Raw genomic sequence first — 72,089 nt, 5'->3', positions numbered from 1 at the left:
TATACAAAAAATATAAAGAATACACTTGCGGAGAAGATAGTATACCACAAACATAAATTGTAAACACTTTTAAACCATATCCGTATTTCGGCAAATAATGTATTTTAGTGATGTTAAGGATCGAAACGGTACTTGGAAGGCCATGTGATTTACCCCAATTAAGGATAGACTCTTGAATTTCAAAGAGTCGAAATAGGATGAACGGATCATATAAGCCTGAAGGATAATTGTTATCAAAGGTACCAGGATTATAATTTAGTACGCCAGACGCGCGTTTCGTCTACGTTAGACTCATCAGTGACGCTCATATCAAAATAGTAATAAACCAAACAAATACAAAGTTGAAGAGTATTGGGGATCCAAAATTCCAAAAAGTTGTGCCAAATACGGCTAAGGTAATCTATGCCTGGGATAAGAAAATCCTTAGTTTTTCGAAAAATTCAAAGTTTTGTAAACAGGAAATTTATAAAAATGACCACATAATTGATATTCATGTCAACACCGAAGTGCTGACTACTGGGCTGGTGATACCCTCGGGGACGAAACGTCCACCAGCAGAGGCATCGACCCAGTGGTGTAAATTGTTATCATAAAATATAATTCAAGGCCAAACGATAAATATAAACAAGTTTCAATTGAAAACGACGTTTAAACCTATGATTGCGTTGGATATTAACCGCAACTTTCATGCCTCTGCAAATGTTTGCACCTGTCCTAAGTTAGGAATCTGATTTTATTTATTTATGTAGTTCATATGTAAAGACTACAATCTACAGAATTAAAAGTTTGTCTATTCCTGGTGTAGAAAAAGTAAAATCATAAAAACTGAACTCCGAGGTAAGTTCAAAAAGTAAAGTCCCTAATCAAATGGCAAAATCAAAATCTCAAACGAATGGATAACAACTGTCATATTCCTGACTTAGTACAAGCATTTTCTTATGTAGATTAAATGGTGGATTAAATCTGTTTTTGAAAGCCAGCTAAACCTCTCACGTGTATGACAGTCGCATTAAACTCCATTATATTGACAACTATATGTGTACAAAATAAGCATACACAATAGGTTAAAATGTCAAAAATAGAGATACAGCAGTCAACATTGGTACAATCTTTATCACTATAAAACAAACAAATATGTAACAAAGAACAAAATGGCATCAAATCCAAGTATGTTAGCTAAAATAAAGACAAGAATACAATGACGGGATGTATAAGTACAAAGCCATGTCATATGTGTATCAAACAAAAATGATAAACATTATAGGCAATGCATATTAGCAAAAATGAAAGACAAGAATACAAAAATGTTTTACAATAGCACAATATCGGGTTGTACAAGCACAGAGCCACGTCAAATTGATATTGATAAAAACAGACTAAAAAGTAAAGTAATCTTCTAAAAGAATAAAAAGAAAAGTATAACACGTATACTTCAAGAGTTTGTAATAAAATTAGCAACACGACGGGTGTCACATATGGAACAGGAATCACCCCATGAGTTTGTTTGGGTTCGTGTTGCTTAGTCTTCAGACTTCTATGTTGTGTCTTGTGTACTATTATTTGTCTGTTTTTCTTTATCTTTATCATCCATAGCATTGTCAGTTATTTTCGTTCTATCAGTTTGACTGCCCCTCTGGTATCTTTCACCCCTCGCTCAAGATCATCGTGTATTATTTGTGAAGTTAATACGGAATATTTATCAAAAAGGTCTTGGTCCCGATAAAGTTTTGAAGAAAAATACACGTTCTTTGGCATACCCCTGGTCCATCAATCTTCTGCTCAGACACTGGTGACGTTTTACAAAGTCTGCATAGGATCTGCAAGGTCTCGAATACCGAAAACGTTTGGAAATTTATATCCAATATGCAGGTGAAGTTGGTATACTAGTATTTACTAATATGGAGGGGGAATTGATAATTTCAAAATGAAAATTGTCTTGTTTATCATAGGTTATTGTACTGAGATGACCGTGTGTGTTCAATTCGAGGTAAGGTCTGAAAAGGAGGCGGAGGAAGCCGTGTCTGTTGTTTCTTTAATTCCAAGTTATGTGGGTATATCAATGGAACCCAATCAGAAAAGTTCGAATTGTCAATGAAAAGAACAACAATATATATCTGAAAGTGAAAATAAATGATCTGGCGCTCTTTTATTTACTTGTATTTGACAAGTGTCCGAAGGAACTCCGATTCATATGAAAATAAAAAGAGATCGACAAGGCGAGGCGCACAGTTTGTTTCCATATGAATGACGACAATTTGTTGAAAATGATCCGATGCTATTTTTTTATACCCAGGAATACCAACAAATTGTTATTTAGCTTCTTGATCCTTACTATGATCGAAAGTGGTTACTCGATTTTTTTTGCAAGTTTGAATAATCACTAGATATTAATCACTATTTGTACAGCAAAATTTAATAATATATTACAAATGAGACTCATCAAATAAGTTTAACTGTTTAACACACAAATAAGACAAACTGTGATGTTATTAACTCACAGGTTTTTGAAAAATACATTTACAGAGATACTGCTCATTTTGTTGAAACAAGTCGATTAAGGTGGTACCTAACACTACAGGGAGATAACTCTGTAATATCAGCTAAACGTTTTAATAACGTTGCGTTGTGAAGGAAATATAAAGCTTCTCAATGATCAAAATTAGTGTTTGTCAAACTGCTATATAACTAGTGTACTTTTTCTGATAAAACGCTTGGTTCAAATTTTTTGATTTTTTTATATTTTTGTTAAAGGGTCAAAGTAAATACTTTGTCAAAATTTTATGGAAATTAAACGCGCCAAATTAATTTTAGTGAAAGTGTTGGGTACCACCTTTACTTGTTTTATTTTCCTTTTTTTACCTTTATTATTCTTAAAATTAGCTGTAGGTGACCTAAAATTCCATTGTTTATATGGCATTCTGCGCACCGAAACACAAATAGACACACTTGTAGAGTTGTATTTTGATGATTTTTTAATAAGATTTTCCCACTTTATATTAAACATTATTATTTATTTCAGGATTTTTTAGAAATGTCACTGCCAATATCCACAGGTATAAAAGATCCCAGCAAGCCTACTGCGCAACAAGACTAGAACCACAGTGTTGTCTTGGAACAAACTGTTGTCCTCCAGATGATATCGGGTGTTGTTGTGATGAAGCCTGTGTCGCGATAGGAGACTGTTGTCCTGATTACATAAGTACTTGTCAGGCAGGTAGGCAATGTTTAACATAATACGTAAAACAATCAATATTTTAACATATATATTTATAAATATATATTTTGGGGAGTTTGTGAATGTGTGGTTATGTGCATATATTTGTACAATTTAAATCTTTATTAACACTGTTTTTAGCCAAAGAAAAAGGTTTGAATTAGAACTCCTAGAAAATTTCTTTTCAAAACAATATAACCAAAAGAATATGGATGCACAATAGCACTTTTTCATAATTTCTGCAGATGGTATCCTACTTCTACAGTAGTATTAAAGTCAAGTTATGATACCTTTTGTTATGTAACTAGAGGGGACCTGAACTTAGTTCAACCTACGGGGGAAGTTTATCTAAATTAAAAACAAAATTGATTATAAGAAGTGTTTTGTGTTCTTATTGGCTTGAAAAAAGGAACGAATAATACACGAAGGTGGAAATCATATGCTTGTTTGTTTGTTTTTTATCATTTTCATGGCAATATACTTTATAGATATTTAAACCTCAAACTAAAGAAAAAATATGCATATTTTTTGTAACTAAATAGATAGTTTTCATGATCAAATTATGTACATATCCTTTTTCTGAAGAAAATTCTTTAATTTGTCTACATTAAGAAGAAGTTTACTTTTTATTGCCTGCTTCCAGGAAGCCATTCACCCATATATTTTCCGTATGCAATTGACCTAAACGTGACCCGTCTCGTAAAAATCTCGTGATTGCAATGCGCATGGATCTGTCATTGAAATCAACTATTATCTGATTGTACATGTTAAGCAAGTGCTTAATATCCATGCTTCTTTGATGATTGTTTACTATTAGGTGCCAATATGTAATCTACAGCTTCAAATCAAATTAATTATATAGCTGCCATATTTTCGCATGCTAACAGACAGAGAGAGAAGAAAATTTCCGATTATACGATATGTTTGCGTAAAAAATGCTAAAAATCGTACACAGAAGACCAAGATTATGATATATACATGCATTGATTCAAGACTTTGAAAACAATCATTTTTATATATAATGCCCATAAGGCATCAAAAAGCAGGTTGTTTTTTTTCTTGCGAATTCAGGGAAATATCATTTTTTATCTTTGACACTGATTTTAGACAAATTGAGATTAACGAATTATTGAGGACCGACGATACATAATATAATCCTATGTTATGTGGCTGCATTAAAGCCGTTCACAAAGCGTATTTAATCACTTACTTATATTAGAGAACTGGCTAATACATTTATCTGTAAGGCAAATAGATATAATTGAATTTATCGTTTTTGGATTTTCGTTAAAACTTGTGTGCGGTTAATTTGGTTGAAATAAAAGATGCTCTGATTCTGTGCATTACAGTTCCCGTTACCTTGGAAATAAGGAAATAACTCAAAGTATACCTTAATTCCTTAATCTTATTTAATCAGTAATCAAAGGTACCAGGATTATAATTTAGTACGCCAGACGCGCGTTTCTACTACACAAGACTAACCAGTGACGCTCAAACAAGTACAAAGTTGAAGAGCATTTAGAATCCAAAATTCCAAAAAGTTGTGCCAAATACGACTAAGGTAATCATAAATATCATATTTATTCTTAAACGTTTCAGGCCATTTGTTCAAACTCATAATTGCTAGTAAATAGGGTTTTTTTTGTTTTTTTCAAGGGCCGTGTAACCAATACACCGTAATTGAAAACGAAGAAAAGAGGTCTGCGGGGTATATTATGCATATTTCAAATGATATACCCATCAGTGATGACATTTTAAATGAAACATGGTACAGAGTAATAAGTGACAATGGAGAAATAATGCCTACGTATCCGCCTGGTTCATTACATTGTGGTACAATTAATCCAATCTGGCTAAATGGTGAGTGTAGCGTTAGAATTAGTGGTATGGCAAACACGTTATCTGCTTGCCTTGTCGCTTAAGATTGTCAGATTGCATGGTTATCACGAAAATAGTTTTCAACCGCATATCTTAATTAGTAGAAGGATCAGTCCAAACAAACAACACCCTGGAGACAGACGAAATACAAATAAAAAACTCACAGCAAACATAAATCCAGCGATCAACTCAGTATCTGCGGAAGGATCATCAGTGGCTGCTTCGGAAAGGAAACATATCATATGGCATATTAATTCACTATTTTACCACTGATAATAAAGACGATATTTGTTGCTTACATTTATGTTAACTCAAACAAGAATTAAGAAAAATATTTAATGATGATAAAACTTTATAAACTGACAGCCCTCTAAGCCCTTATCTGCATCTAGGTTTTTTTTATTTTCTTTCATTTTCATTTTCATTTTGGTTTAAATGATTTAACATATACTGAAAAACGTTAAAAAGATGAGATGATACTAACAACGAATTTGCTTTCCAAATGAGCTCTCTAATGTAGCATGTCAATCTAATTTCACTTGAAACTTTTTGTTACCATAGGGCTTTTTTTTTAAAAAACGTTAAATTTATCATTATAAAAATTTATCTTTTTACATTGAAAATTGAGCTAAACAAAAGTCATGACGTATTTCTGAAGAGTTTACCAACTTCAACATGTGTCAATTTTAAAACATATCCTTTTATCACATTTCAGGCTCGTTTCCAACCAATGCAAACGAAAATGTGACACAAGTGGCTTGTAGACAGACGTTAAACGATGTTTGTGAGGAAAAAATCAACATAAAAATTATGACCTGCACTGGAGGATTTTATGTTTACTATTTACCAAATACGATGAACAACTCAGCCTACTGCTTTGGTAATTAATTCAAAATTATAAGTTAGGAGATCTCCTTAAAAAATAGAAAAAAATTAAGTGTAGAAGTTCTTGCGTGGTTTTAGAAATTTAAACGAAAATTTCATAACTGTTTTTTATTGGAGATAACTCTTTACTTTGGACTAAACATTTGATGGATAAAATTCAATGTTAACTTTAAATCTAGAAATAAAATCGAATAACTAGATTACTAAATATTGGGTCTATTTCAATTTTAAGTCTTCCTAAATTGTGTGACATCGAGATGTAAATGCCAAGTTGTAATTCAAATGTGTATGGTAGAGTCAACTGTGTTGCGATATGTGTGATATGTCATCGTCAGTAATTGCTAAAGTATTAAATTTACAAAAAAAGTATTTGGACAAGTAAAAAAAGGTCCCAAAAAGGCTGCAAGTTTTAAAATTATTAGTTTTTCTTAAAAGTTTTCAACGGACATTAAATAGCTTTTATTCAAAAGCTTGTAACTAATAGTTATCAAAGGTACCAGGATTATAATTTAGTACGCCAGAAGCGCGTGTTTACATAAGACTCATCAGTGACGCGCATATCAAAATAATTATAAAGCCGAACAAGTACAAAGTTGAAGAGCATTGAGGATCCAACATTCCAAAAAAGTTGTGCCAAATACGGCTAAGGTAATCTATAACTGGGATAAGAAAATACTTAGTTTTTCGATAAATTCAAAGTTTTGTAAACAGGAAATTTATAAAAATGACCACATAATTGATATTCATGTCAAAACCGAAGTGCTGACTACTGGGCTGGTGATACCCTCGGGGACGAAACGTCAACTAGCAGTGGCATCGACCCAGTGGTGTAAATAGTTATCAAAGGTACCAGGATTATAATTTAGTACGCCAGACGCGTGTTTCGTTTACATAAGACTCATCAGTGACGCGCATATCAAAATAGTTATAAAGCCAAACAAGTACAAAGTTGAAGAGCATTGAGGATCCAAAATTCCAAAAAGTTGTGTCAAATACGGCTAAGATAATAAATGCCTGGAATAAGAAAATCGTTAGTTTTTCGTAAAATTCAAAGTTTTGTAAACAGTAAATTTATAGAAAAAAAATGACCACATTATTGATATTCTTGTCAACACCGAAATGTTGACTACTGTCGTCTGGTGATACCCTCGGTATCCCAAGGTCCACCAGCAGTGGCATCGACCCAGTGGTGTAAATAGTTATCAAAGGTACCAGGATTATAATTTAGTACGCCAGACGCGCGTTTCGTCTACAGAAGACTCATCAGTGACGCTCATATCAAAATAGTTATAAAGCCAAACAAGTACAAATTTGAAGAGCATAGAGGATCCAACATTCCAAAAAAAGTTGTGCCAAATACGGCTAAGGTAATCTATTCCTGGAATAAGAAAATCCTTAGTTTTTCGAAAAATTCAAAGTTTTGTATACAGGAAATAAAAAATTGAGAATGAAAAATGTAGAAATGTTCAAAGAGACAACAACCAGACTAAAGAGCAGAAAATAGTTAATGTAAATTAAATCATCATTGATACAAGAATTAAAATTTTGTACACCAGACGCGTATATCTTTATATCGAACAAAAAATATAATGGGTATACAGATAATATCATACCATTTTGCTTACAAAAGTATCTATTGATTTGTTAGTAATATATATTTGGCAGAAAAACTACTTTCATTTGTGGATTGTATGTCCAGAACTGAGTATCAAACGCATAACAATCGAAAAGGTTAAGTCCATGGCAAATGTGCTTTTGTTTAGAACATTTATAGGTTTCAAATTGAGCGGAACTTGATATCAATCAAATCGTTTAGTTTGACCGCTAGATATCACGGGTGTCATTCGGTTTATCGAGAGAAATGATCGTGAAAGAATATCTAACGGCGGTCAAGTATTGAGAGACGATCGTGAAAGTTCTGGTAACGGATCGTGAAAGACATTTCATGTACTTTCTAGTTCAGAATCTTTGGAAAAATCGCTTAATTTTCAAAACGCGGAACAAATCCGAACAAAAAAATATGTCTGTCAAAATGGTTTAACTTTCTCAACATAACTGTTAAAAAAGATAAAGAAAATATGCAGTACTTTTTGAAAAAACAAAAAAAGCGCAATGCGTGTCTATGAAATTAATTACAAATAACACGCTTTTTGTACCTATACTGGTCATATTTCAGAATATCATGATATATTTGAAATTAAATCTTTAGTGTATCTGATAGTACAGTAAAAATAAAGTTTGTTCTTCCATTAAAAGCGTTAATTTGTTTCTGAAAACCTTGAATTTGTTGAATTTCCATCAAACTTGATCGTGAAAGATCAGGCAACTTATTTTTGTGATCGTGAAAGAAAATGCGTGAGCAGACTTAATACCAGTAATCAGAAATCAGTATTTCTTTTACCATTTGATAAACCTGCAACTGGTTGAAGCATATAACTATTTTGATAAGGATGAACATTAAAGCTATTTTTTTTTATTCAACACTTTCCCTCGAAAGTTAAAAAAACAACAACTAAAAACATCTCTAAATAAGTTTGAAAGATTCAGTTCTGAGAATTAGTCAAGTGCAATTCAGGCAGACCGACACTATTTAGCCAACTATATGGATATGCAACGTTTAAACCAAAATGATATCCATCAAACAAAAAATTACAGCAAAACAACATTTTTCATGAATAATTTGAGATTGAACGATAACCAACATTTTGTGCAACAGTACTTTCTTAAGTTCTGTATATACAACGCAGATGTGGATTGATTTAACTATATACTACAGACTATAGAATACCAGAGCGCAAACGCTGTAATGTCTCGTCTGCTTAACTTATGATAGTTAATTTTGGAACTTCTATAATAACAAGGGTTTTACTAGAAGTGTCAAATGCGCTTAATGCGCTTTATGTATTTTTGTCCATCTGATGAGTTAAGCCTTTTCAATTGATTTTTATAGTTTGTTCTTATGTTGTACTGTTGTACAACTGTCTCGGGTTAGGGGGAGTGTGGGGATCCCGTTAACATGTCTAACCCGCCACGTTATTTATGTATGTGCCTTTTCAAAGTCAGGAGCCTGTAATTCAGTGGTTGTCGTTTGTTTGTGTGTTACATATTTGTTTTTCGTTCATTTTTTTTATACAAATAAGGCCGTTAGTTTTCTCGTTTGAATTGTTTTACATTGTCATTTCGGGGCCTTTTATAGCTGCGTATGGGCTTTGCTCATTGTTGAAGACCGTACGGTGACCTATAGATGTAAATGTCTGTGTCATCATGGTCTCTTGTGGATAGTTGTCTCTTTGGCAATCATACCACATCTTCTTTTTTTAAATTATGATTGTCAATGGTTCATAAAAAGAGTGCAAGGTCAGATGAACCATGACATACAGATTTCTACAAATATCGCGTAGACTAAATAAATTAGTACCGACCCTTACAGTGTCTTATAAACGGACAAATGTAAAAGTTATGCTTGGCCAATTAATTCGAAACATAAGGTCAAAAGTATATGAACCATGACCGACAGCCAACATAGACATCTTACTATCATTCAATATATCAAATACAATTGACGTCATCATGGTCATATATGAAACATGCAGACAGACATGTGCACCATACACAAAATAACATGGCGCTATAGCATACAGGTATATATCCAAAAGGCTAAACAACATAAAACGAGCATTGCCAAATGATGCATGATAATGAGTTCGATGTTATTTGAAACCTTGCAAAAGTCGAAAATGTACACCTCACAATCATAACAACAGACAGTTATCCCAAAGCTTAACGAATCCGCGATAAAGACTTGACCACAAAAATGAATCTTCATCCATAAAATAAGGAAAATTCGGGGTCAGGTGAAACCTGTCTGACGGACATGTAGTTTATAGGATCGAATATACAAAATGTGTGTATCCTATAACTCGTGATAAGTGATTACTTTACATGACAATAAAAAGCTTCATCCTACAATCATCCAACTTTTTTACATTTCATTTTCTGAAAACATTGATACTTTGAAAAGCTTAAACCTATTGAGGATGTTGACTTATATCTCGTCTTTCACGATCCTTTTCACGATCTTCAAAAATGCGGTACCTGATCTTTCACGATCCGAAAAATCATTTTTTGTGTAAATAGTTCTTTATTTACCAAGTTTCAGATTATGTTTATACAAAATAACTATGAGAACCATTTGATTAATTCAAATAGAATGCCCTCATTCGTATTAAAGTAGTTTTTCTAGTCGAATTTGTGAAAAAAATCATGTTTGTTTACAATTTTTATGTCATTGAAATGTCGAGAAGCAATCTGCCTTTTGTTGTTTTGAAATAACCATTTACTTTTAAAACTGGATATTCTCACATACTGATCACAATGTTGAACCATTTTGACAGACAGTTTTATTTTGTCGTAAATTTGTCTGTGTGATTAATTAAATTAGAATATGTATTGACCTTTCATATGTCTTCTCGATTAAATGTCTTTCACGATCCGTTACCAGAACTTACACGATCGTCTCTCAATACTTGACCGCCGTTAGATTTTCTTTCACGATCATTTCTCTCGATAAACCGAATGACACCCGTGGATATGGACACATTTAGATAATAGTAAATTCACACGTTTGTTTTTAGAACCAATTGCAAAATTCAATGAATTAGTAAACAAGAATTTGCATTTATTTTGTAGGGGATGGTCCCGTTCTCTGTGCCGATGGTTTGTCATCAGAATCCGGATATTACCCAGGATGCACATGTATGTAGCATATTGTTTTGTCTGAATAATAAAACGCACAATTTGAATTACAAGATGTTGATCACCAACATGATATCTGAATTAAATTTTAATGTAATATTGCAAATGTGATATCGGACAATGAGTTTATGACGAGCCCCGATATAATTCGACATGGTTTGGTTTTATGAACTTGCAAAATTGCCTTTTGCCGTTTTCCATAAGATCATCTGAAAACTTCTTGATTGGTTTGTTGATTCTCAATATATTTATAAAAACAGGTCATCGATAAAGTACTGCAATGCAAATGAATATGTCAAGAAACATGCTAAACAAACATCAATTCAAATGAATATAATTTGATTTTAAAATGTGACTTCTGCGTTCAAATGAAAAATTATTGTATCCCATTAAAATAAATGGGAATAATTAACTACATATATCTGTCCGTGCATTCCTCTGTATTGTTTTCTGTTATAATGCATAACCAGCAACCACAATTCATAGTCTCTAATAAAGCATCAACCTTCGTCTGAAAAATGCCTCACCAGAGGTTCCTACGATGTTTTACCTGTCGTCTAGCACTTATATCCCCGGTGAATATAGATACGTTCTAAAATTCTTGATATTTTGCAACTAAACTTCGTCAAACCCGTTTTTAATATTACACGAGATACACTGTTTCAGGCAAACTACCATTTGTCCCGGCAATTTTATTGGCACCTTATGTATGCAGTAAAGTTACATATGAAGTGATACTGAAAACTTATTTTTTTTAAACGATTGTAGAGTGGGAGCTCTATAACTGTCTCAATATATCTGTAAAACTTAAAATTGCATATTTTCGGATGAATTAATAAATGTTTTTTTCTATGGTTTGATGATTGATATGCTGTTGGTTTTTTTTGTTTTTTGTTTCATAGCATCATTTCCCAATGAGACAATTTCACCTGAAGTAGAATCGATACTGATAGATGGACTAACGTTCAACATACCAAATTACCCTCCTACTCCAAGCCTTATACCAGTGTTCACATGTAAATTTGTAGATGTGTCTAATGGAACTTATGTTTACGATGTGAATTGGTATATAAATGGACACAATGTAACGATGTACAAAAATACGGGTTTTGATAATATCACCAGCACTTACTTAATGAGTTCAGATTGGCATGAAAAATATCAAATGAATATGGAGGTAATAGTTCATTTTCGTTCATTTTCCATTTACCTTTGGGTTCTTACATTCATTAATTTTTCAACATTATTTTTTTTATGCAGTGCGGCTAACTATCATGCGCATTAAAGTCGAGATCGATATTCCAGCTCGTTAGGTTTACATGTAGTGTAGTCATTTTAAAAGAATTGGTCCATACTTTCGAGGGTCATTGGAATGCAACGGTTATCTTTTGGTAGGGTTAAACATTTAAGTAGGCAACGATACTTATCAAGTTCTTTACTCTAATGAAAATAAATCTGTTTTTAATTTAATTTGTTGTTACAAATTTCCTTGTCTCTTTTGGTCTATAAGCTTTTCATGTTAAAATAAGCTTTTGATATTCATCTACTAATCTTTTGTCATCGTGTAATACTAAGGAGTTATTCATTGTCGAAATGCGCATCTGGTGCCAAAAATTTGAATTTGTTTATGTTATTGAAGAAATCAGATGCTATTTTGGGCAATACTGTATGAAACAGAATTTAATGAATATGATTTGTTTATTTTTTTTCAAGGTAACATGCTTAGTTCGTGTCCGAAATACAGTTGGTGCAGTGCCCAGTCCATTTTATAAAAGCAACGTTTTCCATGCAGGTTTTTATGTAAGTTTGGCTTTAATTATAAGTATGTATAAAAGTTGACAGTATATTATTCTTAAATTTAATATTGATTTGATTCAGTTACAAATCAGTGGTATATTGCTTAAGACTCATTTGGATCAAATCAATTGACAGGCTAATTATATTTACAAACATTGAATAAGGGAAAGGTTGAAACTTAAAAACAAAATTTATCACTTTAAAAACAAAAGGTACAACGTTGCTGCATCGAAAAACTCTTTATATCAGAAACAGCAATCTAAATGCCCTTTTTTCATTTCTTTTTATAAGAATTATTATTTAAATGGTAAACTTAACGAAATTTTATCAAAATTATGAAAACATACTCCAATAAGAAAACATTCGTCGTTAGCATTAATTTTGGGATCACAGATTGTCATAAATTAAGAATCATTAATCGTTCTGCAAATTTTCGTTGTTTGACTAATTTTGATTAGACTGGATACAAAGATTTACTTTAGTAACAACATGTTTAGCTTACATCGTACAGTAAAATACACCGTACTCTGGCGCATACTGAAAGGAGTGTATTATTCATTAATCGTATGACTGAAAGGAGAAGAGGGGTATGTGCAATGTGAGTTCTTTGGGTATATTTTGTTTGTTAAAACATTACGAATTTTTGGTCTCTTTGTTTGATTGTTGTTTTTTATTATATTTTTTGCTATATAGCCAGAAAAGTATGCATATACTGTGATTGAGGGTGAACACATTGAAATACCATTTACCTCAACTGTTCCTGTAGCCTGCATTGCCTCTCATCCAGATATTCAAAAGAATTGCAATCAGAATTTCTACATATTTCAACCTAAGTATCAACATAATACGGCAGCATGTATGAATAATATAGCCAGAAGGGATCTTGTATTTGAAGCACAGTTTTGTGGAATCAAATTTGGAAATCTTGATTGGAATCAAACAAAGTATCTAAAAGTATATGGGTTCAGTGATGGTCTATATAACTCTGAAGATAGGTCAACATATATAAGGGTATCTACAAAATCCGTTTCCGTTTTTAATGAATTCTGGAAAGACATTAAGATACCAGATATTAAGGTAATTAAATCAGCATACTAAATAATCTTATCCGTCCATATCATTTATTAAATAATAGATTGCTTTGGAACCTTAAAAAAGAAAAAAAAATATTTTCATGTTTTGATTAAAGTATCACTGGGGAGATATATACGAAACGCCCATATGGTGAACTAAATTATAAGCCTGCTTTCTTTGATGGGATTTTATTCGAGGTCGGTGCAACTGCTGGTAGACATGCTCAACAGTAACTATTAGTACTTGTTTTCACAAGAAATATCATTTATATGTTTATAATGTGTCTATAAATAACTGTATATAAAATTGTGAAATACTGTGTTATTAGATAAACCTCTCAGCGCTCCCGTTACCTTATCCAACGTCACATAAAACAGGATTTCTGGTTTGATTTAAATCAGACTGGTAGAAGTATAATGTTAAAATATTATTTCTAAACCAGCTTAATGTTCCCTTTTCAACTTCGTACTAGATTTAGCTTTCCAACTGTTTTGATTGTAGCAATATTGATGACTCGTATGTAGACGAAACGTGCGTTAGAAGTCTAGTATCTTTGAAGTGATTTTCAAACTTGACGAAATTTGTATATTTATCAAAATCACAATGAATGATGAGTCACCGACATCATTGTCAAGCAAATAAATTGTATTGAAATAAACAGACCTAAACACGCATTGATAGAGGTATGCGCAATGTTGAATAAAGGCAAAAAAAATAAATGATCACTTTTGAAGTAGCGAGGAAAAGTAAATATACTAATGACTTTGTGTTTTGAATGTTGACAACTAATATTAAATACTGTTGTTACTCCTTCAAATAGATAAATAAACTCATCATAGATATATGACTTCAAGAGTCATCATATGACTTCAAGAGAATATTTTACTGTCCTTTTACACTTTATGCTTTGAATTTCCCTTCATAGTTCCAATATTTGGTATCCTACCTCTTTGTTTTAAGCTTATCAGATGAAGGTTATTCAAACGATTTGCATCTTTTAAGCTGAAATCTGTATCTAATTATGCGTTAATACATACCTAAACAGTTTCAATTACGCTTATTGTTAATCACCCTTGTGGTACGATGTACTTCCGATGACATGAAAACTCATTTATATATAAAAATGAAAGCAACATACATTTTATTCTACAGTAGTATAACTGAATTTCTACGTATAACCTTCAATAGAATTTGAAACGTTGTATTCCCTGAAAGAAATAGCTTTTTCCTAACCTTATTTAATCGATTCCGAAATCTTGCTTTTTTAAAAATCCATTGACAACTTAAATTCAGTGTATTAGTACTCTTAATATATATATATATATATATATAAATTTATATCAATATATATATATTAAGAGTTCTTATACATATATCAATATATATTCGTTTCGTATATCGGGATTTATGTGATTTCTTACGGAAATAGAAAACTATATTTTTTTTCAATAGGTTACTGTTGTAGATAAAGATGCTAGCCTTACTAGTAGGTTGTGTCAATCATACAATGATCCACACATAACTACATTTGATGGAAAATATTATGACTATATGGATGTTGGGGAATACGTTATGTATAGAAATGAAAGAGGACCATATTGGGTAAGCTTTTGCTTTGGTAAAACTTTGATGAAATAGGTACTGTCCAAAATCTATTTACTTAGATATGTTTGGTTTTTTTAACCACCACTGATTTTAAAAGTATGGCTGCTAGTAGAAAATTTCTGCAGATACCATCCTATAAGTAGACATGGGTGGTACAACTGTAACTAAATTCGCATCTCCCTTATCTTATTTAACCCAGACTGCTTTATCTGTTGTAATATGATATTTCTTTTATGTTTGGCTTTCCAAACATTTTATCTTGAGCGTGCCTGACTATCATCCGAAACACGTGACATGTCTTCGGAAACTAGGTATATTTGTTTTGAATATAAGTAAAAGATTAAAAAATAAAATACTAAGACAGCAACACAAAACCAATAAGTAGGAGACAAACAAATTACACAATGTATGAGTACAAAAAACATTTTCCATAAACCTTTATACAGAAACATGAAGATGATGCACACATTTCTGCAATACTTATCTATATTTTTTCATGTTTTCATAGTTATTCTTTAAATTTACATTACCGTGGACAAAACGCAATCCCAAGAATGTTTTGTTTCATATTCTATTTCACGGAAGTAAATTCTGATTTTCTTTATCTTTCGTGTAATTCATCAAAAGGTTATTGAAATTAGTTGTACTTGTCGTTTCTTTTACTTCATTTTGGTCAGAATCATTTTATTTGGTAATACCGTTAAATTAACACCTCTTATGTACCAGTTCTGACATTCGAGCTTCGCTGATGACTCTTTTGTAGACGAAACGCGCGTCTGACGTATATGCAAAATTTAGTACTGGTATCTATGATGAGTTTATTCACAGTACCTATCTACAATTTCGTCAGTGCCTCCACTATTGCTTTATATTTATTTTTACTATCAAAGTATTTTAACAACAACAAAAGAAGACTTTGCATCCGCTGAAAAAAAGTCTACTTCATACCAATTTTGGTTACATAACTACCTACGCATTTATTATCATTGCCTTTTGGAGCATAATTCACATTCGTTCCTGATAGTTTCCCCATACTTTTCTACAAATTTGAAAATAAATAATATAATTAATAATATTATTTCTTTGGCAAAATACTACTGCACAGTTTGACTGCAATGGCTTGCATGACTTTATACCACCTGAGTTTACTCGTGCATAAACTCAATATCCCAATCGCACCCACCTTACTTAAATTAACCAAACACGTGTCAACTATAAACAAACAATATTTTACATGTTCGATTTCGTACAACTTTTATAAATACATCAGTAGTATACTGTTGATCGAATGTCATATATCGATTGAGACAAAACAAATCCGGGTTACAAACTGTAACGTTTTTTGAAACGGTGTACAGAATTATACACATAAAATTGAAAAGAAAGCAAAGTTTTAGTATTGCTATATTGTCAAGACAATAAGGATGAACTGCTCTTGGTATTCGATTCTTGGCGATATATAATTAGACGAATTCAACTATTTCTATTTTTTGCTCATTTTTTAAATGTGATTAAAACTGTTGTTTACTTTCTACAACACCAAGATTGACGGAAGTATATAAATAAGGTTTATCTTGACTTCTACCATCCGGCAGTTAAGATCTTGTAGTTAACATAAATACAGAGCAATGATCTGTCGTTCTTTTTTTCTCTGGAAGCTAATTTAGATGACCTTTTGGAGGCAAATTTCCTGTCATTTTCCAACAAACCCTCAATTTACTGATGCAGTCTAATTTCTTCAAAAACTCCCAAACCTTTACATTTGTATGGATCTTTGAGTTTATAAAAAAGACATATTTTATATAGAGTTAATAATTATAATTACTTTTGATTTGATTTCTGAAAGGTGCATGCCTTATTTTCAAATTGTGCATCTGGTTTGCCTGGTGCTTCTTGCCATTGTGGTGTAGCAGTTCGAAGCAGAAATTCACTGTTTGTTTTGAGGACATGTGCAAGAATATCTCGAGACAATGTGTATTTACTGCAGCAGCCTCACACTGAAATCCAAACATGTGATGAGAATGATCTGTCCATTGAACATAATGGCAATAATTACAAGGTGAGCCATACTTGTTTACAAAACTTTTAGATATGGTGTCCTGCAATATTCGTGTAGTTTCGGGTCTTTTTTTTTAACTGTGATCTTGCTTGTTCTTGAATATGATGTAAAAAAAAAATATATATATACTAAAAATTGAATTCTGTGTCCACACTTTTATAAATATATGTATATATATATATATATAGGATCACAAGCAGTGATGGTGATTCATGGCTGTGTACATTATAAACATACAACTCGTCTAAACATCAACCCAACAATGTTAGATCTGTCAATTTTTTGTTCTGCCTTCTGAAATATCGTGACACCAAATCGCATGAACTGTAGCAGCCCCTCTAGACCACACGACCACCTATCTTCATAAAAATGAAGCTTTCGGTGGCCGGGTGTTACCTTTCCACGTCAGTTTTAATCTACAGTCGTACTACAATACAGGATATATAAAGCATGAAGATATTATTCTTACAGATCAGCTAAATTATCTATAGTAAAGGATCCTACAAATTTATTTAAAATACAGTCACAGAAAATAATTATTTATAAGTACGTGCAGGCGATTTGGTGTCACGATATCTCAGAAGCATGTGTTCGAATCCCGGCTAGGGAAGAACAAAAAATTTGCGCAAGCAAATTTACATATCTAACATTGTTGGGGTGATGTTTAGACGAGTTGTATATACATAATGTACACATCCATGTATCACCATCACTGCTGGTGATCCGATAGATATATATGTTGTCGAGTTGTCACTGGCTCAGACGAAGTTATAAATATAACTATTTTCTGTGACTGTATCTTACATTAACTTGTAGGATCCTTTACTATAGATAATATATATATTCAAGGTAAGTAAGTGTTTGTGATAAAAATACATTATTAAGCAAAAATGATATTGATAATCTTAAATTTTACAAACAAAAAATATATAATCTTTACATAAACAGATTTTGATAATGCGGTAACTAAGTGTTTCTTCAAGAAGGATCTTTTTTAGTCTAGTCAATCAAGCATACATTTAACCCTTACCTGAAAGTAATTGCAACAGAAGATTTTTAAGTTTTAATCTTTAGCATTATACCCCAAATATACACAAAAAAGTCCCATAAAATCTAACTTGAGGAAAACTGAAAAAACACCATTTAAAATTCCTATGGAGATTTTCATTGAGAAGGGAGATAACTCTTGCACAAAAGGTAGAAATATGAATAAAAATTGATACAAAATTATAACTTTACCGCTTCTATTCATCAGAATGTTTTGATTCTTAATTTTTTAGCGATCTTTAGTGTATAGCAAACAACTCTAAAGGTGTTTTCATATATTTTAACAAGCTATAATCTATATATTCTTCTTTTTGTTCTTTAAAATTTCTTTAGATAAGTAAGTTGCTGAAAAAATATAATATACAGATATAAACCCTACCAAATTTTCACATTATTATTTCAAAATGGTAACAAGGCTTCGAATTTGCAATTTCTGTAATGAAAAATGCATGAAAAAAACAAAACTACCCATAACACTTCGGTTTTGTACATTTCATGAACAGGAGATTATATAATTTAGTCATACTAGAACACACCCGTGATATCGCCGGTCCGTGACTGAATTGAGGTATATAACTATGCGCAAGCCTTATTTTAGAATTAGTATTGTTGTCTGATAAAGTCATGTCGATTATAAGATACACAGTTTTTCTCTGCTTTCAAATCTTTCTGTTTGAACTCGTCGAACTGGAACTTATCAATTATTGATAATATTAGTTATTTGGAAAACAAAAGGTCCTGAAATGGAGTATTTTTTAATCAACAACATTGTCCTGTATTAGTTATAAAGATGAATTCTTTGATTTGCTGTTTTACGTCATGTATGCTTACTAACAAATTGAAAACTGTTCCTCATTTTTAGTCTTCTTATCTTAGAAAGTCTTACTGATTAAAATACTACAATAGGTAGCTCTTTGACAATTAAGTAGTGTCAACCCTGTGATTATGACCCGTGTATATAGCATATTAACCCTGAATACACCGTTTGGTGGTGCGCCTGTCAGATGCGGAACGTACAGATAAGGTAATAGGTAACAGGTGAATATACTATTGGTATCGGTATCGGACTCGACCCGGAACTTCTTAATTATTGGCAATATTAATTACGTGGAAAACAAAAGGGCCTGGAGTGGTGTAATTTCAATCTACACCTTTGTACTATATTACTGATATGTAATGTTGAATTCTTTGATTCGTCGTTTTTACGTGATGACGGCTGAAAAATTGGACTTCGTAATTTTAGTATTATAGATACAAACTCATAACCCCATAAAAGTATCATACTTTACATACATTTCAAGAAAAACAGCCAAAAACTGACCGCAAAAGACTCATTTTTGTAAGAGTTATCTCCCCTTCCAATGTTAATTTCCATAGGAAATTAAAATGCTGATTTTGAGTTTTTCTCAAGTTAGATTTTTTGGGACTTTTTTCTTTGTATATAAAGGGCATAATGCTATAGATTAGAACTAAAACATTTTCTGTTGCAATTAGTTTGAGGTTAAATCTTAGTTTGACTGGACTATTTGTGAATGTCATTGTCCTGCACTAAAAACTGGTATAACCCGGGCGTCACTAATAAGTGATTTTGATAACACGCCTGTCTGGTGTACACAATTAGAACCTAGTATATAAGATGAGCGTATAGTCTTATGAGTGTATTTACAATCACTGGATCGATACACTGCCAGTGAAGATTAATCAATTGAAATAAGAATCGATCAGACAGGCTTGTGATACAGCAGTTCGATTCGATGTACCATTCGATGTACGAGACCCCTAAATTATTTTTGTACTGAACTTTTGAAATTGAACAATTTTCTAATATACATAATAAACCATAGGTAGCACAAATAGATATAAGATGATGACCCATGTGGAACAAAGTATTTTCAGGAAAAAAAATTAAAAACCCCAAAATTGGATGTTTTGTATATACATTGTATAAGTGAATTATTTTGCCAGGAAAAATTAGTGTTTTGATAATAAAAAAAAAAAGGTTGTTTTAATTATAAAACTGACTAAAGTGAAAACTATACTTTATTTTTTAGTGCAGAAATTGATTCAAATTCAAGTTTAAGTGTCTAAGTAGCAACATCCTGGCCTAGGAATTGAAATGATAAGTAACTCCTTATACCCTTGAGTTTGGAATTTCTCGTTATTGGTCTACTGCTGTTAAGACCATCCAATCATTTTAATATACCATAGACAATAATGGAGAGAACTCGGCATAAAAAATGTCACACCCTGACACTTTAACTATAAAATATACATGCTCCAAGTCAGGAACCGTTACATTAGTGCAATTCTCTATTATTTTATGTTTTTAAGCCAAAAAAAGGTCCCAAAAAATTTTCGCCTCGCTTCGCTCGGCCAAATATTTTATTCTACGCCCCCCGCCCTTTCAAATATCCTGGACACGCACCTGACAGCTGACCTGTTGGTATCAGTCCCCGTTTGAGTTTAAATTTTTTATGTTTAATTTGTGCTTTTATGTGTTTACTTTTTATTAGTTTACAATTTTGGATTTGCAAACTTGAGGTCCCGCTCATATATTATAAAGTTCTATGATTATGATTTTGGCTTATTTATGCATGGCATTTTGGCTTGTTCTCCCTATACTTGAAATGTGATCCGATAACCAAACTCATGGCAAGTGTGTATTTTGAAATATTATACCAGAACAAGTAAATTGGTTTGATACATTTTTCTTGTGTTTGCCTTCTGTCAAGTTTTTCCAAATCTGCATACAGAGTTGTTCAATTATTTTCTCTTGTATGTTACAGATTACTTTGCCAATTGGGACTGAAATACAATTTACCGTTTCCTACTCCAAATTTATAACTCGAATTTCCATAAAACCTTCAATCTACGACATCAATGAATCAAAAGGACTATGTGGAGTTTTGAGTGTCACGAAAGATAACTCCGACGATCTTACACATCGTGAATTGGGACCAGTCAACAACATCAAAAGTTTTGGAGATTCTTGGAGGTATTTGTTATTCAAATTTTTTTATCAATGTGTATACATTATTATAAATATATTATTATACGTTATTTTTTATTTATGTTAACAGTGTACAAAAACTTTTTTTTCAAACTTTTACTAAAATAGAAGGTAGTCTTATTTCTACTAGCATTGTTATAAGACAATGGATGTTTGTATTTGCTTTTAGGGGTAAGGGAGAGGAGGTTGAATTGAATTTAGTATTCATTTTTTTTGTGGCTAAGGTAGTCGACAGGTACCTAGTAGAATCGTGTATTTTTGTGGTTAAATTGTTGAACTTTAAATGTTGTATCTTAGATAAAAATCAAAACAAGCAAACGGGGAAAACACAATCTTCACATTTCATAGCGGTGACATGCCCTTTGTCCTATCACAAGGCTTTAACATATCTAGATTAATACGCTAGGTTGGTGAATATTTATATTTCTCTGGCTACAGTATGAGTGTACGTCCTACACAATACCTTAGGAATAACAACCGATACCGGCCATCAACACACATTGATAGACCGATATGATGTCATGCGTTTGTGTCTCAACTCACAAGTAAAATGTTTTTTGGTCTTATGTCTTTATATATCAGCATATTTGTCTGGTTTGTTATTTTTAAGTTCATATTATTGACTGTTAAACATAACTCCTTCGCAAAAACAATATTGCAAACAATGGATTTCGTCAATGCGTTTACGATAAGAAATTAAAATTTGGTCCTAAATAGTTTCATCTCAGTCCAAGTGAATTAGACCACGATTCGTAAATTGTCGTTTTATTCCGTTTAATTGAATAACAATTGACAATAAATACCTTTTGTAAGAGTGATTTTCAATTGCCATCGTCCTGAACTTGCATGTACTTTCACTTATAACTAGAACGCAGACAGGTAGATTCTTTTTTTCGCTAGTAAACTAATTTTGATTTGAAACCGTCAGATTGAATTGGAAAGCTCTTAAAGGCGAACTAGCTGTCTAATTCATGTTCACCAATTTGACTAAAATTCTCAAATGGGGACATATAACAATGTAAAACATTTATCCAAATTAAAAAAAGAATGAAATAACAAATTTACAGGGCATTGACTCGATAATATATGTAGCGTCGTTTCATGTGTATTTTTGTCTATATATAGACCTCGTGCAAATGAATGCTTCTGAATCGGTCGAGGCACATACATAATATTAAGTCGTTCGTTAAATTTTCAAACTTCATTGTTGTTTAATGAGTACTATTTAGACAATTTGCTTGTGGTAAATAAAATCTGTCAGTCTTTTAAAAAATCTCCACCAGAAACCAAATGACTAAGAGGTTAACAACTTTATAAAAGCAAACTTTTAAAATTAGTTGAAAAGGGCTTGAAAAAGTCATGAAATTGATATAAAGCAGAATAGCAAGTAAAAAAAAAGACGGAAACGTGGCAGGATATTTATACATCTCCACAACAACAAAGACCGGAATCCAGATCTGAGAGTACATATAGACGTCATGAATAGTGATACAAAGGCATGACTTTGCATTATGCCAAAGTACAGGTATAGACATAATGTAGAATCGTGAATGTACACATGTATATAACAAAAATATGATTTGGGAATTAATTCACTGATAACAAAAACAATATTTACACCAATTAAAAAAATATATAAAGATTTAAATACAGTGTCGAATTGGTAAACTTTTTCAGAACAAGTTTATTTAAAGAATCAAAAAGTTTACACGGATCTCATATAAATTGGCGGACTCGGTAAACAACATCCCCGTTAAAGTTCAGAAGTGCTATTCTGTTTGAGATAAGGCAATTCATAAACGTTGTTAATGTTTTTAGAAAATTGTTTTACAAATTCTTTAATTTCTAATCTAAAGTATGACAACAATTCTTCTTTACAATTTAAAGAAACACATAGATTCTAAAATTTCACTACAAACGTTGTGATAACTAAACACCGTACGTAGCTTGGATAATTTTGTACATTCTCCGTATTTGAACCATTTTAGTTAGAGTAGCTTTTGTGTAGTTACTTACTTATTGAACAACTTGCCTTTAATGCATTTTGGTGATGATCAAGGTATTTGGTAAAAGAAAATCATGTTATTCAATTTAGTAAATTAAATCACAATTAGTTTTTTTTCAATCACATAAAAGAACAACTTTGTTTTAAATCAATGTGTGTTTTATTTTATTTTTTCATTAATTTTCGATAGATTTATTTTCCTTTCCTTTTTCAAGCAGGAAATTTCAATCCAACAATTTATGTTCCCTTCTCCTTCACCTTTCTTAAAAAAAACGAATTGTCGGTGCCTAATTTTGTTTTTATTTCAGAATTGATCCTGTAGCGATGCCAGACGAACAGCTTTTTGTAAACGAACCATCGTTCCAAAGACAAAGCATTGTTATAATCGACACTGGTACTGATGAAAATTCATCTCAAATCAATGGCACTGCTCAATTTTGTGTCTGTGACCAGGAGGCCAAACCGACGGATGATCTGGATCAGTTTTATACAGTCCAGTGTAATTTGACAGAGAGTACACAATATTGTTCATCGGATGAACCATCTACAAGCAATAAAGAAAATTCTATTCCATCTTTTGTCACATCATGTTATACTAATTCAAGGAAGAAGCGGTCTTTAACTCATATTATACATAGACGTAGCGTGTCCGACTCTGATGATGTCATCGACGTTCCGTCCCTTGAATATGATGAAGATGCACTGAACATTTCTGTGAATACTGTGGTAATAATATGATAAAAACAGAGGACAAAATGGGATTCAATGCCAAAATAAAAATTTAGTTCAACTATGACACGGAAAATATACGCCCCTGTGTTTATAGACAACACACAATGTGTGAAGATCTAATTCATGAACCCTCATGTCTGTTATTTATCTGGACTTTGAGCTTGATATATTGAAAATACACATACCGTTTGATGAAAAAAAACACTATAGGATCAAACACATTTTTTCTAGAGGTTATTGATGTGTAAACCAGGGCGATTAACTCACAAACTGAATAAAGGTCCAAAGGACTTTTATGTTGAGTTTGTGAGTAAGAGCCCCGGTTTACACATCAATAACCTCTAGAAAACAATGTGTTTAATCCTTATTATTCTTCATCCAAACATTGTTTTATGGCTGCTATATATATTCACCATCAAAAGCACAATGGCAAGTCGTAACTAAGGAGTACGCCGCCATCTTGACTTTCTAAAGTCCCTTAATGTCTGATAAATACAACGGAATCTTAAATGAAATTGCACCTTCCTCAAAAACTTCATTTTAATCAAATATTATCCGAATTTGAAGCGTACACGTACCGAAATAATCTTTCCCTTGAAAATTACAATTCGTGTGACGTCGTGTTTTGCCATGACGTAAATTCGCAAAATCCTTTATGAAATTTCGCGGAATTTTATTAAATTTTAGTTTTATACGTTATCGAAGCTTTAGTGCATTCAATTTATTTCTTCTTTTTTTTTAGTTATATATGCACTAGAATAGTCACAACTGTTATGCAATTGTTTTTACATCTCAATTTGCTGAAAATCCCATGATCACTGCAAGCTTGTGTATCGCGCATGAATAGATTACAAAAGTAGTTTCGGAATCATGGTTTATCGAAGTGTAAACTTAGAGAGAAAAAATGACCAATCCAATTCAAGTATTTATAGATATGCAAATCATATAAGAATTATTTGATAATATCGTGTTATGTTTTTTGTTCTTCATTGCTTTCCTACAATTAATTTGAATAAAGGGGGTTTACAGTAGAAGAACATACCCTGCAATAATTGAGCAACTATATGTCTTTTTTATCAATTCCATACGAAGGTTAGCATTTTGTTTTATTATCGGTAAAGCAAGCTTCTAATTCAATTATTTTATTACACTTGTAACTTTTGATTAAGTAATGTGCATATGAAGTTATGTTTTAAATAGGATAGATCTCTAGAATTTATTTGTAGACTAAATAAGACCCCCCCCCCCCCCCCCATATAAGTTTCGGGATATCATATGTAAACTAATTAATATTTTGAAAGGAACCTAAATTCCAAAATGGTTGGACTCAGGAGGAGGCGAATAAAACCTGCACTGAAAAAATCCAGAATGCAATACCAGCTGAATTACTTACCAATGTAAATGGACTGAGTAACGAGGACTATATTAAGTCCTGTATTGAGGATATAAAAGTAAGAAACAGTTGTTAGTGAATATACATGTTGCAAACATAGACTATACCTTGATTTACTTAACATAAAGATACCACACAATCTCTGCTGTCAGCGTTCAATATTTGGTATGAATATCGAAGAGCATCTGACCGAACAGTCGTTAGTATTGTTACGGAAAAAAAATGAAAAACCAACAGATATATATGTTTATATCACTCATTCAAAAAAATATAAAAATCAAACATCAGTTGTCATATCAATTAGAAGTATATATAAGAGAACCTGAGTGAAATACACAACATCGAAATGCCTTTTTGACATTTCCTAACATTTCTGTTCTGAAGCAACTGCGATCATCCAAAGATTCCCATTTTTTAGTAAATTTTTAAATATTTTTTTCTACAAAGGCAAACATGAGTTCAAAATAAAATATTTGTGATCTTGAAATAAATTAAGGCATCTCTGTTGATTTTAGCTAACAGCAGACACCACATTTGTACAGGACACAGTAGGAGCAATGCAGACATACACTTTAATGGAAGTGTCAAGAAATGAAACTTTGGCTTTAACGGAAGTGAACAATGGGTCTCAAAGCATTTTGGAATATGTAACCAGTTTACTGTGTGCTAACAACTGCAGTGAAAATGGAAATTGCACCTCAAGTATAGTGGTTTAATTTAGTAGATTTTTTTTTTTTTTTTCATTTTATTCGTTTATGTCTTTTATAAGTATCGCTGTAAAACACTTAAGTAGATATATGAAGATGTGGTGTGAGTGCCAATGAGACAACTCTCCATTCAAATAACAATTTAAAAAGTAAACCATTATAGGTTTAAGGCATGCATACTTTTTTTTCCCTGTAATATCGCTATTTCTAGACGATCTCCTCATGCAACAGTCTATACTTCATTTAAAATAAAATATATGTTGATCTCAAATCCAGTCAAAAACGCATACTTAACCTTACATAAAAAATGAGAATGGAAATGGGGAATGTGTCAAAGAGACAACAACCCTACCATAGAAAAGACAACAGCAGAAGTTCACCAATAGATTTTCAGTTATTATAGAACAATTTTTTTTTATCGGTTAATTTAATTTCGTAATGCAATTTACTTATCGAGAATATAAGTGATAAGATAAAAATGTATTAAATATATCTCTGAAATATTCTGTTCATTTCATATTTTAAAAAAGTAATCTTTATGTTTTCTTAACCTTGTCCCCTGACGTATGTTCAACTTGCCGGTCTGTCTTTCCGTCTTTCCGATCTTCAGTCCGTTCTTTTACTCTAAGTAAAATTTGCCTAATGCAAAATTTTATAAAACTCAAACAAAATGCTTTCAATCAAAAGTTTAACAGACAGTCAGATTGTTCAATTTTTGCAGTGAGTTACTGAAAGATTCATTATTTATACCCTTTCTTACTTGGAAAATTGCATTATATTTTAGGTTCACTCGTCCAAATTTTATGAAACTCGTACGCAATGCAAGGAACCAAAACAAGCAGACAGGGTTCTTATTTTAGCAGTAAGAAACGTGCCGACCTAGAGTTATGCCCCTTTAAAACTAGGAATATGGCTTACGTTTACGTTCTACACCCTTCTTTAAAGTTGTATCATCAACATTTTATGTGGATGGTATGCAATGCTAAGAAGGGCGATACACATACAGAGTTGGAATTTTGATTGTAAGTCATTTGCAGTACTATAATTATGCTCATTTTAACTCGGAAAATTGCATAGTTTCAACGGGGACATTCATGTCATCAGCCACATTGTTCTTTTGTTTATTTCAGAATTAAATACAATTTTTTTTTAATTTTGTCTACTTGTAGGCGTATGTTCGTGTTACGAGGGTTACATTGGAGATGACTGTTCAATATCAACTTCAGTAGCTCCTTCTAATATCAGTTTACCCTTAAATGGTTTATGTGGAACACGTACTAGACTTTGTGCAAAGACAAATATAATAGGCACTTTTCCTTCTTCAGATGTATGGTGCAAGCGAAGACATTTCCAGGTTATAAATATAGAACATATATGTTCGTGTATTTCTAAAAAAAAAATCATACATATGTATACATAACGTTTCGATCCCTAACATCAGTAAAGAGACATTAATTATCGAAATCCGGATATGATGTAAAAAAAAAGTTGGTTGCAAGTTTATTGTCTGTTTATTTTGGTTTTAAGCATTTAATCGATTAATGATGAATTTTGTTACATCTTGTGATAAATTTATTTGGCACTCGTCAATGACAGTCAGCAGGGTTTAAGACCATCCTGTTAGTCATATGCGTTTTGTAAAAGTATACTTTTTCACTTTTTGGTCTTTTGGAAAATGTAGTTTGTGTGCTGTATTCATACCCCTCTACAACAGTATTTGTTTTACATGAACACTTTTTATCCAACGCAATCATAGGTTTAAACGTTGTTTTCAATTTAGAAATTAGACTTGCATATATACATAGTTCATCCTTTTCTGACTCTATGAAATTCAATAGTCTATCCTAAATTGCGATAAATTATATGGTCTTGCTAATACTGTTTTGATCCCTAACATCACTGAAGAGACATTAATTGTCGAAATCGGGATCTAGTGTACATACTAATGGCACCTCATGTTTGTGGTATAACATCTTTGCCGCAAGTTTATTGTGTTTGTGTTTAATATTCCATTTTGTGATCAATTTATTTGGCAATCGCCAATGGCAGTCAGCAGGGTTTAAGAACATCTGTTGTTCGACCTGTTAATCTGAGCATGCTTATCAAATTAATACGCCGCAAAGAATTGAAAGAAGGATGCCTCGTATTTGAGGTGTCCGTAGAACGCCTGGTATATATTAAAATACTGCTCTGATTCAGCTTACCTCCGTCTGAATATCCATTCATCTTTGGGCGTCCTTGTTTGCAGACTTTTATAATGTAATAAATTGTTAATTTTTCTTCATCCTGAACGTTATGCAACAACAAAAAATTGTGGTAACCAGAGAATCAAACTCTGTTGTTCATACCATTATTAAATTCATATATGGTGACATTAAAAAACATACGTATTCTTCAATTTCTCGATAACTGTTTTCTCGTTTTGAAAAAACTTGTCATAGATCCTTGGTTAAAACACCATACGCCAGATCCGCAATTAATCTACAGTGACAAGAATCAGTGACAAGATCAAACGTAAAACAAAAATACCGAACTGCGAGTAAAGGTCAAAACAGAAACTCCCTAATCAAATTTCATATTGAAAACTGATTAATTTAAAAAAAAAAAAAATCAAATTTCATATTCAAAACTCCAACACATGAAACGAATAGAAAACAGCACATGTAGTTATGCTTTCCAAATAAAATACTGTTATAATTGTCTCTATAATATATCTACCTCTGTATTCTATTTTTTGCAGATATGCTGTTTACTTTTTTTTCAAGTAGAAACTATGCGAAAAGGAAAAATCACTGAAAAGATTCCATTCGTCCGATTCGCTTTTCTAGATTCACACCAATCAGGAACGTCCAAAGCAAAACTCTTTAAAGCCAAAGAAGTATGAGTAAGCCTATCGAGACGTGTGAAGAGCTATATGTTCAAAAAGATCATACAATAAATGCCAAACTATCTTAGTGGGATTCTTTTGGGGTCTTAGCGTGACGCGGGATTGCCGATTTTTTGTGAGCGTGACACGTGAAAGTCATATTTTTGTGTCGTGAAAACGGGAAATGAGACCTTGCGGGACCCAGGAAATGACCAAAAAATGAGAATTGCTCACTTACATAGTGTAAGCGGGATACGGGAATCTGACAAAACCGTAAGCGGGATCCGGGATCGGAACCCCCCAATGAGACCCCCATCTTAGATAAACTTTGTCTGTGGCGAATGATCAAGTTGTTCACAGTGAAAATCCCATTGTTTTCACCTGTTTTTCCTATCCAAATTGGTAGTAACAACCTCTTTATTTTGTAGATATTGAACGATGCAATGATATACACTTCTAGCGCAGATGTTTTAAAGGCTGAATACAGAAATGCTTTCATGGTATCCGTCGATTTACAATCATCCAGACGAAAACGGTCATTACCAGAAGTTCCAGCGGCGGAAGGATACGAACTAAGTCTTTCCAATGATGGCATTCATTTTGGAGAATCTGTCAATATCATAATATATGATGAGGAATGTAGTTCTTGTAATGCAACGTCTATCTCATGTGTAGTTTTGGTAAATATGTTGTTTTGAAAAACCATTATATGACTCGTACACGCTATAATATAAATATGTACTAAGTAGATATAACAAGATGTGGTATGAGTGCAAATGATTCAACTTTCCATCCATGTCACAATTTTTAAAAGTAAACCATTATAGGTAAAAATACGTAAGAATTGTTTGAAAAATGTTTTGTTGGCGGAAAGCCCTATTTCCACTTAATAATCTTACTTTGGTTTTAAAGTTTTAAAAGTTAAGTGGAAGCTAATTATATAGTGCCTCTATATTTATCTATACTTAAATGATATTTTTTTAATAAAGAATTCAAATTCATAAAATATGTTTTTTGTTTTCCCGATTGGGTTATACTCCTGATTACTATGTCATAGAATAAATATGTCTAATCTTGTTTGTAATAATAATATTGAAACAATGCCAATGTCATGAATATAAAATGCTGATTAAAAATTTCCTTATGCTGTACCTTTAAACCAGAACCGAAGGTTATTGGAAGGGTTGGCGACTTCTAACTTGTTATCCCCGCCACATTATGTATAAGTCAGAAGCCTGTAATTCGGTGATGGTCGTTTGTTGCTGCATATCATATTTATTTTCGTACATTATAATGAACATAAATCAGGTCGTTGGTTTTCTCGTTTGAATTGCTTTACACTTGTCAATTAGGGTCCTTTTATAGCTGACTATGCGATACGGATTTTGCTCATTGGTGAACGCTTTCATGAAGGAGCTTCACTGTAAATTGGTGGAGATTGTTGACAATCATACCTCATCTTATTTTTACATGAAAGACGAGATCATTTTAAAGAATTGAGATAGAATATACCAGTAATGCCATTAGAAAAGGAGACCTGATTTTCACGTAATTGTCATTGGAGATAGCTTGTGCACAAATCGAAAAGCTTGAAAAGTTGTTTACCGGTGAATAAATGAATGTTATATCATTAGTCGAAATTAATCTTGAAATTTAAACCTTCTCTGCATTTAAAATAAAAATTAACTGAATTATTCCATGTCACATGATAAATTGTTGCCAAATAGAGTAGTATTATCATATATGTAAGTATGTAATACAATTGAGAAAGGAAATGGTGAATATGTCAAAGCGACAACCACCCGACCATAGAGCAAACAACAGCCGAAGGCAACCAATGGGTCTTCAATGTAGCGAGAATTCCCGCACCCGTAGGTGTCCTTCAGCTGGCCTCTAAAATATGAATAATAGTACAGTGATAACGGACGTCATACTAAACTCCGAATTATACACAAGAAACTAAAACTTAAAATCATACAAGACTAACAAAGGCCAGAGGCTCCTGACTTGGGACAGGCGCAAAATTGTAAGGTATTAAAAATAGTTAATCTCGATAGTATAACATTTTGGATGTATAGATATCAACTTTCACTAAAAGGATGGTTACATTTCTAAGACGACATTTTATTCAATTAGGAATCATGTCCAGATTTTACAACACAACTAACAGATGCTACTACTGACCGATCTTCAACAGAACTGGAAACAACAACTGAACAAATAACTACAGTAGACAAAACTACTACAGTGTCTGAACCAACAACGATTGAAGACAGAAAAACTACAAGCCCTACGACTTCTGAAGAGAAAACAACCACAGTTCCTGAAGCAACGACGACAGAAGAGAAAACAACTAAAGTTCATATAACAACAACTGAAGAAAGAGCAACTGAAGCGACGACAACAGAAGACAGAACAACCACTGTTCCTGAAGCGACAACAACGGAAGAGAAGCAGAGTACGGTTCCCTTATCAATAAAGAAAAGAATCAAATGTCATCTACCTCCCTTGTAATATGTGTTAAACATATCAACTTTGATATTCAAACTCGACAATGACATGATTAATATTTCCATTCTAAACTTTAGAGCACTAGGTTTTTTTTATTTAACCTTTTTAAACCAATGACATTATCGATAGCCTGTCTGAACTTTACTTTTGTTAGATATGTTGTCCTTCCGTTTACAGTTTCGTTCGACACAGTGTGTTTAAAGTCAGTTACTCAATGCAAGTTCCCACTTCTGATGTATAAAATAACTACATAGCTCAGAGAAAAGCGATAGTACCAATAAGCTCTAACAGCATTTTACGAAAATACCATACATTCAAAGATTCTGTTTGTACACAGCATTACATTGCTGTACTTATATTTCAAAATGTTAAAAACGTTCATAACATATCATTTATACTCATTAAAAATTTTAGATTTCGCCAGGTTTCATCAACCTTCCAGTTATTATCTTCCAACGAGAACAGTTGCTATGATTTCTTGTCGTACATAATAGGTTATCCTATATCACAAGAAATTATTTTTTTGTATTGTCCTTTCTATTTCTTTACTTCTTGAAGGAAATATGGTGTTAATTGATTCGATGAAATTAATATTATCGAAATAACTCGAAATATCAATGATAAACATTTTTGTTCATTTGTTTTCCTTTTTTTTTTTATAGTTTTTAATACGAGTATAATGTCCATTTATTTTGCTTTGACAATTGGGCTTAAATCACAAATGTGATGACTGTGCTGAAAAACTTTAAAAAATGATACTTCCGAAACTCACTACTTTTCTACAAGAGCATGCATAAAAGTTTCTTATTTGGCAGGAATAATATTATCAACTAAAATAAATACGTATACTTTTACAGAAAACGACAGAATTATATACTATGAAGGAATAATGGGCAGTTCCAGTGTTGCTTTTCTCATCCTGATTGGTATTATGTTGCTATGTTGCAAGATAAAACTATCGAAATCAAGGTAATTTGATTTATAAGTAGCAGAACTGATGACTCAATGATAAATAAAAGTTGGGTTTCTCGTGATAATTGTATAAAGAAAAAAAGAAAATATCAGGTTTGCTTCAATTAATAAAAACGAAGATCAGTGCACCGGGGGTGTTTGAAATATTAGTTCAAATATGTGTACTTTCTGACTGCAAAAATTTACAAGACATGTAATTAAAATACACGCTGCACTGATTATCACAAAATGCCATAGTGTTGCATATGAAAATAAACTTACAAAAATAGAAATCTTCAATAGATTCTGGATAATCATGCTTTTTTCGAAATGTAATGTTATAAGTTAAAGTTGTAAGAGTTTAAAATGACCAGTCTTCATCAAGTTTTCCATAAGAAAACTAGTTGAATAAAATATAGGGATATGCATAGTTATATTGGTTCATTTAAAATAATAAATATTTTAAAAACTATTTACAAAAATAATAACCAATCTAAGGTAAGTGCACGTAATTCAAATGTATGCATTACGCCTATTAATTTTTGCCCTGACTTTAATTTCAAAACTGTTAATATTTGGTACTTCTAAACTATTGTGAAGGTATATTTTCGTCTGATATGACGACTTTTTGTTACCGGAAATTTCCACTGTTATCATACTAATGTGGTGTTTGTCCTAACAAATAATAAATTACTTACAGAAAATTTATTATAACTATCTTACCTTATCTACAATATAGGTAGGTGCTTCAATTTACTATTATTGTTTTTGCATAACTTCCTGTAGCAAATGTTTCTTGTGTATATTTCAAAACGAGAACAAACAAAAAATAAATTCAATAGGTATAATGTGTGCAAAGTGATTCGATTAGAATCACAGTCAACATTTTAAAATGCAACATTAAACGCAGGCCAGTTGCCATTACATTGTACAGCAAGCATCGTATCGACTATTTTAATACATGTATATTTGGATTAATAGCAAGTATTGTAAAAAATCAATCGCACAAAGCTGTCCATGGGTTATTGTCTTTCTATCGTTATACCAAGAGTGTGTCTGATGACGTTTGATCCTGTCACATTTAATCCAGAATGAGTATTATCTTTATATTTCAAAAACAGAAGAGTAGATGAGTTCTTATATATCTTATCATTAACTGGTTTTTTTTTTAAATCTATATCTAAAACTTTCTTATGAAAGAAAACTGCTTGGAAAACGGTCCTTCTGGTAGATACGTAAGTAAACGACATTATTGATAATACTTGTTATTGCAGAGTTTCAGTTAGATTCAAACGTTGGTCAGTGCGCGTACTTGTATTTTTGTCTCATTGGCCTACATATCTTTTTCATTTTGGTTATGTTTCGCTGTATACAAATATTATTTTACTAACGTTAAATGTTTAAATGAATTGGCAGATGCACTGACAAGAAAGATGGAATACTTTCGGTCAGGGAGTTTGATAATTGGACAATCTACTCAGGTCAATCCAGAAAGTCATTAAAGGAGGTTTCAATGAACTCATTGAATTTTCGGATTGCTACAAGATTTAACAACCGCAGAAATCAACTGACAGGTCCTTAAGTTATCAAGGCTGGTACAGAATTGGGGAAATGTTTGACAAACATGGCTATCAGTATTTATGTAATGAATTCGTCGGATAGTTAGCGCAGTTGAAAACATTTGAGAAGCAGACTTATATCCAGTATGCTGCGAATATGTCGAATTTTTTCCCAATGTTGGCGAACTTGGGTAACATTACGAATTTGACTATCCTGTACATGTGTGAAGTTATTGAAGAGAAAGGCATATATTGTAATATAAAAGAAATCTAACATAGCGTGTTGAAAATGAACTTTAAATGTATGTAAATCATTAACAAGTAATTTAATTTGGCACAACTTTTTGGAATTTCAGATACTCAATGCTCTTCAACTTTGTACTTGTTTGGCTTTATAACTATTTTAATTTGAGCGTCACTGATTAGTCTGATGAAGACGAAACGCGCGTCTGAAGTATAAATTATGAGCATGTTGTCCTTGATAACTGTTAATGCTAGTTATTCATTATTATTGAAACTTTTCGGAAACACTCATCCCCCAAGAAGTTATCCAAAGCAACCTTTTTCGTTCTATTGGGGTAAGCACATTGTTGGCTTCCTCGTTCAGTCTGTAAAACAAAAATTGAAACTAGTCTTCGGCAAGAAAGGCTTTCAGAATTGGGATTTACTTAGTCAGCCTATAATCATATTAAGTTTACTGTATTTTTCTAGATCTTTAGTGACTGACTCTTTCGATTTTGATATACAAAAACATCTTCACAAAATAGAATTTACACAAATAGACAACTGATATACAAAACAAATGTTCGCACTTATTATTAATGATACGGGAATGTGTAACCTAAATACTAAGTGTATTTTACAATATAAAAAATATATAATATATAACTGATAATAAGAATATGTGATTATTAAAAAGTGGCATACATTTGTAAAATCATTCCGAGTAAATTACAGTTTTGAAATGTATATGTTAGAGTGTTTTATTTATCATAGAAAATATGTATAAATATATTTTGTTACCTAACATTAATTGTTAGTGAAATATAAGTAGTATGACTAATAAACTTTATTTATTGTATAGCAATATAATATTTCCCACAGAAAGCAACCAAAAGTTAGCGTGCAATAAATTCTAATATTGCACTAGTGCAATAAATCTTCAAAATGCATGACGTCATCAACGACAAAAACTTAGTTTAATCAATTTTTTATTTTCAAATATTATATTGTTATACAATAAAAGGGTTATTGCATGAATATTGGGGAATATTGTTCCTCGTAGAACATATGTTGCACTCGCAAGCTCGTGCAATATAAAATTCTACTCGGGACAATATTCCCCAATATTCATGCAATAACCCTATAATATTGTATATGTTTTCATTACTCCATTGTAAACAACAGAATCAAACGACCGGAATGAAAAAGTAAAAACACAAAAATACTGAACTCCGAGGAAAATTCAAAAAGGAAAATCAAAAATCAAAAGGCAAAAGGCAAAATCAAAAGTCCAAACACATCAAACGAATGGATAACAACTGTCATATTCCTGACTTGGTACAGGCATTTTCTTATGTAGAAAATGGCCTTTTAGGATGATTTCGTCGTCTGTTTTATCCAAAGTACTGCCGTAAAACAAAATAAAATCGTAAAAATATCAAGAACAGGACAAATAATACAGAAGATGCGTTGGTGAGTCTTTACTATACTATTAAATCTGCATGTCTCGTCTATATAAGACTCATTAGTGGTCGTGTATGGAAACAATTATCAGGCAAAATCAACAATTAGGTTGAAATGGATAGAAACCAGAAATTCTAAAACCAAATGTGACAAAAATGGCCTAGTCTGTTTATACATGGGGATACATAAAAACCTTGCTATACAGAATGATCTTTTTTTATTAACAGTGATTTAAAAAATAATGTATTAATGATATGTCACACCATCACATTAGTCTGATGATACGTTCATCAGCAGTGGAATCGATCCAGAGGTTGTTATAACAAAGATAGCAGTCTCATAATTAAGAAAGCAAGACTATTTTACAACTCTATACAACTACATTAAGAAGCATTCAATATTCAGTATTCTGAGTCAGAATTTCGCTCTACTGTATGTCCTTTTTTATCAGGTCTTCAACGTAAGCATTAGGCTTTGAGATTTCAAATATTTAGGCACCGAGCATCCATAAAGAGACATCTATTGTAGAACTGAAAAATGATTTTTCTTCTTCGTACTTTATGAACCAGTTGGCATAACTTCCTACGATCTAATAGTTGTCCTAGAATAGTGTCAAGTTCCATAAAGATCCAATAACACCTCTTTTGTCACGCTTATACGCTGGAAGTTTCTGTAACTTGCTTACTTTTAAGATAATGGTATATGAGTTGTTGACAAGCTGTGGTTGTCGATGAAAATTCGTTGATGTAAGTTTAAAAAATGAACAACAACATATGCATGATGATTTTGTTAGTGCAGGGTTTATCCAGGTGTTCTACTTTATTAAACTTGCATGAAACCATTCTTCGCAATTATCGCGTGCAAAAGCTCGGTTATCCCATATGACAGATTAACTACAGATCTTGCAATGGGCATGGCTACTTTTGTGTTCGAGGGGCGAGTTTTGGCTATCAACTGACAGCTAAATAAGGCTTAATTTTATGTATAATTGATTTTGTCTCCATGCCATGATGGTGGTGGTTCCGTTGTAAGTTCTGTAGCAAAACGGCTGATTGTAAAATCTGGATTTTTTTTCTATTGAATGCGTTTGTCTAACCGTATAGTGTGTGTCGTCGTGTCGCCTTTTTCGCGATTTTTTATATACTAGTACTTGGCAGGTCATGGTTTTACTGTGTATAATGTTCGTTGAATAGAAGATGTAAAGAACATACACTTTTTTGCTGACAGATTACAAATAAATACGAGTACTTCAATCGCGTTGCCGAATTTAAGCGTTTCTTAAATAAACAACACGACGGGTGCCACATGTGGAGCAGGATCTGCTTACCCTTCCGGAGCACCTGAGATCACCCCATGTTTTTGGTGGGGTTCGTGTTTTCTATGTTGTGTCATGTGTACTATTGTTTTTCTGTTTGTCTTTTTCATTTTTAGCCATGGCTTTGTCAGTTTGTTTTAGATTTATGAGTTTGACTGTCCCTTGGGTATCTTTCGTCCCTCTTTTAAACGTCCGCAAACATAGCGAAAAAACATTTTATCGGTCGATTTATGACTTTGAACAGCGGTATACTACTGTTGCTTTTTTTAAAAGCACTCAAAAATTACGAACTTCTAAAATCGTGAATTGAAAATAAAGAATTAATCTTCCTCCTTGCGATGGACATATGGTATCTACATGTTAAGGCTTTATAATTATATAGATATAGGAAGATGTGGTGTGAGTGCCAATGAGACAACTCTCCATCCAAATAACAATTTGAAAATTAAACCATTATAGGTTAAAGTACAGCCTTCAACACGGAGCCTTGGCTCACACCGAACAACAAGCTATAAAGGGCCCCAAAATTACTAGAGTAAAACCATTCAAACGGGAAAACCAACGGTCTAATCTATATAAACAAAACGAGAAACGAGAAACACGTATATATTACATAAACAAACGACAACTACTGTACATCAAATTTTGTATTATATCTTTGTCATTACTAACATTGAATAGTAATACTAATTATCAAAATGGTACGGATATATTGTTGACGATCCCTTTATGCAAAAAATATGTTACACACATCCGTGTTACGTCTAGCATGTTGCCGATATTAAATATGTTAGTAAATGTTAATTGTTTGAAAAAAAACATATCATTCTGGGATGATCTTTTTAATACTATTTTTAAGATGACGTAGAACATAGTACAGGTAACATTAGTATTTACTAGTCAGAAATAGTATATGTATGAATGAATAAATCCAAAATGGAAAACTAAACATGTTGCAAAATAGATATAGAAATATAACATCTTCCTCCAGAAAAGTGTAACCTGGTTGTCATATATAAAAACTCGCAATTTTTGTAAGACCATTATTTGTATCAGTCACTACTCCACTATTCCATCATTATAAATAAATGTTTGTACCATTTCCGTTCCTGTTTGATGATTGTCATAAGATATTACTTAGATAGTTTGTTGGCAAGTGGTGTTTGAATTACTTGAGGTATGCATTACTACGGCTAAAATTCAACGCTCAACATTCGCTCCCGATTCGGTTCTAGATCTATATTGCCAATTTTATTTATCAGTTTGAGCATACACTATGAAACCATTTGTAGCTATGTGGATTTAAATAAATCATCATTAATACCGGAATTCAAACTTGTGTATACTAGATGCGCGTTTCCTCCACAAGACTCATCCGTGACGCTCGAATTAAAAAAGTAAAAACAATCAAATCAATCAAATCAAGTACAACGTTGGAGACTTTATGTGATGTGTGCGATCCCACATTCAAAATTGTGTACAAATCTTGTTTCAAGCTTCCTGTATTTAACTGCGACTTTGTCGTCGACTCATTTTACCGTTTGCATCGAAATGTTTAACGGGCTGCTCTTCCTATTCTTTGCCAGATATAAGGTGAAAGACGAAAGCGAAGGAATGGAAGAATTTATTGATCTTTAGATGAAAGTAATAAAAAAAAAAAGCTGTTGAAGGTAATCACTATGAATAGGAGCACTACTTTAAAAGCAACCTGCGTTTCAAGAAGTAGTGATCATGAAAGTGTAAATCACATCTTATATTTAATGAAGTTATATATCAATACGCACTTGATGTTTTTTGGAAAAGAAAACACAGCGAAGAATAATTTCTCTATAAATTTAGTGAACACAAATTTGGTACTATTAAAATGAGTGTTTTTTCATCGTATAACTGCCATGAACTCGAATTATTTTTCAAAGCACAGAAACGGTTTTCAGCAATATCTGAACGTTTGGAAAATGCGATGTTATGTAACATAAAAAAAAAGATACAAGATAAAAGTTTGCGATAATATAAAATCGAGTCGATTGGCTAAAGTAAACCATAAAGACTGTTCGACCTTAAAGTCGATTGAGGTGCGCAGCCTAGGTCAAAAACCTTTCTTAGCGAGGAGTTTATTAATTTTTCTACATTACTCTAAAGTCTAATTCTACTGAATGAATAATTGAATCTGCAATTCAAAACCTCAGGTGTGTAGGTAACTAAGAGAGGGGATAGAAATGTTTATCTGAGCATATATCTCATTGATGAATTTCTGTTTCATGGATAGGTATTAAGAATGATATGATCAACGCATTATATTTTGTGTATCTCAAAAGAAGTGATAAACATCGGAAGATTTACATATCAAGTCAGTACCATAGGATTTTGATTGCATTTCATGCTATATAGATATAGGGTGTGAGTGCCAAAAACTACATTCAGCAATGAGGGACTTTTGTGGTGAAGCATATGACAATACTGATTGAAGCATTCTCAGGTTGAAGTTTTTAAATAGAAGAAATAGAAGCAAGTTGTTTCCTTGGTGCAATCATTATATGCAACACTTATATGTGTGTGAAATACGGTGGATGAATAACATGGTACAACAAACTATATTGTTGTTTAACCAGGCGAATATCTGCTCTGCTTTTCACATATTTTTACAACCGTTGCTGAAAACCTACGTGTGCATGGTTATATAGTCAGTTAGTAACTTGAAATAAATCAATTTTAGATATGCTTCCTACTCTTCGCAGGTGATACAGTGATAATCGGGGGATGCCCGATGCTCTTGAGAATATATTAGATAAACTTCTTGTTTATAGATATAAGAAGATGCGGTATAAATTCCAATGAGACAACTCTCCATCCAAGTCACAGTTTGTAAAAGAAAAACCATTATAGACCAAAGTACGGTCTTCAACACGGAGCCTTGGCGCACACCGAACAACACACTATAAAGGGCCTCAAAAATTATTAGTGTTAAACCATTCAAACGGAAAACCCAACAGTTTAATCTATATAACAAAAGAAAAACATTTGTGAACCACATCAACATATGATTACTACTGAACATCAGTATCCTGACTTATGACAGTTGCAAACAAATGCAGCGGGTTTAAAGGTTTTGATAGATACCAACCTTCACATTTACCCGAAACAATAGCATAACATGATAACTTATTAGAAAGATACTTTACTGTACAACATAGGTAAAAAAAAAAGAGCAAAAAAGAATAAAAATAGTTGCAAGTTTTAGTTTTCGTAAAATATGACAAAAAATACAGTATGATTGGTACTATGACTATGACAACACATATTTAACAGTAAATAGTTTTATGTATACCTTGGAGTTTCCTTCATAATAACAGTATGTTTTTTTCCAACAGAACAGTATGCTAAATTAAGACGCTTGCCTTGGTTTGTTTTAAAATCTACTTATATCTCACCAGAACCGAATATGCTATTATTAGTTGTATGTATCAAGAAAAATTTAATATTTGGTCGTCTGCTTTAACTATGCGTACACAGTAACGGGTTTTCATCAAGCCAAAGAAATGAAGTCGGTACTTAATATTTTTTTTAAACTTATTTTAAAAGGATCCATAAATGATCCTGTTGGTGATCTTTGACATATATCTATGTTTGTTACTAGGAAACAAAAGTTGTTAAAATTATAACTCTAAAAGATAAATAAGCTTAGTGTTGACGATTATCTTTTAAGTAAATTTTATCTGATAAGAGGTTATCAAGATGTGGTCTTTGGATGATTGACAGCGCTTAAAAATCGAGCGTATTGCCACTGATCAACAAATTCAATGAACTTTTAAGACATACTAATATTAATTGATGTACTATTAAATTTATTCTGTAATATTACACAAATGTTCTACATTGTTATCAGGAAATGTTTTCCATCTATAAAAACTTCAATTCATTACACTTGTGTTTTGTACTTATAATGTCTGCCCTTAATATGAAAACCTTTCTGTTTAACCAATTAGAACTTAAGCATAGCTATCGTTTTTGAAAGATAAGATATCCACCTCATATCCCCTGCAACCCCAAGAAATGTTCTGCTAGCTCTATAATGCATAGCATTGTTAAAGAACAATTTATGCAACCCCAAATAACAGCATTATATTCAACAATTTGGAGCACCAAACTTTATATATAATTTGAAAAAACACTATGAATATTACCACCTAACAGTTTGGAGTTATCTATAACACGACCAAGAGCTCTATTTGCAGAAGCTGCAACAACTCTGAAGTAGTTACAGTATGATCTAATAATTCACGTAGAACTAGTCCTAAATAAGTATAAGCTAGGAATTGTATAGTCGCTTGGTAGAAGTAGTATATAGAATATTTAATGATATTATAATAATTATTTCCACAATTACTAATATTACTTTTGTCACTTGAGTCAGTATTATTGTTCATACTGCTATCTACACGCCATGTATGTATTTACATGTAATGCGTTTTTAAGGTAACACGATACCGAATGACGTTACGCCACGAGTTATCGTTCCTGACGTTCACACATACAAGCCAATGCAGCAGGTTCTGCAATCACGAAGTGATTTTAGATTTAAAAAAAATCTTTTGGTAACTATGTGCCATTTTTAACGGAAACTTTTCTAGATGCAGAGAGCCGAGAGTTTTGATGCAATACGACACGGTTAACTTATTTGACATAGATTGAGATTGCTTTACCGTTTTCGGGCAATTCTTCTGCCCATTGTTAACCTTTAAAAATGTATTGCTTTACTTTAAATATTCTGTTTCTTGAATATTTTTAACATCTGCACGATTTATCTATATATGTTCTAATGCATAAAAGATTGAGTTTTGTCACTTTATTTTATTCTTGGTTTATTGTTGCAATACATACTTATTCATGATGCACGCCGTATCCCCATGAAATTTTCTTTTAAACGTAGAAATCTATCCTATAGAAACTTAGGATGGTGCGTAAAAAATAGGAACTGTATAACTATTAATTCCCGTAAAAATAGTCGCAAAAAACACCGCTCGGGCAAAATGGAAAAAGGTTATCACCTGGATGAGAATTCGAATAGAATTAGGCGAAAAAAAACAATACATTGCACAATCAGACATTGGTCTGTAGAGAGTGAATCCGATATAGTTTCTGAAACATTTATGAAATAAAGTGCTAGCTTTGTATTCCTATTGACCAAATCCACACGGGACAAACAGCAAATTCGGAATGAGGCCTAAAAAAGTTAATGTAGACTGAGAAATACATGAGAACTTGATTCGGCAAAAACAAAATTAAAAACAATTAAGGTCCAGTTAAAGTCTGATTTAAGACAACCCCATGTATCCACTTGCGTGCATAAACGCAATTTGAGTTGATAGGCAGGACTGGCTCTAGTCAGACTGGTTCCGTTACAATTTTTTCTCTCGAAATTTACAAGCAAACGACCGACTAACTTTTTATTCAAACGACAGAAAGAGACTTGTTTCGTAGTGAGTACAAATACATTTTACATTTCTGACAATTAACATAATTTATATATTTTTTTATTATTCTACGAATTACACCCCAAGGGTAACTAGGGAATAGAAAATGGTCACTTGGTCTTCTTCCGACCGGCAGTAAAATGCTTCCAAAGTGAGACGTCCATTTGACTGTGCGGGATGTATCAAGTATGCAGCTACATCCGGTCAGAATGGGGACATTTAATCCGATGCCTCAAATTAAGAGACTCCTATGCACTCTGAAAATCAAAAACCTTTGCAACAACTCTTTGAGGGGTCCGTAGGTAGCCTGTTGTATGATAAAAGAAAATTATGTCCCTATCCAATATACCCTCATTTTCCAGTGTCATTCCAAGTTTACTCGACCATAATCCCGGAACGCCTCTATTACATAACCTACCAATTGTATTTATTGTTAACTTGTTCCCTCCCTTAACATGTATGATCTATTTGCCACTGGACGTAAAGCAAACGGCAAACAATCCGACAATTTACAAACGTCACTTGAAACTTTAGTTGTTAAAATTCAAATCATTGCCTCTATTTTTTTCTAAGAAATCGACAAAGTTTACGAACATTTACGCAAAAAGAAATATCTACGTTACCGCTTGCTCATTATGGAAGTGAATAACATGATACTAGTAAAAGTACAAGTATAAATAAAGCAAACAATTATATGGATCATTTTATTTGTACAAAAGTTGGCTGCTAAAATGATAAATGGAGATATGGGATATGCAATTTATAAGAAAGCAACATCTGGAGCCAAGGTTCCGTATTGAAGGCCGTACATTGACCTATAATGGTTTACTTTTTTATATTGTTATTTCGATGGAGATTTGATATTGTTATTTCGATGGAGATTTGTTTAATTGGCACTACACCACATCTTCCTATATCTACTTAAAGATATCAAAACCAAAGAAATCGAGTAAAATGTGACTGAAGCTAATATCTTTTTATTTCTAATTTGTAGTTTTAGTAAACGCTGGTCCCCTAGATTGGAAAGTTTTGATAAGTATTTGTAGTATAATTATCACAGTTACATTTCTGTCTCTTAGTACATATTTTTTCAAGTCTAAATACTTTTATCTTCGGTAGAAAATTCAAACCATAATAAAATAAGGTGGTGCGGTAAAATTGCCAATTAATCAACTTTCCACCAAAGACAAAATGACAGAAATGTTAGTTTGCTTACATTGCTACCTCATTTTAGATCTACAAATAACTTTTCCATTATATGAACTGGATATTCAAAAATATGCTTTGTCACCAAAATCCTAATATTATTTACAATGTAGGCGCGTATCATCATATTGTGTCAGTTGTGTCCGTTCAACTGTCATCCCGCAGTAGGGTGTATACGGCTATTATTTACCACTACAGGCTTTGTGCTTTAGGTTTTAATTATGAACATGGTGTTAAAACTTATATTAAAGCTGCACTTATCGTCTGGATTTTCTTTATTTTTTGTTCATGACAGGTTGCTAGATTAGGCATTTTGATAAAATATAAAAGGCACTCAGAGTACACACTCCGGCTTACATCTCCTACATGTGAGATTTCAAGCTGGAACCTTTATATTTCGCAGTTTGTTTAACTTATAAAAAATGCATATCTAATCTCAAGATTTGTTTTGTGAATAATTTTTCACAAATGACAGACTGTTGAATTTTGTGAAAGGTTGCGTACAGTTTGCAATGTTTGTCCGATTTGCTTAGAAACCAACTGACACATTTATACTACGCAGAGTACGCTATACTTATGTGTGTAGCAAATCAAGAATGTGAGTTCTGAAATATCCTTTGAGTTTTGTTTTTCAATTTTTTACAATGTGTATTTTATCAGGATAATTATTTTCACTCATAATTTTCACAACTAACAGAATGTTCAACCTTTTTTGACTGGTGCATCAAATGTGTCTTTTATAAACAACTGTTTTCAAAATTGTATTGTATCATCCCGAACATGCATGAACTATTTTCCACTGAACGTTAAACAACCATCAAAAACCGAGCAATCATAAAATTGTTAACTGGATCAAATTTTGAAAGTACTCTATTTCTGCATGGATGATGCGATGACACCACCGTCAGTGTCTTAAATGATGGAGTTAAAAACTCAGTTATTCCTATGAATCACACGTGAAATTTTTCATGATATTTCAACGTGAACTTTACAAAACTATGAAGGTATTTTTCATGATTTTAATTAAATTTTAGAATTAAGATATTATTTGAATAATCTTATTTTTATAAAAAAAAATACCTGAATTTAACGTGTACCTATTTCCGGTGATTTGTTCATGAACTATTAGCATAAGATTCACGTGGAACCAATCAGTTCAAGCAAGTTTCAAGTATAGATTAAAAAGAAGCTGTGATATGAATGCCAAGGAGACAACACTCCACAATAGACCTAAATGACACAAAAATTAACAACTATAGGTCACCATACGGCCTTTAATAATGAGAAAAGCCTATACCGCATAGTCAGCTATAAAAGACCCCGAAATGACAATATAAAACAATTCAAACGAGAAACACCAACGGCCTTATTTATATTAAACAATGAACAAAAACAAAAATGTAACACATAATCAAACAACAACCATTGCATTACAATATGCTCGTTTGGTGTGAAAATGAGACAAAATTAATGTTAATTCATTTGAGTGAAATTTCCATGTGCACGACGAAATATTTCATATTGCATTGCATTACTAGGAAATTTACGACAACTGACAGGGTAAATGAAAAAAAAATAAACACCATTCAGGTCCGACACATATTTTGTTTTCCATTTCTCGGAGAAGGAATAACGTTACGTTCTGTATTCAATAACGTCACACGTTTTCGGACAAATTCTAAGGGTATCAATCAACTTTGAAGCCATTTATCTCAAAAACAAGGATAGTGACATATACGTTTTCTATACGTGTACGGATTCAGAATGCAATCCTGGATATTATGTTAGTTTTTTTGTTTTGCTCCGTATATAAGAACATAGCCATCTGTTGGAAAATCTAAAAAGGCTAACCGAAATATAGGCATTTCCTCTATATACCTAAGTAAATTTGTCGCCAAAATTGACGTTTTCTAATGAAAGTACCAAGAAAACAAAAATGGTGACCCCCATTTTTTATTTCATATTCTAATGTATTTCGATTCAAAGAACACCTGTGCCAAAAATTTTGGAAATCGGGAGATATGCCATTCGGTATCGTGTTACCTTAATTCTTTTTCATCATAAATTTACCAGAATAACAAAAGCATCAGCATAAAGTAAAATACAAACTTTTCCATCATCAATATCAATACCACACCAATATATATGACAGGATCAAGAAAAAAATCATTATCTCATATTAAACCAACGCCTTTAAGATAAATTCTACCCCCAGAGTTGTGGCGTGCATCTGAAGAGAGCGCCAAACACCTTAATTTAATTTATTATTTGTTTGATCTTTACAGTTTTAATTATCATATTTGAAATTCCATATTATATTGCTTTCACTTGACAATGACTATGTTCTTAGTAAAATAGGTCTATGCTAAAGTTGCAATAAACTACTTTATCTTATCGAATACAGACACATTTGCCTATTGTTCACCGTTAGTTATGAAAATAACAAAGACGGCCCTTAACTATTAAATAAACTATATACCACCAACTACGAAATATCCAACGAGCAACTGGGTGCAGAGGTTAAAGCCACACCTATTTTGCTCAGTGAAATTGTCATTTTGTTTCTGGTGTAACAGCAGCAATATATTACGGGTTAATAAAAATATCACAGTCCATGCTATCAGTTTATATATAGTCATGCTGTGATATATAATCAAAAGTTTCTTGTTTGTTTAGTAATTTATTTATTTATTTAAAATTGTTTTCACCTGATATATTTCTTACATAATTTTAAAACATCATTTTAAATTAGAATTTCCGCACTTTCCATATACAACATTAACATTAAATCAAATTAATGTGGTCAATTTATCACACACTACAATTACAAAAAATATCACTTCCCATTATTTCTTCCGCGTGTCCACGAGGTTCTTTAAGGTAAATTTACCATAATCCGATCAATAGTTATTGATCGATTAGCACACACATAATGTTGTCTGTCCGAGATTACGTTCTATATACATAGGTGATCATTAAAATTGTATAGGATGATCGTCAAGTTGAATAACATGCTGTATTTGTAAACTCAACGATGTAGAACGGACCCAAACAGCACTTTATTTATAAAAATTGTGACAGTATTTCTCATTGATAACTAAACCAAGTGGGTGTCGACGATTGAATCACCCCGAAAGGCACACAACAACAGACAACAATAAGAGAGGATGTGTATTTCCTATTCATATTCCGTTTATAGTGGAAATAAAAAAATATTAGTACTTTCATAAATGGATAACTATTTTGACTTTTCCTTCGCTGAAACATGCAAAATTAAATTAATTGATGGCCGTTCGTCGATCCTTTGTGATTTACCTGGGACAGGTGTTAATCACTGTGTTGATATTACTTCGAGGTGTATCGGGTATGTACATTAGTTCTGTATGTTATAAACTAGTGGACTTTTAAAGTCAAAATTGATTCCCATAATTTTTCTTTGTTTGTCACTGAAAAGCAGACATATTCGATTTTTTTTAACATTTAACAATGATTCAGTTCAGAGCCAAACTACTCATATTTTTTTCCCTGTTTGATCATGTCGTTTTGTTACTGCTGTCCAAGGACTTATATACGTCCCTGTGCTGTCCAACTTTTCAAATGGTTGGAACTGAACATGTTTCCTTAAACATGATAATCATTCAATACAATAAGGATACCAAAGTTCATATGTTATTTTTTATTATTGTTATCTCTCTTTATTAAGCCAGGAAATGTGTGTTTATAAAGTTTGATTAGGTACAAAGTGGTATTAGCTAAAAATGTTTTAGAGACTTTTTTTTATAAGGTAGCTAACTATACTTAATGGTGATTGACTCAAACGTCAATGGTTTATGGTATTTTTTTGTTTTGTCACACACTCCATATAACATATATATCTTGTGTCTAGTACAGTTCATTGTAAAACTATAAAACTGAATTTTGATAAAGACATAATTCAAATCACATACAATTTTATGAGACATTATCTTATTATTTTTCTTTTATGAGACTAAATAATTGATAAACTGCACCTTCTCATAAATCTGAAACAATTAAAAATTTTCATAAATTTTATTTGGAGCAATAAACCGAGGTGGGGACGTCAGATTTGACATTGATGTGGATAAATATCAACATTTGAAATATTACATATTTGACAGGTTGTCCTTGTCGGGTTATGAAGCATGAGATAATTTGGTCATATTATTATCATTACCACCACAGAAAGGTATAATATTTACATACTCTTCGAGTGTGTAACCAGTACAATTATACACCAAAAATCTTAGTTTCTATATTAAAGGTGTCCGTTGTTTTCCCCTGAACAGAAGATTCACTTTTATTGTCAGTTTTAAAACCTATAAAATTTAATTTGTCCTAACCACCCATCAATATCAGACTCAGCTTGATTTAAGATAATCTTTGATAGACAGTAATTACCTCAGCAACCGGTACTCACTGCAGGTAATAAATCTAGATATACTATTGTTAAAATGAAATAAAATGAAATAAGTATATATTACACGGTATTTTAACTAATATCCTAAGGATCTAATGTTAATTTAGATTTTCGACATGGATACATTGGCTAGAAGGCTTTTTCGTATACATGTAAAACAATTTGATTAAAATCAACGGCACGTGTGCATATCTTTTACTTTAAATAAAGGTTTGACTTTTTAAGATACTTAAAAAAGAGTTGTGGGATTAAATTGAAAAGATTATGATAACAAACAAACCGTGTAATTTTTACGTAACTCGGGAGTGTTATCGTGTTATGTTATTTTCTCGAATATCATTAATAACTTAATAAGACCATTGCAATGAATTATTCAATGGGTGTATCAAACACGTAATATACTGAAATAGGCCAGACTGATTTTTATCGTCCAAATATCTTATTTTATATGAAACTTATACTAAACGGAAACTGTCAACTGACAAGATGTCTAGATTTGACAAGAGAATTGATACCTACAACACAAGTATCCTTAACATTGATATTTTTGATTTTATCTTCCTCTTGTGTTTAAAGTGTTCCTGTATTAAAGATATACCTTATAGTTTCATCTGCATGTGGTTTATATGAACTTTAGCGGTAAAAAAAAAACTTCAAAAAATTTGTACACGCACCATCTCGTGATAGCTAGCTTCATTTCAATCGTATATGAAGCAAGTTAAAAAAAAAATCAAATTCAATGGAATAGGCGAGGAAGCATGTTATGTGACGGTCTGTGGCTGTACATGTATATTCATGTATACCAATATAACTGTGTATGCATATATGTCTTTGTAGTTGTATTTCCAACATACAAACTAACAATAGTCTAGATAGTAGATATATATCAGGGTTTTTTTCTTTTCTTTTCCACATACACACATCTTTATATGAATGCAGCTTGAAAATGAAAATAAAGAGATGTACCATAATTATAAATGAGACCTCTTCCCAACTTTTAAGTTAAATTGTCGTTTCCTAAACAACTCAAAGCTTACAAATTCTGAATTTCTGAAAATCAGACGTCGTTTGACTTTTTATAATGAAAAAAAAATCATTGTCACTTGATCAATTAACATTTAAGGAAACATTTCTCGGTATTTGACCCTAGTCTATTGACATGTTTTCATAAATTTTATAGATCAAAAATAGAAAATGATGAACATAATTCGATTACAATTATCAACGCATTATCTGGTCAAACAAACCTTCAGTACTTGACCTTTTTTGTACGATAAAAAGCTTCAAACAATACGAAACAGACATAAAATTACTACATATGTTGTTCTATCCAATATGTAATATAGTAATGTGTATACAATATTTATAACGAGAAATTAAATTTCGAGTATTTATTGATTCGTTATTTGTAACAGTAAAAAAATATCTAGTTTCGATCCACTTAAATTCAGTTGAAAGACGAAACCCAAATACAAATGTTGACCTATACATGTACATGCACTTGGTTTTTTTTTAAGTTCTTAGCTTTGAGTATAACAAATTTTATTCCCTTATTTGATGACAAATGTTTGAGACTTAGTTATGAAGAAGGACAATTGGGATTCACGACTAGAAGTTTCATGGATATATCCAACTCCTCTGACTACCACACTGATTCTATCTTCTCTCACCATTAGTTTCTATTAACTGTTAACTACCCGTGTAAAATGGCAAGATTCATATCATCCTAACAAACTCATTTAAAATGGGTTAACTCATTACTATCGTCTTTGGTAAAAGTTAAATGTCTTCAAGGATTAGGTTTCATATTTTCACAATTTGTTAGTGAAAATGGGAGAAAGCGCAATGAAGTTCATAGTTTTGCCTCAAGTTCGGATTTGATATTATTTTTGAAACCTTTTGTGTTGATTTTATACACCTGGGTAATTGTTTACAAGTTAAATCATACCATTTGATTTTTAACATGCACAATCTTTAGGTTTAAAACATTTTTGACAAAACGTGAACGGAAACGATATGTTTCTATTGAATTAAGACCTTAAATGTTGAAAAGAAGTATTATTAAAAATTCAATATGTTCAAACTGTCTGCCTTTCATCCTTGATCCTTTAACATAATGTGAACTTGTACGTACAGTAAACAATATAGGACTTGTTTAACTTTGTATCAATAAAAAGATACAGACTATTTATTGTTTATAGACAAATATTTGTAAAATAGCATATAAATGACATAACTGTCCTTTGTCTATAAGGTATTTGTTAACTTTAGTTTACCTGTCGTATACTCAAATAAGCATATCAGAAATAAAAATCTATAATTGGCCTAAATGGCTTAATTCAAACATATTTTAAAAAATAATAATCTTTTTCTAATATTTCCATATCAAAGCGTTGCTCCTGCTAAACAAAATTCTTATGCACAAGGAAAGATTTATGGAAAAATGATAAAGCAAATTAAGATACATGTTAACCATCCAAATTAGTATTGTCCAACAGCGCAGATCAAAGATATCTTAATACCACATATACAAGACTAGAAAAGTCCCAAGATGGATGAAAGCGCTAGACAATGCTGCTTTTAAAACTCTTTTTGTGTATTTAATTTTTAATATATAATTCTGTACACCGCTTGAAAAGAAACTTTTTTGTATATATATATATAGTGCAACCATATCGGGCCTTACCAATTGTTATATTTCCATTTTACTTTGACCACATGGGTTTAAGTGTATCAGTAAAATAACCTTAACTATCATCACCATCACCGCGATATATAGCCATTTGTGGCTGATGCGGCGTTAAGCGATCAAAAACTAATCAATAATAAATATCACCGCAATCACAAACAGTAATTTCTATAAATTTCATTTTTTTCAATACACATTAAAAAACATAAAAACTAGAAATCTAAATGCTTATGAAATTACTGCATCAACTTAAATATCTTTCTCATTGATACTATATTTCATCTGTTTATGCACATGACTCAAAAGCAGCCGACTCTTATAAACTTCCCTGACGATTCATTAAAAGGGTATTAAAGTTAACCTTTTTATACTGACAACTTCAATTTAGAAACGAAAATTTAGGATTAAGATTGTAAAACCTATAATAAATTTTGTTCATTTTGGTCGCAAGCCCTAATGTACAATTTACTAAATTTGTCCCAAAAAAACCATGCGATCTGATATTTATTTTAGGTTTCATTAAACATTTAGAGAACATTATTGAGCTAATTTATACTCTTTCACCTTTCCAACATTTACATTATAGAAGTTCGGCTTCCATTGTTTTAATTAACATTTTGGTCAAACTATTACACATTCATTTCTTAGTAGGATAACTGGTACCTATACATTTCCTTATTTTATATTTTAAATGGTGACTAAAAATTGATAATCTATGAGAAAAATCAGATTCTTATTGTCTAAAGTTGTTATTTCTGGGAATGTGACTGAAATAGATAATCGTATATGTTCGTTTCCGTGTAGGTACGCGCGTTATTAGTCATTTATATATATAAAAAAAAAGTTTTTATTTGGGTCAACAAATCCGGTAATCTATCAACGCTAGCAATCAATTATTTAAAATATATTTTCAAACTAAATTTTCAGGGGAAAAATGATATACGGAAGCTATTTATTTACCAACCTTGGATCCTGCACGAAATGCCTTCAACAACAGCACATAGCGCCGAATAACATTTTTATAATACAAAAAGATGTTTAAAATTGTCGAAAAAAACGTTTAAAGTACACGTAATTAACTCATCGAAATTTGAACTACAAGTGGATGTGTTTATGTTTTAGATTACCCAACCCTTCGAATGAAACAAATATAATGTCAAGTTCTCCTACTTCTTTTAAAATTGGAACATGTTAAAAAATCCTGCATGAAACAATGTTTTACATTGGAAAGTCTGTCAGAATAGTATATATAATACATTGTGTTTGTTCTGTTTTCCAGGAGACTGCTCTAACTGCAAGCCAGATCAATGTGATAGCAGTCAAACATGTGGTGAATGTGATGATGGTTGGTGGGGTAACCCATGCTTTAAAAGATGTGGTTCTCAATGTCCAACGATACAAACATCCACGGGAATATTTAGTAAAGTTTGTGATAAAGACACTGGTAAATGTAAAGGTGGTTGTAGAAACGATGTCTACGGGGAATACTGCAATAAACAATGTAGCAGCCACTGTCTACAGCTTACAGGGAGAATATGTGACCTTGTCAGCGGGAAATGTTTACATAGTTGTACTCAAGGTTACTATGGAGAAGATTGCACATCGTCGTGCAGCAAAGGCTGTTATCCTATACTAGTGAGAGGTGCTGGTTTCGTTAACAAATGTAGCCCACTAACCGGAATTTGTGAAAGTGACAAGGACTGTAAACCAGGCTGGTGTGGAACAAAATGCGACTTATCATGCGGAACTAACTGTAAAACTACACATAACGATTTTTTTCGGGAAGATGTAAAGCAATGTTCTTGCACAACAGGAAGTTGCACAGATGGGTGCGAGTCCGGTTGGTACGGTGAGAATTGTGAATGTACAGCAGCTAATTTGAAATGTGATGAATTTGGATGCAATAAAACCACAAGACTGTGCAACTCATGTCTAACTGGGTACCATGGGGATATGTGTGATCAGACTTGTCCTCAAAGCTGCGGACCAGAAGGGTGTCACAGAAACAACGGAACATGCATAAACTGTAAAAATGATTTGTATGGACCTCAATGCCTATGTAAAGGTCATTGCGGCCTTGCTGGTTGCGATAGTCAAGGAGACTGTCGTTCATGTGCGTCAGGTTGGCATGGAAGTCGCTGTTTAGACGCATGTATTGGAAACTGTAAAGAAAACTGCGACAGAAATAATGGGAAATGTTTGTCATGTCGTGACGGATTCTATGGAGAACAATGCGGAGCGCGTTGTCCATTAAACTGCCACGAAACCCTTTGTGAACAAGATACGGGGCACTGTTTTCAGTGTGTGATGGGATTCTATTCAGAAAATTGCTCTTTAACGTGTCCAGTGGGATGTGACAGCTCGGGATGTAAAAAAATAACAGGTGCTTGTGATACCTGTAAACGTGGTTTTACTGGAAATCAATGCAAATGTCATGGGTATTGTTCGGGAGAAGGATGTATAAGCACTACCGGCTTATGTAAAAACTGTCAGTCTGGATATTACGAAACTTCTTGTGACAAATCATGTCCTAAAAATTGTAAAGATAATGAATGTGAAAGACAATATGGAAAGTGCTATTCGTGTAAAGATGGTTATTACGGATCTGTCTGTATTTGCTCAGGTAATTGCAAAAACGACCAATGCAATGAGCGCGGAGTATGCGCTGAGTGTTCCAGTGGTTGGTATGGTGAATTCTGTACCATCAAATGTTCCGTCAACTGTGATGGTGGATGCGACAGAATCAGTGGATTTTGTGAACGATGTAAACCTAGCTGGTATGGTCCACAGTGTAAATGTAAAGGACACTGTGCTCAGAATAGCGAGAATAGCTGTGGCACAGATGGAATATGTTCAGCTTGTTCTCCTGGATGGTACGGACAAAACTGTCTCCAAAACTGTTCATCAAATTGTTTGAGAGAAGACTGCGAACGATATACAGGAACTTGTAGCAGTTGCCAGGCCGGATTCTTTGATAATGACTGTCATAGTATTTGTCCTGACAACTGTTTCAGTTCCGAATGCTTAAAGAGTGATGGAAAATGCAAGTATGGATGCAAGTCTAGGGGATTCGGAGATTTTTGTAATTCAACGTGCCCGCATCATTGTGATGAACAGGGATGCTTAAATGGTGATTGTTACGGTTGTGAGTATGGATGGTATGGTTTGCAGTGTCAATGCAGAGGTCATTGTTCTACACTGGGACAGTGTAACAAAGATGGAAGGTAAGAAATTATTATTCATTAATTTGATATTCATTTTGTCAATATAAGAATAAGAGATGAGGTCAATTGCGACAACTATCCACCAAAATTCAAATGAAGTGGATGTAAGCAAGCATAGGAACCGTACGGCCTTCAGCAATGATGTAATTCAATTCCATATAGTTGTATGTAAAAGGACCCCAACATGAAAATTTACTACAATTCAATATATTAAGCGAACGGCCTACAAAACAATATGCGAAAAACAAATATGACAGAACGAACCTACGACAACTTAACGAAAGGCCCCCGACTTGGGACAGGCTCATATATAATGTCGGGGGTTTAAACTAGTCTTCTGGCGCTAAAACATTGGACAGTGGTGTAACTGTATATAAACTCACCTGACCCGAAGTGTACAGAGACTTTAGAATGCTTTTTTCTTCATTTGGCATGAGTTGTCTGTGGCGTCATTTTAACATAATCTTGTCTGCAAGTACTTTATCACACTCATTCAATATTGGAACATTTAGTTCAAATTGTATTCAATGATCCCGGCTGTCATCCAACATGGTCGACATGGATATTAATAGAGCTAGCACATATGGGTATTATGCAAGAATTGTCTATTATCTTGAAAACTACTGTATATTGAGAAAATCTAAACGTAGCAAAATGTTCAAAATAATATGATCCGCAAAATTTGTATAGTTTTATCATGTCTGCAACTCAATACGCATTTGATTTTAAAAATTGAGTTTGAAAGCCACACTTAATTTCGGTTGTTTAACATGCATTGTTTTCTTGAAGTTGTGTTTACCAGTTGTAGTCGAAACATCTGTCATCTGGACATTAATCATTTGTCATCAGAACTTAAGGGTATGCACGTTTTTGAATGAAACTGAGAATTTTAAAACTAGTTTAATTTTTGATAATCAGGTTAATTATTATCATGCTTTAATTTCCAGGTGTGATCTGTGTAAATTCGGATATTTTGGAGAAAACTGCAACCAGACATGTCCTCAAAATTGTAAAGGAAGTTGTCATAGAGATAAAGGTTCATGTGATCAATGCATTCTTGGTTACCATGGAGAATTTTGTAATGAGCCATGTCCTTCAAATTGTAACAACGATATTTGTAATAAAGCCGACGGTACTTGTTCTAATTGTGACGCAGGATGGTATGGGTCCAAATGCAAATGTACTGGACAATGTGGACCTGGGGAGTGTCATTCAAATGGAACTTGCTTTACGTGTGCTGTTGGCTATCATGGACTATCATGCAATGACTTGTGTTTGTCAACTTGTACAAGGAAGGGCTGCCTACGTGAAAATGGAAATTGTCTAGAATGTCAAGTGAAAACGTCTGGATCGTTCTGTAATTGTAGTGGATATTGTTTAAATGGTGAATGTAATGCTGCAGGTATATGCAAGAAATGTAATGCATCATGGCATGGAAACAATTGCGACCAGTCTTGCCCGAAAAACTGTGCGACTAAAAATTGTGATCGCTCAACAGGTGCGTGTTCTGACGGATGCATAAACGGCTTTTTTGGACAAAAATGCACGTGCTTAGGTAACTGTAAAAGTGGATGTGATGATACAGGAAAGTGTTTTGAATGTGAAGATGGATGGCAGGGTACTCAGTGTACCCAAAAATGTCCAGTCAATTGTATATCAGCATGCACGAGAAACAATGGACATTGTCTCCAATGTAAAACTGATTGGTATGGCAATGAGTGTACATGCACTGGACATTGTGATTCTAGTGAATGTGACGAAAACGGAATTTGTTTTTCATGTGCGGATGGTTGGTCAGGGGAAAATTGTACACTGTCTTGTCCAAAAAATTGTAAAGGCAATATTTGCCTACGTAGTGGAAATTGTGTCAGTTGTAAAAGTGGGTGGTATGGAAGTACGTGCCAATGTTCTGGTCAATGTTCAGATAGAGGTTGCAACGTGACCTCTGGGATTTGTCATGAATGTGAAATAGGTTTCCATGGAAGAACATGTCTTGATGCATGTCCCCCAAACTGTGACAACTCGGAATGCACACGTAACGGTCAATGTTTGTCTTGTATAGCAGATTGGTATGGTGATAAATGTTATTGTTCGGGAAACTGTGGTATATCGGGTTGCAACATAGAAACACACCAGTGTTACAACTGTGAAAAGGGTTGGCACGGTCCAAAATGTCTGCAAACATGTCCGTTTAATTGTGATGACACGGGATGCAATAGAAATTCAGGTGACTGTTTAACCTGCGTTCCAAACCGTTCCGGTGATAAATGCCACTGTATTGGATATTGCGATGATTCTCATCCGAACATGTGCACTAACACTGGAGATTGCTACAACTGCAGCAAAACATACTTCGGGGTTAACTGCGATCAAATGTGTTCAAAATACTGTGACGGATGTGATAGGAAGTCCGGATCGTGCACTTCATGTAAGCAAGGTCTTTATGGTCAAACATGTCAACTGACATGCAGTACTGATTGTATCGAACTACGCTGTGGTAAAGACGATGGAAAGTGTCTACGGTGTGGTCCAGGTCAATATGGTGATTTCTGTGAGAAAAATTGTAGTTCTAATTGCATTAGTGGATATTGTTCTTTAAATGGTACATGTCCACTGGGGTGTAAATCTGGGTGGAAAGGCTTGTCATGTATAGAACCTACTGGCATAAGTTTGGTATTGATTGTAGTCATGTCAGTTTGTGGACTTGTTATATTCTTGCTGGTGTTTGTTTTCATCTCATGTGCCTGCAGGTAAGATATTTACACATTTTTTTTAAATTTCAAATATATCAATATATTATGTATGATTATATGTTTACCTATACTGCTACCTAATGGTAATCAGTAGGTGTAATCGTTTGAGCCTTGTATTTCTTAGTTCAGGATATATATTTGTTAACAATTATATATTTATAAGTAGTCGGGAAGGATGTTCAGGAAACTATGCTCAATATGTTGGGTTTTTTTTTATTTACGAAAGACCACAGCTATGAATGACACATTATTTTATTGTTGAAGTTTTTTTCTACCTTCATATTATGCATATGTTAATGTGTGTTTTAATTTATTATAACCTTTGAATAGGTTAACGCGGGGCATCATAGATGTTGTTTGTCTTGAGTCACATTTAAAAATAGCCGTCTTGTTTACAGAAGGAAAGAAATGACACAAGCAACTTGTATAAGTACAACTAAGATATTATATATATCGCGTAGTGTACAGTGTTATATCAGTAAAAGTAGTAAGTCGAATTCCCTCCTTTTTTTTAATTTGAGGAGACGGTCATTATTTTGTGGACGAATGATATAGGAGTTTTACTACTAACTTGAGTTCACTCTTACGTTAAAGATAAATTAAAAAATGCATTAAACTTCGCATCCCATAATCAATGTTTTGCTTAGTTTTTGTTTCCAAAACTTCAGAAATTGATAAGATGATGAAGCAAACTTTTTTTTCTTGACAGCATCAAAGTTTTTTTAAAGATCCTTTTTTATCAGCATCAAATTTTTTTAAAGAACATTTTCAAGCCGCATCAAAGTGATTTAACGATCACTGTCAGACAAACCTTACAACAATAAGCGTCAAGTTGACAGTAAAGCTCCTTTAAGATGCATGAATTGTAACATGGTATTTGAAAGCTTATTACTAACACATTGTTTATTATTGTATATTAAAAACAAGACATCATATGAGTAAAACGATGACAAATAAAGGGATTTTAATATTACAAATATGTTACTTTGTCTAATAGAACTCATTGTGATACAGCGTGTTATGCATATTTTTGTTTGCATTCAATATACATATGTATACAAAGCCGAATAACCTAGCTACGTTACGCTTGTGCTTAAAAATTATTAAACTACTTTAGTTGAACGGATGTGAAATCTTTTGAAGTTAAATGTGTAACATACAACATGATTTATTTATGAGGCAACAATTCATTCTATACATTAATAATTGTTTATGTAATTTACAGTAGAAGAGACCCAGGGGATGGAAAGGGAAAATACACAGCAACAACACATTTAAGGAGATGGGGGACTGTAGTTCGTACTCATACACCAAACATCCACCATCCTGCTAATAGAGAGGCTAATAACGGACATATAACAGGTAACAATATTCAAAATAATACAATACCAGACACATGTTGATACCAATAGAGTAAAATACAAATATACCGAAAAATTCAGAACGAAAAGTCCGTAATCAAATGGCAAATCAAAAGCTCAAACACATCAAACGAATGGAGCAGCTTTCATATTCCTGAGTTGGTACAAGCATTTTGCTATGTAGAAAATTGTGGATTACACCTGGTTTTATAGCTAGCTAAACCTCTCAAATTCGTTAATTTATGCTGAGACGCCACAGAGTGATACCGTATATCACATGCAGATAATACACAACCAGCATACATATGATACATTGTTATACAATGCCAGCTAAATATAATTGCTTACAGAAAGTGTGTTCGTAAATAATTTATAAGGTTCAATTAAATTTTAACAGTCGGAAAAACATGATAAGTCCATTATAACGTCAAACATCCTGAAGTAGGCCATAAAAATAACATAATATAAAACTGAAGGTAAATAACGGCACAAGAGACGCATTCTTCGATCATTTGTAATAAGATATTTTCAAGTATTTACCCGTTTAATGTATTAAAAAAAGTGTCATGTAATAGAAAAATTTCGGACAATACATAAACTGGCTTGCCATTGCATGACAGATAGTCGTAAACTGTCGCTGAATCACCAATTGTTAAAATGAGTAACATCATAAGAGGGTGGTAAAGGGTTATTTTCGTGCAACGTTTACGGCCTTTTTATTTCACGTGTTTTCGTGTTTTGGTGTTTTATTTCTCGTTTTCTCGTGTTTGGTTCGATGTGCGTGCTTCGTATATCCCCTTATTTATTTTCCGTGTTTCGTGTCAGTGCTCTTAATTTTTCGTTCTTCCATTTTTCCGCATTTGATTAAACAGTAAATTGGAACCAACTCAAAGTCAGTGAGTTATAGTACCTTTTGAAACTTGTGTAAAAAATAGAAATTGTTGTATATTGTTACCATTCTACTTTCTATTGTATGCTATACATGTAATAAAGTCCATTATAATAAACAAACAAAAAATCAGATGCAAGTAGCATACGCTAAAAGGTGACCACAAGATCTTTATGTCCATTAACGTCATGGTCTCCAAGAACGGCTGAGTAATAACTGCTGGTACTTTTTTTCTTAATATTTACAATTCTATTTCTCGTGCTTCGTTTTTCCCGATTTTTATTTTTCGTGCTACGTTTTTGCGATTTTTATTTCACGTATTTCCGTGTTTAGTACCCCACTTTACCACCCTCTCATAAGTGTTGCTTCACTGATACGTAGCTGAACTACTGTTCTTGTCAGTGGTTGGTTAATTTCGAGATTTTATTTGGGATTTTTTTTCTAACGTTATTTTTTTCTTTACAGATAGGTATATGGATGCTGAAATGTAGAATTAGAGATTATTAATCAGCCTACAACTTCCGCTTTTAACGTGCAATACAAAACTAAAAAATCCATTATGTTCACAAAAATACTCGTGCCAAAGTCATGACTAGTCACAAAATACAGTGCTTCAACATGTGTTCACAAGCTTATAAAGCTGCTGCAGAACATTGTATTTAACATTATGTATAAGTCTTTGTAAATGAACTGTCTTTCACAAAATTTCATTGGTGTTAAGACCGAATGGATGAAACCTGAGACTAGTGAGTAGTCTTAGGTTAAAAACAAGTTTCTGTTGGAATGAAAAATCTTTGTTATCTACTATCAACCGTCAAAGACGTTATCATTAGAAAGAGCTCAAGGCCGTAACTACCCTTGAGGCAAGTGAGGCAATTGCCTCACTAAAATTTCGACACTGATCATTTTTTTATATACATCTATATAAATATAATAGTCATTTTCTGTCCCAACCTTAATGTCATCATTCTTTTTAAACTATTCTTCCTGGATATAACTCAGTATCTCTACGGATGATGTTTCTCCATTACATTAACCTAGTAACGATAATCATCATGAATCTCTAGTTAAAAACAGGCTCTTGCAGAAAAAGCTAGAAAAGCGACACTGAAGGTAAAGAAGGAATAATTCTAGTAAACTAGTTGCATACAACTTCATACGAACAATACACTCACGACAAGTAGACTGACAAATCAAGTACTGGTCTTCGGAAGGGGGCAGTCCTGTCTGCGTATTCATTTCTCCGATTCACCAACTTTTGACAAATCAAGTACTGGGTATCTCAAGTGTGCAGTCCTGTCTGCGTATTCATTTCACGAACTTAATCTTTCTCTTTACAGATACATAAAAATATAAATGATATGAAACATGCATGGATTAGTTTTTATCCATGTTTTTTTAACCTTAAAAATTGAAAGAGTATCCTATATTCCAATTTGATATTATTGAGGAATGGTAAAACCTTTCACACAGGATTTTGTCTTTACTTATTCGGGACAAGGGAATCGGACACCCCCCAACCCTAACCCCTAAATTTATAGATTCTGAAACTAAAATATCACCAACCATTTCCAGAAATAATTTGAAATTACGGACCTACGTGTAAACGGCAAAAACTCCATTCCAATTCCCCTGTACTCATATCATATATACTTACTCTATAGATAGAATCATATACATTTACATGTATCTTATCTCATTCTATCATTCCTAGTTTGTCTAATCTTTGTCAGCATAAAAGCGAGTTTAATATTTTGTAACTGCGACTGTATGATGGTGCTTACAGGAAAGCTTAATTCCCTTTTGCAAACAACACTGTTACTACCGATGCTGCTACCGAATTGCTGATGGAGAAGGAATTGGAAGCAAAAATTGATCAATGTGTTGATGATAATGTGCTACCTTTAGAAACACAGACTGCCCTGAAACGACTGAAAACTTGGAAAAGAGCATGCATGAGTGGCGAGAGATTGTGCGGTCTTGTCATGCTCCATGTTCATCGCGATAAGGATATCAGCAGACCAAATAATAATTCTAAAACGATTTGACTGAACCGGCCATAGAAAAATTTGGCAAACTCTACTGAATCGATGTTTGTTCTATGTTCTGACAGCAGACCCAAATCAGTGATATTTAGATGATTATCTTACATATAAATTTAAATAAAGTTGTTAAAAATTTGGTGTAAGTAAAAGTCTTAAAATATGAAAAATTTATATAAAAAGTGTCCAAATTCAAAACATTATCAAACTCTCTAAAAATGCCTAGAATGCAGGATTTTGCACCATTCATTTCATGCCCTCCAAAAAATTTTTCGCCTCGCTTCGCTCGGCTCAATTATTTTGCCTCACTAAAATAAGTAGCCTAGTTACGGCCTTGGCTCAGCTAGAAATATATTGTGGTTACTTTATCTTTATCTTGTCATAGGAGTAAAACCATAATGTTTTTGACAGTCTTTTTATCTTTGTTATTGCATATAATTGCATATATAACGGAACCAGTAGTTGAAATCGTTGCAGTTTGTGGGCCAAAAGGAAGAAATCCGAATCGTCCCTTCTGCTAACATTAGTTGATAATGTTAATTTCTATGATATCATCAGTAGGTATGGTTCTATAGTTGATATTATTTTCGTTTAAAGTTGATATTATTTTATTATTTTTCAAAGTTTTATTAAACATTTGTGTTTGAAGCTTTCTGAATGTATTGACTATTTTATAAGAAAACCAATGTATTGCTTAACGCTATTGTATAACTTTTTTGATAAAGTACATTTTATCCTTTTGATGGCTATCCTCTATTCATTCAATGAGACAAAACATTTTGTGGTTATTTTGTTTCGTCCATTAAGAATCATATTTCTTAATTAAAGTAATTAAACAAAAGCAAATCTAGATTTGCAAATACTTATATTTATAGGAATAATAGTAAAAATTGTTGATTTCTAGCTACCAATTACTACCAAAGGTCATTTGTATTTAACATTGCTTGTCTTGCCTTATTGTCTCATTTTACTTTTTCTTATTTCTTCTTTTTACGTCATGTATTTACTCGATTTATGTATAGCAAGGACGTCTTTCTGCAAAATCACCTCTATCTCGCTCAAAGTGGATTTTGTGTTAGTCATATGTTTCTCCGAACTCCGAAACAGCGGTATAACGTCCTCTTTTCTACGCTACGTTGACTTTTGATAGTTTAGCGAAGCAACGTCGCCACTGTTTCGGAGCTTGATGTTTCTCCTCCACATTGAAAAGGTTTACTTTGTAGGTGTTGTCATTTGTTTACCATTCTTTTTATAAATAATGTTTATACAATGTTATGATTGTACATGTAAATAATATTTTCTTTATTTATTTGATTTTTTGTTGGATTAAAAGTGCCATTTGACTTGCAAATCCTGCTGAGTTTTTGCTTTTTTTGTTTTACTAGTATTTAGATAATTACAGTGGGAATTAACAAAGAAATAGTTGCTATTTAGACTAGAAATTTGAAAGTATGAAATTTTAGTAGTTGAATATTCATAAATTTTTTTTTATTGAAAAGATTATTATTTTTTTTTTTTTTAAATATTTAGCTCTTAAAGATATATCAAAAAACAAAAGACAACATTTTGGGAAATCCATAAACATTCCGATTGTTTGAGTTTTATTGTTAATGAAAGTTTAAGTTTGAAGTCAATTGAACAATGTGTGTGTGATGAAGTATTTTGACTAGGCTAGCTTTATTTCAACTAACATCACCATTTAGTGCTTTAAAGATGGGATTTGGTATTTTGAAAACAATATGTGATACACATGAATATGTGCCTTATACACCATGTCAAAAATGCCATGAAAGTTCAATGTCTTTTAGATTAAAAGAAGGGTTGTATTTAACAAGCTGATCGTTGTAAAATAGAACACCGAAACATTCCTAAGTCAATCCATTTCAAAGCATTTAAAAGTGTGCTTAAGTGTCCATTGCAGCCAACAACTAGTGGAAATATTTTAATATTTGATATTTTTGGTTGCTGTAACCATACTTTAAATTCAATAAATAATTACAGAATCAGTGCTATTAATATAGTATTTTATCGGACAATAGATGAATTATCACGTTGTGATTGGTTAAACGCCGTCACGTGGTGACCCCCTATGAGACCGTAGGGGGTTAGTAGGTTTCATAGGGGGTTCATGACGCGTTAATGGCGACGTCATCTATTAATGTTGTTGCGTTTCATTGTTTATTTTACAACAAAACAACGCAGAAAAAGTCCAGCGTCCGATAAATTCGTTATACGGTTAACTACTGACCCCCTACGGATCCATAGAGGGTGAATAAAATTCATAGGGGACTCGGCCTCCGGCCTCACCCCCTATGGATTTTACTAACCCTCTATGGATCCGTATGGGGTCAGTAGCGAACCATATAACTTATAATCTTAAAATGAAACGAAATTTGATAGAATACACAGGGTCAGTGTTTTTATCTTGTAATATGTCGAAGAACCAACACTAGGGTTACTCTGTCTAATTAATTTAAATCAGCATTCCTATTTTTACAACGACTTCTTATGTAGCATCACTTTCTACTTAACTTTATGATGTTAAAATGTGAACATTTCTTTTACACGTATTAATATTTCCATATTCCATATTTTGTGTCAATGTTTATGAATTTAGCTTTGTATTTACTTATTAAAATTTTCTACAACTCAGTTTTGGTATACTTTTATCAGGAAGTGCGATCTTACTGCCTATGAAATGACAATTATATTGCTGTTAGTTGAAACACAATCAAGTCCAGACAAACACAAAAATAAGTGGGGATTATGAAAAACTACCAATCAAGAAATTCACAATGGCTGCCTTCACTAAATAAAATGATGGTTTCGTTTGTTCTTTCACTCTCAGTATTATGGTTGAGTTCGTAAAAGCCTTTAGTTTGATATGTTCTGTGTTTGGTCGTTTTATGCCATGGCATTGTCAGTTCGTTTCGGCTTCATTAGCCCTTGGAATCCTTCGTCTGTCTTTCATTACCTAACTGGATCAAGTTTTGAGTATAGTGTTAATGCGTATATCATAAGGTGTTCAAGAAAAAAATAAATTAACTTGACAATCATTGAATTATTCGGTTTTATTTTTACAATTCATTCTCAGATGACAAATAAAGATTGAAACGTAACAACTCCATCCAGGCAAAGATGCTTTTCGATCATTTTTTTACGCGCCTTTTATTTTAGCATTCCCCTTTATATATTTTTTTAGATTTCCAAACATTAAGTTCCGTGTAAATAATTCCTGGAATTTGCAACAAATCATATATTATTCATCATACTATTATTTATTAAATTTTAACGGTTTAGAAAACCCAGTTATCCGAAATACAGTGTATATGATATCAGAAATTATGATATTAACAAATTAAGTTATCATGAGTAATGAAATCTTTGGAATTACGTCTCGAATGTCAGACTACACCTTATTGAACATGTCTGACATGGAGATTATCACCATTTTATACCATAAGTTGCCACTGGGCAAAAACTTAAACTACTACTAGGTACTAATTACATCATTTCAACCAAGGAAGTATAACAGTACAAGGAAATAGTCTCTTGTTTCCCTAAAATTTTAAAAATGCCTTTCGATGAACCGTACAATATTGATTTATTTTTTTATCAAATATGTAACACTGTTTCTGTTTATTGTTTATTGTTTGCAGTACCCTTTGTTAACACGTGGACTCTGAGACAAATGTAAATGTGTAACGATATTTGAAACAAGGTACTAGTATCGAGAGTAAATTTCTAATAGTTAAAGTTCCGTAACTTTTAAATGGCGTTCTGTATCTGTTTTCAATCTCTTGAAGTGAAAATCAATAATGAACTGGGGAGTTTCTCGCTACATTGAAGATACATTGGGGGCCTTCGGCTGTTGTCTGCTATATGGTCGGGTTGTTGTCGCCTTGACACATTCCTCATTTCCATTCTCAATTTTGTTAATAGGCAAAACTTTGCTTCAAGGTACCATCTTCAGTATTGGTTGTACTGAGGCTGTGATAAAACCTTCTATTTCGTTTGCCTCCTGTAGTACTTTTATCTCCATACGAGTAAGGTTTATCAAGTACAAAGCAGGTTACATGTACATACCGGTATTCGTATAACGTTTAAATATTCCCGCCCTTACATGCATGTACAGTTTGCCAGAAGACATTAAAATACAAATCTTCCATCATCTATTGTTTCAGTGTAGGGAACTTATCAAAATATTGAAGACATTTTTTTCAAGAAAGGAAGCCTCCAACTTTTCGTATTTTTTTCCTCATGAATGAGCAAAGTATTGTGAGAAAATAGTGTAATATTTTTATTAACTTTGTTTTTTAATTTCATAAATGATTCAAAGTATAAAATCTACTTTTTCTTTTCCAAGAAATTTGAATCCAAACATTTTTTTCTTCTTCTTAGAAATGGAAATTTAATAATAATAATAAAAAAATACACAGAGGGAAATACAAATTTATGAAAAGATTAATATCAACACAGCTTATTAACAATGCTAAAATAGGCTACAAAGACAGCACTTTAAAATGGAATTTAATCTCGGCGCTACAATGTCCTATCACGCATATTTATTTCAGACTGGATTTATTCCGTATATATTTAACAAAAATACAGGTGTAAATTGACAAATTTTTGCATCAAAATAATATGTAGAGCACATCTGATACATGGCTCTTTGTACGCAATTTCCTTATGTCTGGCGTTACTTATAAGCCATCATCAACTATTGATGTGTATGGAATGTTTTAAAGGTGTATACATCCGTCGTTAATGGTTCGTTATACCTTTACCTCATTTTCATAGTTCATGTGTCAACGTAAACAAATAGATTCCTTGTGAAGAATGTTTCAGACATTGAAGAGTACTATTTGAAAGCGAATTTGTATTGTAATCAGTTTTTCCCCTATCCTATGTGTCCAGGGGATGAAATTAAAACTATAATTTAAACCATACACACAAGACTAACACAGAATTCCCTCCGTTCTAAAGATTGGAATTATCTATTTATGTTAATCAATTGTGATAATTCCTGTTGATATATTTTTCGCAACAGATGGAAATATATTCAGATTGTGACGGTACTTTCTGGCCGACAAAACATTTCGTGAAGACGATTATATTGCGAACTTATAACAATGATTGTAATAAGGCATTGCGTGTCATTAAGCACAGGTTTAACGCCGAGAAGTTTTATACTGTAAATAATAATTGAATTATTATTTTGTATAATTTGGGGTCCTCAATACTCTTCAACTTTGTACCTGTTTTGACTTTATTTTGATCTGAGCGTCACTGACGAGTCTTATGTAGACGAAACGCGCGTCTGGTAGATTAAATTATAATCCTGGTACCTTTGATAACTTTTTACACCACTGGGTCGATGCCACTGCTGGTGGACGTTTCATCCCCTAGGGTATCACCGGGCAGTAGTCAACACTTCGGTGTTGATATGAATATCAATTAAAGGGTCATTTTATAAATTTCCTGTTTACAAATTTTCGAAAAACTAAGGATTTTCTTATCCCAGGAATAGATTACCTTAGCCGTAATTTGGAAACGTTTTGGAACTTTGGGTACTCAATGCTCTTCAACTTTGTACTTGTTTGGCTTTATAACTATTTTAATCTGAGCGTCAGTGATGAGTCTTATGTAGACGAAACGCGTGTCTGGCGTATTAAATTATAAACAATTTAATATGTATAATGTACATGCATATTGTTTTAATTGATTGTCGTCTTTCATATTAAATCTGTATATATTCGCTTATGTATACAAAATATATCTTTATAAACAGTCTATGGAAGGTGCGATACGATAAAAACTTTTCTTATATCAATGAGCGATATTGTCTTATATCAACGAGTTGCATTGTGGGAAATCTCAGACGAATGTTTATATTTTTATGAAGGAACGAAGATTTCTCTGTATAAAGTAATGATTCTTTTCTTAAAACAGGCTGACGTTTAACAAGACATACGTCTGCTGTATAATTTCCATGAATTATTTTAAACCAAGCAAGATGTATTTAAACGAGAAAATTTAATTGTTGAATAAATGAGACATAAATGCACGATTTATCATTTTGTAGATGTACAAATTCAATTAATGTCATGTAGCAAATTATGTGGAATGCAATCGAGATGAATTAAATTGTTGGATAAGCCAAAATCGCCTATAAGTCAAAAATACTGCTATATTTTAAAATATCAATGCGATGTTTGTCTTATATCATAGCGATATTTTTTTAATATCAAAAATTTATGAATGCGATACTTTTCTAATATAACTGCTATAGTTTTCTAATATAGAATTAATACGATGACACGTTACAATGCATGTCAAAAGAACCGCAAACATAATTCACAAACTTATTTCATGACCGGCTTAATGTTTGATGATAAATACCACTAAAATTTCGTTTCTGTAACAAAATTAACGCTTAAACGAACTTATCATTTTTTAAATGTTGCTTGACCCTATTGATATTTGAAAGTGTTAACAACCTGTTCAGTCTATTGTTTTGCAATCACATGCTTTAACCGACAAATTATATTTGAAGTGATGATGCAATGGCGGAATTTGAATGCGGTTGTAAATAGTCTACCGACCTATTCGATTCTAATAAAGGTCCAGTGGCGAATCCGGAGGGGGGCGGGGGTTGAAACCCCCTTTTTTGGCCGATCAATGCATTTGAATGGGGATATATGGTTGATACCCTTTATCCTGGGTTTGAAACCCCCTTTTAGAAACGGCCGAATCCGCCCTTGAGGTCACACTCCTATAGCCTATCCACATGGGTAACATCGAAATGAAAAAAAATCATTACTTAAAAGAAAAAAAAACATTCATTCAAACAATCCAATTCAATACAGCAATGAATATTCAAATGGTAAAATAAATATTCCAAACAAATTAAAATGTACAAATGCTGTTGTCCCGATCTTTGAAGATACCAACTGAGTAGCCTCAGACTATAAATTGAACAACTTCAGATCGAACGAAAATCAAAAATCTTGTGAAACAGAAACTGTATTTTTTATCACCATGTACGCTTATTTACAAATTTAGCTATATATCTTGGACCTTGGATTATAGCTCTCCCTCTTTTATATAAGCTTTGGATTTCAAATATTTTGGCAACGAGCATCACTTCAAAGACACTGTATTGTCGAAATGCGCATATAGTGCATGAAAATTGGGACCGTTAGTGTTATTACTTCCACTGGGTCGATGTTTTTGTTGGTGGACGGTTAGTTCCTGGGGATATCACCAGCCTAGTAGCCATTACCTTGGGACTGGTACTGGCATGTAAATACGGATTTTTTTGTGTTATTTAAATTTTCGGTAGCAAATTTTTAGAAATTATTATAAATTATGGAATGTATCTCCCTCATGCAAAGCTCTGATTCCTTTCACGGATTTGGCTATACTTTTTGAACCTTTTGGATTATAGCTCTTCATCTTTTATATAAGCTTTGGATTTCAAATATTTTGGCTACGAGCATCGCTGAAGAGACGTGTATTGTCGAAATGCGCATCTGGTGCAGGAAAATTGGTACCGTTAATGTTTTTACATCGCGACAACCGTGAGGACATTCGCTGTATTGTTACCAGAGATTTGACTTTAGTTTTTGACTAGTAACCGATCGTATAAATACGCTTACATTTCTTAGTGCAAAATAACAATCCGTATCGCTTGTTATAAATTCATTTCTACAATGAATGCTAACAAAATTGTTTAGAAAACAAATAGATAAGATGTAAACGCCAAACGCGCGTTTCGTCTACAAAAGACTCATCAGTGACGCTCGAATCCAAATGTGTATACGTATTTTCTATATTTTAGAAATAATTCAGGAAAGCCATAGATTGTTGGAAATTTACACATGGATGGGGCCGTGATATTCGAATTTTATCCTATTGCTTTCTCCGAGCTCTTACAAGTAAAATTGAGAATGGAAATGGGGAATGTGTCAAAGAGACAACAACCCGACCATTTAAAAAAACAACAGCAGAAGGTCACCAACAGGTCTTCAATGTAGCGAGAAATTCCCGCACCCGGAGGCGTCCTTCAGCTGGCCCCTAAACAAATATATACTAGTTCAGTGATTATGAACGCCATACTAATTTCCAAATTGTCCACAAGAAACTAAAATTAAAATAATACAAGACTAACAAAGGCCAGAGGCTCCTGACTTGGGACAGGCGCAAAAATGCGGCGGGGTTAAACATGTTTGTGACATCTCAACCCTCCCCTATACCTCTAACCAACGTAGAAAAGTAAACGCATAACAATACGCACACTAAAATTCAGTTCAAGAGAAGTCCGAGTCTGCATTACTTCTTTTTATTATGCATCCAAATAAGAATAATAGTTATTTTTTTTTTAATTGCACATTTTAAAACAATAAAATCGGCAAAGGGTCTGCAAATAGGTTCCAATGCATGTATATTTACGCGGAAAGTATATTGTACATAACAGCAATTATTATGTATACCTCTGAGTCTGCGCTAAGTTTAGATCTATCGAGAATTTTGTCACAGTGTTGTTCACAAATCGACGTCATACTAGAATTATAAATTTTGATCTTTCAGTGCTGTTTATTTGGTATTTTTATTGACGTAATCGTTCTTGTACCATCATAACTGTCGTTACCTTTAAAGATTTTAGAAGTGTACTAGTTTATATTGCACTGTACAAAAGATTCAGCACCCAAATGACGTTTTTGGAGGTCTAGAGAGCAGTTATTTATAAAGGGATATTTTAAAGATTTATAGATATAAGAAGATGGTGCATGAGTTCGAATGGGACAACTTTCCACAAAGTATAATGATTTGTTTCAAGTAAACAATTATAGATCAAAGTAGGGCCTTAAACACGGAGCCTTGGCTCACAGCAAGCACCACGCTATATAGGAACAACAAAAAAACTAGTGTTAAACCATTCAAACAGGAAAACCAACGGTCTAATTTGTATAAAAAAAGGAGATTCAAAAGTACAGGTCAGATTTTGTCGAATCAATCTGAACGAGAACAGTATGATTCATCTTTATAGCAAGTAAGTTTCATTTTTATCAATAAAGAAAGTCTTACATGCATGCATTGCGAGCATATCAGATATATATTATTTCGATGCGTTCATTATAAAATTGCTAAAACTTAATGTTATATAGTATGTGAACAATAATTTGATAGCTATTTGATTACGATATTGTTTATTAAACCACATCGGTACTGGCATTTTTACATTTTGAAAATGGTGGATTGAACCTGGTTTTATAGCGCTTAACCTCTCACGTGTATGACAGTCTCATCAAATTCTGTCATATTTACAACGTTGCGTAAACAAAACAGACATAATGGGTAAAATTGTAAAAATATGGGTACAGCAGTCAAATATTGATACTAATTAGTGCTAATATTGATATAACAAAAACACCGCTATGATATTTTAAAAATATCGCATTGATATTTTAAAAGTATCGCATTGCTTATTTATGTATATAAGAAAAACACAGCACTTCAAATTTTACACGTACATAAACGTTAGCGTTTAGCTAACTTCTGAATGTATATTTAGACTCAATTGTTGTTTATATTTGAACAATAAGTTTAAAAGTTAGTATTTACTTAATTTTTCGTTGCCAAAAACAACATTTTCCGCATGAAATGTCTGCATGTTTACAATTGATATTAGACAATATCGCTCATTGATATAAGAAAAGTTTTTATCGATACGCTTCTTCCATAGACTGATAAATATATTGTGTAATTTTGTACATAAGGTGAGACGTAAATAATATATAGAATTGAATAATCATAACTAAATTCCTTTCTTTAATTAACAACTCTATATGAGCAATTAGCTACGATGCTGTTATAGTGCATTAAATAATTTTCAAAGAAAAAGTAAAAGCAACACAACCACTGTATGACGTATCTTAAATTTTACATCTTGTGAACCAACAGTTGGTTAACTGAAATTTTTTCAATTAAAAAAAATAACTGTTACTTTAAGTATACACTTCCTTAAAAAAACATGAAAAATATGTTTGTCGAATGCGAGTTTAATATCAATCAAAATAGCAATTAGATGATATAGCAATTACAAAGAGTTGGTCTTTTCAAAGAAAGGTAACTCAAAATGATTCAGGTATCTGAAGCATGTGTCACAGTTTTAAGCGGTTGATGTTCGGCGTTCAAGATAAAACGTTCAAGGATGTGTTATTCTTAAAACTTTCTACATCTAAGTTTAGGTTTTCCCATAATGCGAGCTCAACCCTAGATTTTTTTGTAATATGGTTGATTGATTGACTTGTTGATAAAGTCAGAAATTAGTTTCAAACTTGGAAGAAGTGATTTGGGTTGAATTTAGTTAGAAATATGTGTGTAAATAGAGCAATAACAGAGTCATCGTAATGATGTATAACTTGAAAGTATACGGGAAAGAAAATTACTTTCAAAATAAGTAAAAATAAAGGTTTTGCCATAAAATTTCATCGAATGGACAAAAAAGCTTATTTCAGGATGTCTCGACATACAACTAAATGTTTTTGCCATGCATGCAGATTAAATATTAACATTGCTGTCTCGTGTCTGAAGTTATTCATTGGTTAATGTATTTTTCTTTTTTGCTACCTGATTATTGATTTCCTGTTTTGTTATATACTTGTGCATTCTGTTTACGCTTTAAATTCTTTTATTTATTGTTAATTTACATTAACCTCAGTTCTTTTTATTAATTGCACATTTTATACGCGTGCTGTTTCATTTTTTGTTAAAATGTTATCATATTAAGAGTAGCTTCTATTTTAAATGATGTGTTGGATTTTTCTCAATAGAATAAATATAATATAGTATAAGGTTTGTTTGATATTTGTACGGTCTACATGTCTTTAAGACATAATTCGCCTGACCATGACATCATTTCATGGATCCGTGATAAGAGATATTTTTTTGTGATCAAGTGT

General features: G+C 32.5%; 2 protein-coding genes across 4 annotated transcripts; both read left to right on the top strand.

The window, feature by feature from the left end:
• The first annotated feature begins 13,126 nt into the window (after positions 1 to 13,126).
• On the top strand, positions 13,127 to 32,511 carry LOC134705247 (von Willebrand factor D and EGF domain-containing protein-like). Its single transcript, XM_063564013.1, has 11 exons — positions 13,127 to 13,606; positions 15,056 to 15,205; positions 17,055 to 17,267; positions 21,101 to 21,309; positions 23,638 to 24,055; positions 25,363 to 25,512; positions 25,970 to 26,156; positions 27,331 to 27,515; positions 29,456 to 29,707; positions 31,164 to 31,485; positions 32,396 to 32,511. The coding sequence occupies exons 1-11, from the start codon at positions 13,388 to 13,390 to the stop codon at positions 32,509 to 32,511; spliced, it is 2,421 nt and encodes an 806-aa protein (XP_063420083.1). The 5' UTR covers positions 13,127 to 13,387.
• Positions 32,512 to 46,612: 14,101 nt separating this feature from the next.
• Positions 46,613 to 59,915, top strand: LOC134693627 (multiple epidermal growth factor-like domains protein 6). 3 transcript variants are annotated; one of them, XR_010102428.1, is made up of 6 exons: positions 46,613 to 47,090; positions 52,133 to 54,077; positions 55,025 to 56,827; positions 57,229 to 57,317; positions 58,056 to 58,192; positions 59,546 to 59,915. XR_010102428.1 is itself a non-coding variant. In XM_063554477.1 (5 exons), exons 1-5 carry the CDS (start codon positions 47,012 to 47,014, stop codon positions 59,569 to 59,571), a joined length of 3,987 nt encoding a protein of 1,328 aa, XP_063410547.1. In that variant the 5' UTR covers positions 46,614 to 47,011; the 3' UTR covers positions 59,572 to 59,915. The 3 variants fall into 3 exon arrangements, 2 of the variants coding, with proteins under 2 accessions (XP_063410547.1, XP_063410539.1); XM_063554477.1 differs by lacking the exon at positions 57,229 to 57,317 and having other exon boundaries at positions 46,614 to 47,090; positions 58,059 to 58,192; XM_063554469.1 differs by lacking the exon at positions 57,229 to 57,317 and having other exon boundaries at positions 46,616 to 47,090.
• Positions 59,916 to 72,089: the final 12,174 nt, after the last annotated feature.

The sequence above is a fragment of the Mytilus trossulus genome, chromosome 1, assembly GCF_036588685.1.
Source record: "Mytilus trossulus isolate FHL-02 chromosome 1, PNRI_Mtr1.1.1.hap1, whole genome shotgun sequence".
In the NCBI taxonomy this organism is placed as follows: Eukaryota; Metazoa; Mollusca; class Bivalvia; order Mytilida; family Mytilidae; genus Mytilus; species Mytilus trossulus.
Note: the sequence above shows the minus strand (reverse complement) of the source record. Positions and strands in the feature narration are given on the sequence as shown.

Excerpts from the sequence above, each read along its gene's own strand:
- LOC134705247 (XM_063564013.1), top strand. The coding sequence starts at position 13,388 with ATGAATAATATAGCCAGAAGGGATCTTGTATTTGAAGCACAGTTTTGT. Across the intron at positions 25,513-25,969 it reads CCTGTATTGAGGATATAAAA|CTAACAGCAGACACCACATT; the intron begins GTAAGAAACAGT and ends TGTTGATTTTAG. Across the intron at positions 31,486-32,395 it reads AACAACGGAAGAGAAGCAGA|AAAACGACAGAATTATATAC; the intron begins GTACGGTTCCCT and ends ATACTTTTACAG.
- LOC134693627 (XM_063554469.1), top strand. The coding sequence starts at position 47,012 with ATGGCCGTTCGTCGATCCTTTGTGATTTACCTGGGACAGGTGTTAATC. Across the intron at positions 54,078-55,024 it reads CAGTGTAACAAAGATGGAAG|GTGTGATCTGTGTAAATTCG; the intron begins GTAAGAAATTAT and ends TTTAATTTCCAG. Across the intron at positions 58,193-59,545 it reads TAATAACGGACATATAACAG|ATAGGTATATGGATGCTGAA; the intron begins GTAACAATATTC and ends TTTTCTTTACAG.